Genomic DNA, 68,467 nt, shown 5'->3' on the forward strand with positions numbered 1-68,467 from the left:
AAATAGCATGGACCTTTGATTTGTCTCTGGATAGAAATTGCCCTTGGGCACAGATCTAGGACAGTTTACTCTCACCAAATCCTAACCTTTACCATTAGCAGTAAAAACACAAACCAGACCTAAGATCAGTGCAAAGGAGCCACTTCATCTTACCCCTGTAATTATATATACTGAGTGTACCAAACATTAGAAACACCTTCCTAATATTGAGTTGCACCCCGCCTTCTGCCATCAGAACAGCCTCAATTCGTGGGCATGGACTCTACAAGGTGTTTGAAGCGTTCCCCAGGGATGCTGGCCCATGTTGACTCCAATGCTTCCAACAGTTGTGCCAAGTTGGCTGGATGTTCTTTGGGTTGTGGACATTCATTGAAACACACAGGAACTGTGAGTGTGAAAAACCCCAGCAGCATTGCATTTCTTGACACAAACCGGTGCACCTGGCACCTACTACCCCGTTCAAAGGCACTTAAATATTTTGTCTTGCCCATTCACCCTCTGATGGCACACACTACACAATCTATGCCTCAATTGTCTCAAGGCTTAAAAATCCTTCTTTAACCTGTCCGCTCCCTTCATCTACACTGAAGTGGATTTAACAAGTGACATCATTCAGGAATCATAGCTTTCACCTGGATTCACCTGGTCAGTCTTTGTCATGGAAAGAACAGGTGTTCATAATGTTTTGTTTACTCGGTGTATAAACACAACATAGGTATTTATGTAAAACAAGTGAATTTACTGTATGTCCATGGTCTTATACTTCAGCGGGAGCCGGTGGTGCGTGTGTTCAGTGCCGTGACGGGGGAGACCCTCTCAGTCTCGGGCACTGTGTTTCTCCTGAGTACGTCTGTGGCCAGGCTCATGACCCTGGTGTCCCAGCAGTGTGGGCTTCCCGTCAGCTCCTTCAGACTGAGCTCTCCCACCGGCCTGCACTCTACGACTGCAACCGGCTGCACGACTACGCTACGCCATTGACCTGGGTATGGCCTTCCTTGTGCAGGAGATCAATGGTCCTCTGGCTCAACACCTTATGGATGTAACACAGAGACAAATGGACTGTATGGAACACATTCTTGGTTCATGGCAACCAGGAGGACAACCTGCATGTGTCTCTGTCTCCCAGGGGCTACTCTACGGTTGGACACCTGGGATGGGTGGGCGGAGTTCCTCAGAGGCTGCTTCCTGGGACACAGACTGACCGTCCAACGACACCTGTCTAGGGAGAGACCTGTGATGAGGTCAGAATACACATCTACACACTGAACTGTATGATAGACTTACTATCAACAGTGATGGTACTGAACCTTTATATAGCTTACAATGATATTACTTGTACCCTGTATATAGCTACAATAAATGGTACTGACCCTGTATATATCCTACAATAATGGTACTGCCCCTGTATATAGCTTACAATAATGGTTCTGACGACCCTGTATATAGTACAATAATGGTACTGACCCATGTATATAGCTTACAATGATAGTACTGGACCCTGTATATAGCTTACAATGATGGTACTGACCTCTGTATATAGCTACAATGATAGTGCTGACCCTGTAATAGCTTACAATGATAGTACTGACCCTGTATATTAGCTTACCAATGATAGTACTGACCCTGTATATAGCTTACAATATGAGGGTACTGACCCTGTATATAGCTTACATGGATAGTCTTACCCTGGATAGAGCTTAACATGATAGTACTGACCTGTTATAAGCTTACAATGATAGTACTGACCCTGTATATGGCTTACAATGATAGTACTGACCCTGTATATAGCTATACATGATAGTCCTGATCCCTGTATATACGCTTACAATGATAGTCAATGACCCTGTATATAGCTTACAATGATAGTACTGACCCTGTATATAGCTTACAATAATGGTACTGACCCTGTATGTAGCTTATATTCTCGTGTTTTTTTCCTTCATACGTTTTTCTCATTACCCTGATATTTAATACTGCAATTGTGGGAAAGAGTTTGCAAGTAGCTTTTTACTGTACTGTTTTATAACCCACTGTATCTTGTGAACTTGAACAAAAAAAAACTTGAAACGTGTTATAAATCCATTGATTCTGTATTATTCCAGGTTCCAGCTCCGGGTGGCATCTACATCGCTGCTTCTCTGGGCCACCTGGACCTGGCCGGCTTGGCTGCTGGAGAGGGGGGTGCTTGTCATTGAACCGGTGGGGGTTCACCCTTACCGTGAGTGGTGCCACCAGACGGCCCACCCCGACGTCACCAAGTGTCCCGCTGTCGCCTCCATCGAGCGTGGCCAGCTCACCATCCTCAAACTCTTTATCGCCAGCAGCGTTCTGACCCTTGCCTGTCGGGATCCCCAGGGTCGTGACCCCCTGAGGATCGCCCTTCAGTACGGCCACAGGGAGTGTGTGAGTCACCTGGCCACAAGCTGTGCTCTGTGGTGGTCCTCCCAGGTATGGCCCTGCCCATGCGGACTAACCTCCAGATAAAGGCTGGGTGAGGCTGGGGCAGAGGAGGACAGCATCTAGGCACTGCATCAGCCCCAACAGGGCTCCGTTCAGGACCAGGTGGGCGAACACGGTCCTGGTGGACGGCTTCACCCTCCCCAAGATGTCCTCCCAAGCCCAGGAGGAGTGAGGCCAAGGCCGGTATCAGGGTGATGTCCACAGCCTCTCGACGTTTGACCCCCATCAACTGCCCATCTCATGTATCCTGCCCCGCTCCGCTCCCTGGCATCCCAGGATAAACCTCTTCAACTACCGAAGCTACACCCTGTGGCCACGAGGGATGAAAGAGAGAAGAAGAGGGGATGTGGAGGGAAGGGATGTGAGGAGGATGAGAGTGGGGATCAGAACAGCAACCAATTGAGGAGCAGAGTCCCGCCTCCCGCCCATTTCCAGAGACACCAATCTCAGACCTGTGTTTGCCTCGCCAAACTCCGCCCAGATACTCACCACCTCACTGGAGGCCTTTTCTCTCTCCACTGCGACCGCACACCCAGAGAAAACGCCATATACTGTTTGGCCTTGGCCAGGTTAGTCCAAGTTTAAATGACAGCTACGGTGAATATGAATATTTCTCTGGAGGTTTCTTATGGAAGGTGTGAATACTGTCAGAAGAAGCCTCCTATAATCAGTGGTGGTGGGGACACATGTAAAAGCTGTTTACACACTTTTTATTTTATTTTGTTCAAGCATTTACCCACCTTTTGTGGAAGATGCATTGAAAGTAGAGGGAGCGTTACTTCTTTAATCCTGAACGGCAATCAGCATTTACCAGTCAATGGTTTTACCACTACATCACTGCCTATGATATACCCTTATCCTCCCTGAATAGATTTCAGTACAAACAAATCATGAGCCAACCATCATGCTTAGAAGGTACATAGTCAAATCAACTCAAACTTTAAATTTGTCACATGCGCTGAATACAACAAGTGTAGATCTTTCTGTGAAATACTTTACTTACAAGCCCTTAACAAACAGAGCAGTTCAAGAAGAGTTAAGAGAATATTTACCCAATAAACTAAAGTAACAAATAATAAAACAGTTGAACTTGTCCGGTGGACATTTGATTAATTGTTCAGCAGTCTTATGACTTGGGGTTAGAAGCTGTTATTGGTTTACCCTAACAAGTCCTGAAACAAATCATCAGCCAACTTAGAAGGTATATAGTGTCTTATTGGTTCACCCTAACAAGTTGTTTCAGTATGGGGAGAGGATAGGATGTAAGGGCGCTTCATTAATGTATTGAGGCCATTACATATACAGTATTTCACAATGCTAGGACACAGGTTTGGTCTCCTAACCTTGTTCTGGTTGATTGACTCTCTAACAGTGCCTTCACACAGAGACCATGGTTGTAGCAGCTGAATGTAGCGCGGACTCTGGCCAGGAGGAGTGCTCAGCACATTGGGTAGACACCAGGATCCTGGTCATTAGACTGCTGAACAGCTTCTACCCCCAAGCCATACGACTGCTGAACAGCTTCTACCCCCAAGTCATTAGACTGCTGAACAGCTTCTACCCCCAAGCCATTAGACTGCTGAACAGCTTCTACCCCAAGCCATTAGACTGCTGAACAGCTTCTACCCCAAGCCATTAGACTGCTGAACAGCTTCTACCCCCAAGTCATTAGACCGCTGAACAGAGTCTACCCCCAAGTCATTAGACTGCTGAACAGCTTCTACCCCCAAGTCATTAGACTGTTGAACAGCTTCTACCCCCAAGTCATTAGACTGCTGAACAGCTTCTACCCCCAAGTCATTAGACTGCTGAACAGCTTCTACCCCCAAGTCATTAGACTGCTGAACAGCTTCTACCCCCAAGTCATTAGACTGCTGAACAGCTTCTACCCCCAAGTCATTAGACTGCTGAACAGCTTCTACCCCCAAGTCATTAGACTGCTGAACAGCTTCTACCCCCAAGTCATTAGACTGCTGAACAGCTTCTACGCCCAAGTCATTAGACTGCTGAACAGCTTCTACCCCCAAGTCATTAGACTGCTGAACAGCTTCTACCCCCAAGTCATTAGACTGCTGAACAGCTTCTACCCCCAAGCCATCAGACTGCTGAACAGCTTCTACCCCCAAGCCATAAGACTGCTGAACAGCTTCTACCCCCAAGTCATTAGACTGCTGAACAGCTTCTACCCCCAAGTCATTAGACTGATGAACGTTAATTAAATGGCCACCTGCACTATTTGCATTGACCCCATTTGTTATTGATGTATTTTTCTAATTGTTTTCCACTGACTCTCTTGAATTGGCTCGATGCACACTCACTACACTCTACCCACACATTCACTGTGACACTGACCGACTTTCACACTAGCTGCTGCTACTGTGTTTATTATCTATCCCGATTGCCTAGTCACTTTTACCCTTACCTACATGTACATACTGTATTACCTCAACTACCTCGCACCCATGCACATTGACTCGGTACTGGTACTCCTTGTATATAGCCTTGTTATTGTGTTACTATTTAGAAAATATTTTCTTACTTTTTTAACTCTCTATTGTTGGGAATGTGCTCGTAATAAAGCATCCCACAGTTGTTTTCTGCGTATGTGACCAATACGATTAGATTCTCATCTGAACAAATGAATGCTCTCGTTGTTTATAATGAGGAATTTATTTAAATAATTTGGTTTTCCTTGAAGATTTGAATGGGCTGAGAAAGCCTTTCGTGATGGATCTAGACAATCTGGTGAAAAGGGAGGGTTTGCGACTCTTCTCTTCAAGTGGGAAGGACGATGCGATATCATAAATTCCCTCTGGAGAAAAGGAGCCATGAGATGTTGTCATCGTCTCTGCAACAAAAGACCATCCAGCATGCCATCAATTTACATTTTTACTCATTTATCAGACACTCTTATCTAGAGAGACTTACAAGGAGCAATTAGGATTAAGTGCCTTGCTCAAGAGCACATTGACAGATTTTGCCTCGTGAACTCAGGGATTCTGAACCAGCAACCTATCGGTTACTGGCCCAACCTCTTAACCCACTAGGCTACCACCCAGCCCACAGTACAGTATGTCATAGGTAACAACTCAGAGGAGTACAATGTCTTTCCAAATGAATTAGTGGAATGGTAAAGGGATAATGTCTCAGTCTTGACTGAGCAGCAGCCTAAACAGCAGCAGGGCTTACCTGTAAAGTACACAGTAGGGGAAATGTTCTGAGGCTGGTACTCCAGAGACTCTTGAGGACAGAGGTTCTTACTAACTTTCTTGGAACCCTGGTTGGTGGGAAAAGGCACATTAAAACAAACTGAAATTTTTTCGATATCTTAAAGTACAGGATATCAATTGCAAAGAAGCAGTGCAATGCCATGACACAAAGAATCATATATCTCATAAAAGGTCAACAGCAGTGTTATTCATGAAAGATGTATGTGTACTAAACCTTTGTGTTAAAGGTGAGGACCTGCTCTCCAGTACTGCTGATGGTATCCCTTTCCAAATCAAACACGCCTTCTACAATGTCACTGGTGGCCACACTGGTAGTGGACTCAAAATAACATTTAGCAGTGGCTTTGGTGATCATTTGAAGAATGACCATGCAAGTAGAAGTCTTTGGATCGTTCTGGACTGAAACATCAAAGTTTATGTTTTCATACTCATCTGACCACTGTCTCAGGAAGCCCTTCACTGTCTCTTCAGCAAATATCTGGAGAAGCTGAGAGGAGAGCTCCTTGGATATGGCACATTGTTCCTTTCCCCATTTCAGCCTTGAAAGAATGGAGTCTGAAGCACTTTTGGCTGCTTCCAATGTTAAGACCTGTGGAGTGCTGTGGCTGTCCTGAAGGGCTATCACTTTATCCACCAATTCATGACTGAAAATGTGGATGGTCCAAGTGGAAATTATTTTTCTCAATTTCCTAACAGCAGATCGGAGGTCGTCAAGATGAGAAGCACCCTGTCCATCTTCCTGTGTGTTCTCAACACTTTCCACCATAATGTCCACTACCACCCCAGCAGCTTGCCTGACTTTGTCCACAAAGGTTACAGGAAGTAAGTCCTCTGTGTGAAAGAAGTCCTCAATGATTGTGTTTCTAACAATGGGAAAGTCAATCTGAGCAGGAAACTCAGTGGGGATGGGAGTCCCGGGTAAGGCAAAGTGCCATTTCGACTGCCTTAATTTTGAAGTAGGTGTTAGAGAGATGGAGGAGCGTGAAGAAGAGGTATTTCTTGTATTTTGGCTGTCAGCACTCCTACAACGGATCGTGTCAATATCCTCCAGCATGGATCCTGAGAGCTCAGTGGTTTTAGGTAGTAATTTGTGCGGAATGTCCACACAGGCAACGTTTCCTCCAGGTGTAACACTGCTCTGGTTGACCTCAAGATGGCCGAGACTTGCTCTTTGTGATGCAGGACTGCTTTGATATGTAAAGATTTGGATTGAACCAAGTGTTGTGTCTGATCTTTGAAGATCTTTTCTGAGAAACTCCGTAATCTTACTTTGCAGACTGTAGTAGATGTGACGAGCAACAGACCAGATCCTTTTCTCAAAAACCTGTCCAGTGGTGAGCAGGGAGGTTCCAGATACCATGTCAGATGATTGGGTGGTCTGGGTGAGCTCCTGCTGGTCTTTCACCATGGTTTGTATAATATCAGTAGATGTGGTGGATGTAGATACAGACTGGAGGTACTTATCTGTTGTGCCTTCCTCCACAATGTTAAATGATCTAGAGAGGACCTCACTCACTCCTTTCTCAGCTTTGGTTTGGAACTCATGACTAGAGAGTTTTTGGAGGCTCTTTGTTGAAAGACTGTGGGAAGATGCAATGCTTTTGGAGGCAGCCGTGCTGCAATCTAGACTTACTGGAGAGGTTCGCTCAGTAGAACCTTGGAGACGTTCAAACATGTCTTCACATGGTGTTGGGGACCTTGACAAGGAGATGTCCTTCAGCTGAGACAGAACACCACCTACCAACATGGTGACCTCAAGGGACATATCAGATATTTTCTTTCCTACTGTGGAGAAGCAAGGTGCATTTGATGCCTGATCCTCGCATGAGGTCAAGATTGTTGAAATGACCTGTTTGGTACTATTGTTCATTAGACCCTCGTCTGTTTCAGTCCAGAGAAGTTTTGAACTCTCGCTGACACCCATGTGTAGAGTCACTTCCTGGTTCAAACTGGGCAAGTGAGGCACACTCTTACTAGCTTGCGTCAAGTTCTGGCTTGCCAAACCAAGGTACTCCTCAGTCACAAGATGTCCAGAGTCCTCTGTGGGTGTATGGCTAGACATTCTTCTCTGCACGTCTGACCTCCGCCGGTGAATGGTGAAGCCCTTTAATGTCTTCTTAATATTTTTATATAAACTAGTGGTAGCAGACCAGATCCTGCTCTATCGCTTTTGTGCATTTTCCTGGAGGTCAGGTTCTCTCTCCTCTACTTCTGCAGGTTGCGCCAAGCTCTGCAGGTCTTCCACAAATGTGTCAATGATGCCAAAGGCAGCAGAATCCGCACAAATATCCTTTGACAAGGTTCTCTGGTTTTGAACGGAACAAGACCTAGATGCTACAGAATAAGCAGGCTGTGCACTAGTTAAGCTACTGGTGGACTTTTTAACTAGGAACTCACTCACTGCTTGAGTGGTGTCACTCTTGAATTCCTCACTTGAGAGTTTTTTCATGCAATCTAACAGACTGGTCAAAGAAGCCGTGGCCTTACTTCTGCTGTCCTCAATTTGACAGGGGAACTCATATACTATTGGTGATGAGGCCCTGGAATGGGAGATATCCCCAAGCTGAGCCAGAACGCCCTCTACAAATTGTTGTCTCTCAATAGAGAAGTCTGATCCTTTTTCTCCAACAGTGTACAGGGGGTCCTCCTTTGACATCTCAGTCTTGTACAAGACCAGAAGCTCTGAGATAACTTCTTTGGTGCAAGTTGTCAGAAGGAGCTTGCTTTCTTCTGACTCAGTTTGTGCCCAAAGAAGTTTTGAGCACTCACTTAGGCCTCTTTGTAAAGTAACTTCACCAGTGGACTCTGGCAACTGAGGCTCACTCTTACTGGGCCTATATTTCATGTCTAAGCAAGGAAGTGGAACTGTCTCCTTAAACTCAGCATTTGTGATGTTGTCATCAGATGTGACAATGCTCTTTAGGGCAAATCTCTGAAGCTTGCCAAAATAATCTTTCAAGCTGTTTTGGATGCTGTGGTAAATGTGAACAGCAGCAGACCAGGCACTCTTCTGTTGGGGACTCTCTTCAGATTCAGCCAAGGACTTCATATCTGACACGAAAGTCTTAAAAACTACTGACGCTGCTGAGCCCACTGGGCGAATTGACTCTGTCTTTAAAATGCCAGACAATGTTTGACCTGATACAGCACCTGTTAACTCAGACTGAATGACTGAACTAGGAAAGCTCAAACTACTGACTTGTTTGGCAAGAACTCCACTCACTGCTTGTATTGCTGTTGTTTGAAACTCCCGGCTGGAGAGTTTTTGGATGCTCTTAGATGTGAGCGTGCAGGAGGAACCAGATTCACCAATATTGTAGCTGCTCTCGTATTTCCTTATCAGGGCATCAAGATCCTCAATGAAGCCAACATGCGATGCCAAAAATGTGATCTTGTCCTTCAGATCTTCCAGCAAATTCTGTTCGTTCTCTTCAACAAAAGCTACCATTGTGTCAGAGATTGTGGTCATGACTTGCCCTGTTAGACTCTTGCTCTCTTGGTCAACTTTTTCAAGTTTTGCAGCCAGCTCTCTCACCATGCTCTCAGTCACCTTGGTCTGTGAGTCTCCCTTTACCGGTGTCACTTGAGAGGTTTGGCTAGCGGAGGCACTCTTAACGACCACTGATAAGGCCGACTTGACATCTTTAATCACTTCTGCCATTACAGCAGGGGTCATCTTTGGAGAGCCTGCACTTCCAGATGGAGAATTGGACATGCATGCAAGTTTGGAGAGAGAACCCTGCAGGCTGTCCTGCACACAGGTGACGAGGGTGTCCTCTGAGACACCTAAGAGGACTTGTAGCGTCTCAGAGTTGGTTGTTTTCTTCTGCACATCAGACAGAGAGGTTAGAGTCCTTGAAAACAGAAATCATCACAGTCAAACAAATAATATGTAAGGCTGTGATGCACATTCAGTGTGTCAAATACATCTGTACCATTTAAAACAATGAGGAAAACACTGCTGTTTCTCTGAGAAAAAACCTTAGAGTGATGTCAGCCTAACTGCTTAATTTCTAAAGCCCAATCAAATGTTTTTTTGTATAAGTCATTTGTATTGAAACTGGCCTGTAGATATCTATCTATCCTTGCAATATCTATCCTCTACAAAAATCCAAATTGCTATAAACTTCAAATACTGTAACTTCTAATAACTTCAAGGACAATCATAAATACAAGGCAGTTTGAAGAAATGTTAAAGGGAAATTTCTAAATGTTTCAACTACATATTCACCATCTCCAGTACCACCCCAATATCAGCATATGTGAAAAACGGGCATTTCTATGTTTTGTAGTAAAAAAGAAAGAGGAAGATAAGTGTTTTCTATGACATCATCAACCAATTAGTAGGAAATGCCTACTCATAATTGGTTAAAATCACACGATGCACACTGATGATGTCATTACAATCTAGAGCTGAGCATTTAACCAACATTTTTGTTACACGTCGGTCAATTAGTTTTTAAACAACTAATTGACCGACGTCGGCTCAATTATTTGAATTCCATATAGTTAATTTTTTTCTTCTTCTGTGAGCTCGATGCTCAGTTTCTGTAGAGATAAATCAGATCAAGCATGAACTATGCAATGTAGTAGGGAGTTGTAGTTTCCAACAGGTCAATATTCTACATAGTTTAGCACAGAAAATATGCCAATTAAAGCCCATAATCCATTGCACGCCCACTTGCTTGTCCACTCTGTGTGGAGCAGATACGGAAACCTCATTGACTGAGACGGAGAGACGAGAGAATGCATGAGAGAGATAAAAAGCAGTTGCGTTGCGAGGATTCTCTACCTGGAAATACATGATCTAAGTGATTGACAGTCGGTGTTCAGCGGTCATAAAAGTAGGTCTTATTTACTTAGAAGAACTACTAAAATTGTGATTTTGTCAGACAGGATAAGCAGCAGCTCTATAGAGATGAGTTGATGACTTGGAATGAAATAATAAAGTCATCAAATAAATATTTTATATGAGAAAGTAAATGATGGTTGATAAGTCATAAACAGTAATGGACAGTCACTACCATCATGGGACTTTTATTCATTGTTTTATTATGTGTTGTTACAGCATTCAACACACATAATCCACAGTGCATTCAATGTCTAAAAAAAGTATTGAAATCCAAAACCGTGATTCTTTTTTAAATATTTGAATCGAAACCAAACCAACCTCAAAAAGCACTAATTTCTCAGCACTATTGGAAACAGTTACGTCCCTCTATATTTTTTTTACTACAAAGCATGGAAATGTGTAATTTTCACATATGGTGATGCTGGAGATGAATATGAAGTTGTTAAATTTCCCTTTAAGAACATACCTCATGGCCCCCTTGGGCAGGTAGCTTCCACTGCCCTTAGTCAGGTAAATCTCCTTGAACTTAAGTTGTTGTGATTCCTGCTCTTCTTCCTCTTCCTGATCCATACAGTTGGAGGAAGGGTAGGGAGTCGGGATGCGAAAGCTATTGTAAGACTTTCGACTGCATGGCCTCTTAGGTACACCAGCCTCAGTAAATCTAACGCGGGACTTGGTGTTAACCTTATCGTCTAACAGACTGGTGAGTGACGCTGTGCGAGATCTCTGTGACAATGGAGAGGAGGTAGCATCTTGGATGCCCAGTAGTTCGTAAAGACCTGGGATGATGATCTGCATCAGCTTGTCCGATAAAAACTGGACAATCCTCAGACACAAGCCGGCAAGCTGTTGTTTTGTCAGCTGTATTCCAGAAACAGAAGAAGTGTTTTAAAATGTTGCATAGTGCGTCTTTCAAGAGCTTATGAACAAGGTTAAACATTAGGCAGAGTTTTCATGGTAATCTAATTAAATTGTCAGTAACATGATCTTACCGGGTCAAACATGCCCTCACGAATCCCCCTCCATTGCCTGAAAACAATATTGTTATAAATGTTGTCATATCAGGATGCGTGGCAGAATTGTTTTTATTTAATTATTTGCCTGATCGTGAAGTTATACTTGCTTTGTGTCAGTTGTTTTGGCAAAATTGCAATGTGACAACTTTTCTAGCAATTTTTTTTTCTTTTTTCGATTGATCAGTTTCTAATTTGATCCTATTTCCTTGAAGGTGTGATAGTACCAAAGAAAACAGAACATACTTCTCAGTTAGGTTTTGAAGGAAGTCCAAAAGTGTCAGATGTTCCACATTGTTGAGCTTCCCCTCTTCTGTGGTTTCCATCACTGAGGTTGCTCTGCTCCTGGTAGAATTGCTCTGCTCCTGGTAGAAATGTAATTATATTGCAAATAATCAAACTTAATATACAACAAATATCATACTGAAATTATTATTAACTGTTAAAGAGTGGAGGAGCATTGGCAACGTTGGGCCAATTAAACAACTGAAACACAACAGAGATGGTTGTGGTACGTCAACATTGCCAATGATAGCATCACTATAACATTTTATTGGATTAATGTTGTAATTTGAAATGACAAGGTCAATTTACCATCTCATTGACAGCTTCAGAGGTCAGGTGGTCATCCATCACACAGACAGGCAGGTCTAGAGACTGGGACAAGGCTCTATGGTCATAACCAGGAGAGAATGGAAACAACATCAGAGCAGTCCCAATGGCAGAATCTAACCACTGTCTTCATGTCAAAGACTCACTTAGTAGTCAATACATGGCCACAAATAATGAGCGGTTCAAATAGATTGGCTGGGGACTTGACCCTACAAATGACTCCATGAATGACGCCTGACCTGCCCCATAACAAGTTCTTTCTTATTAGTCTCTCTCTCTTAATCTCCACACAAATATTTAACTGGACAGAGTGTAAGTGGCCTTACCTGACTCTCTCAGTGTCAGAAACATCATAGTCTTGTTGTTCTATGTCCTCCAGGGACATCTCAGCTACAGCAGACGGGGCAAAGCCCGGGATGATCTCTCAAACTGAAAATAATGACTGTTTATGTGAACTGAACCATTTACAGTGGCTTGCGAAAGTATTCACCCCCCTTGGCATTTTCCCTATTTTGTTGCCTTATAACCTGGAATTAAAATAGATTTTTGCACTGTCAACTGTGGGACCTTAGGTATGTGCCTTTCCAAATCATGTCCAATCAATTGAATTTACCACAGGTGGACTCCAATCATGTTGTAGAAATACCTCAAGGATGATCAAAGGAAACAGGATGCACCGGTGCTCAATTTCGAGTCTCATAGCAAAGGGTTTGAATACTTATGTAAATAAGGTATTTCTGTTTTTTTCCGTTTTAAATTGCAAAAATGTCTAAAAAACAGTTTTTGCTTTGTCATTATAGGATATTGTGTGTAGATTGATGAGGAAAATGTTGTATGTAATCCATTTTAGAATAAGGCTGTAACGTAAAAAATGAAATGTGTAAAAAAGTCAAGGGGTCTGAATACTTTCCAAATGCACTGAAGAAGTCTATAAGATATATCTTATTACAGTTTAGGCCTACCTTGTTATTTTCTTCCATCTGGCAATATCATATTAATTGATTAAATCTATTTAGTTTGTTTTGTTGCTAGTATTTTTATTAATCGTTTGAAAATACAAGTATTATCTACTTTCTGAAGGACAGCCAAGTTGATAGGCAACATAGAACCTACAGACAATTATGACATCATTGGAACACATGCACGTGTCACAAACACCTTTAGCCCAAACAAGCAGTGTAGCAGTGCTGCCCAAGCTGGGGGCGATACACTTTTATTAGGCTTTTATTCAGATTCACAAACAATGCTCTACTTGAAGTCAATGAGTAAACATGTAGCAACATGGCTGAGCTTTAACGTGTAAGTAGAAGTTGACACTAACCATATGTATAATCCTAAAAAAATTGTTTTATTTTATTTTACCTTTATTTAACCAGGTAGGCAAGTTGAGAACAAGTTCTCATTTACAATTGCGACCTGGCCAAGATAAAGCAAAGCAGTTCGACAGATAAAACGACACAGAGTTACACATGGAGTAAAAACAAACATACAGTCAATAATGCAGTATAAACAAGTCTATATACAATGTGAGCAAATGAGGTGAGAAGGGAAGTAAAGGCAAAAAAGGCCATGATGGCAAAGTAAATACAATATAGCAAGTAAAATACTGGAATGGTAGTTTTGCAATGGAAGAATGTGCAAAGTAGAAATAAAAATAATGGGGTGCAAAGGAGCAAAAATAAATAAATAAATTAAAATTAAATACAGTTGGGAAAGAGGTAGTTGTTTGGGCTAAATTATAGGTGGGCTATGTACAGGTGCAGTAATCTGTGAGCTGCTCTGACAGTTGGTGCTTAAAGCTAGTGAGGGAGATAAGTGTTTCCAGTTTCAGAGATTTTTGTAGTTCGTTCCAGTCATTGGCAGCAGAGAACTGGAAGGAGAGGCGGCCAAAGAAAGAATTGGTTTTGGGGGTGACTAGAGAGATATACCTGCTGGAGCGTGTGCTACAGGTGGGAGATGCTATGGTGACCAGCGAGCTGAGATAAGGGGGGACTTTACCTAGCAGGGTCTTGTAGATGACATGGAGCCAGTGGGTTTGGCGACGAGTATGAAGCGAGGGCCAGCCAACGAGAGCGTACAGGTCACAATGGTGGGTAGTATATGGGGCTTTGGTGATAAAACGGATTGCACTGTGATAGACTGAATGCTTGCCCTAAATACCAGTCTAGAACCCAGGTATGTCTCCTGCTATTTATAGTATCTTTCAAGTACATCTTATTACAGTTTAGGCCTATCTTATTATTTTCTTCCATCTAGCAATATCATTTTATGGGCAAATACACACACGTGTTGTAGGCCAATGAACTCCATAGTTTTAATCAGAGTTTATAATAAGGAAGGGGAATTCTGTAACAGTTTATGACATCAAAGGTATGGCAGCTATGGAGAATCATTTTCAAAACAATGTCCAAAACGGGAAATCATTGGATGTGATTCATTCGATTCTATGCAATTTCATCTTTGAGGACTGACATGGAAGCAACCATTACACAACCCTGAACTCAATAACCCCACCCCAGTTTCAGAAGAGATATCAAACCATATCTTGTCATTCTGTATTACATCCATCAGCCTGGACAGTGATGGATGGCTATATGGAGCATCCTTGTCCATCATGTTCAGTGTGTTAGTGCTCTCACCACAGCGAGGCAGCAGAGTACCAGTTGAGGTAGGTGCAGGCAGAGCGTAGTAATTAAAGGCAGTGGTAGCCTATCCATCCCCATATCAACACCTGCAGCATCTCATGACACGCGCTCACACTCCCCCATTTACCACAACTTCCAAACTAACTGGACCTAAAACAATGTGTAACTTCGTGGCCATTCCAAGTCAGGATCACACCTAATAACAAATAGCTAAAGAGGATAAACCACAAATCAATTCATGTTTTGTAGGGGGGAGTTGACGATTATGTGGTGGTTGTTTCACTATCGATGATGAAATTGCATTAAATCAAGAGTCAGACCCAATGATTTACTGTTCGTAAGGACAGAGTGCCACTAGTAATATTGAACATTAAGTCGAAATGTAGCTAGGGGAGTTCAAGATCCAAGATCACATTTTCTTTCTATGGATTAGCCCATCTGTCAAGTGTTGGTTGTCCAGTAAAAAACTCAAACTTCGAATTAAGATTATCAATCAGATTCTGTGATCAATGTGAATCTGTGAACAGTCTTGTGAATCTTTACTAGAGTCCCCATTAGCTAACGCTATAACGTTAGCTAATCTTCCTGTGGTCCAACACCAATTGATAAGACATTACAAACAATTACAAATGAAGACTTTACAAACATTTAACAAGTAGACAATACAGACAATTAAAATACCTGACATTCAACATTCAGTTGATGCTTTGTAGGTGATGCAATAGCTGTAAACTATAGAGCTCGTGGCCAAGGTGAGTTAAGCGGCTAGAGTGGTTTCCTGTATGCCCATGCTGCACATAGCCCACCCCAATGCACTAGTTAGCCTAGTAAACAAGCCTATACACCGCGGGTAAATTGCCACTATTCACTGTTACAGTGGTCAGAGATCACAGCCAGAAGCCTACCACTACCAACGGTCTACAACTGTTCAGTATTGTTGTCTAATTTATGGACATCGTCTATGTGACTTTTTTTTAAATGATCAAGTAGCCCCAACACAGCTTCAGAAGATGTAGGTACATTTGACCAATATTCATGTATCCATTTTTCAGTTAGCATGGTCATGTTTCCTTTCACGTGAGAAATATTAACCAAAGCATCATTTTCCCTTGCTTATCTCCTTCAAAATACTGCAAGCTACAGAGCTATATAAATAATGACTGTATTGGCATGATTCCATACCTTATTATTGACTTCAATTGGAGGTGCAATTCACTCCTTTTGACGAGTAGGTTTGGTCCTCATTTCCAGAGCAAATGTGCAACAGTTCTACACACACATATTTAACTGTCTGTTTTCATTACATCATCAGCTACCTTTGTTACATCACAAAGCCAGCTGGCTAAATCTGGCACATTTACAGAAATACAGTAGATTGTCCCTGTCAAATACATTTGATAAAAAATAAATGTCCAAATCAAACAGTGGTGGAAAAAGTCCTCAATCAGTCAGTTGCAAACAGTATGACTCAAGTAAATGTGAAAGTTGCCCAGTAAAATACTACTTGGGAAGTATTTGGTTTGAAATATTCTCAAGTATCAAAAGTAAAAATAATTTAAAAAATTAAGCAAAGCAGACAACACTATTGTATTGCTTTTTTTGAATGTAAGAATAGCCAGGGGCACACTCCAACACTTAGACATAATTTATAAACTAAGCATTTGTGTTTATTGAGTCTGCCAGATCAGAGGTTCTCTTGATAAGTGTGTGAATTGGACCATTTTCCTGTCATACAAAGCATTCAAAATGTACTTTTGTGTATCAGGGAAAGTGGATGGAGTCAAAAGTACATTTTTGTCCTTTATGAATGTACTGAAGTTGTCAAAAATATAAATAGTTTGAGTACAGATACCCCCAAAACGATTTAAATCATTTTTACTTAAGTACTTTGCACCACTGAAAACAAACCTTTTCTAATGTCTCTATATCACTGGCTTGCAGGGTTTTCATCATTGACCCTTCATGTAATGGTATCGAAGTTCAAGATCCATCTTGGCTTAATGTAGGTAACAAGTATTGTAGGTGTATAACTTCAACTTTTGTTAGTCAACGTTCACGTTCGTAATGATAGTTTATTACACTTGTCTGAGCAGTCAAACTGGTATGAAAAATATCCCATTCATAATAGAAAAGACAATGTTCAGAATACCTGGAGTGACAATTGATGGAAAGGGTTTACAGCATTACAAAAGTTTGATTAAAAACGGAATATTTATTCACCCACAATTTATTCTTGGCGCACTCTTTCAACTTGAAAATTAAGTTATGTTCAAGGATATTTAGATTTGTGTGGCTTAAAAATAGAGTACAAACTCAGTCTGTACATCACTTTAATATTAATAACCAATGTCAAGGCATCATGATACAGAGAAAGACATACAAATGCTAGTCTACCAACATCAAATAAATGCTGATTACAGACATATTTATGCAAAAAAACAGGGGGTAAATTAATTTAGATACAGTCACAAGCTCCAATCTGAATGGCAGCAGGGAGAATATGATGTGGACACCAAGGAACTTAATTCTCAATCCGCTCCAATACAGCCCTGTTGATGTGAATGGGGGAGTGTTCTGCCCTCCTTTTCCTGTAGTCCACGATCATCTCCTTTGTTTTGCTCATGTTGAGGGAGGGGATGTTGTTCTGGCACCACACTGCCAGGTCTCTGACCTCCTCCCTATAGGCTGTCTCATCATTGTCGGTGATCAGGCCCACCCCTGTTGTGTCGTCAGCAAACTGAATGATGGTGTTGGAGTCATGCTGGCCATGCAGGAGGGGACTATGCACGCACCCCTGAGGGGCCCCCATGTTGAGGATCAGTGTGGCAGATGTGGTGTTGCCTACCTTTACCACCTGGGGGAGGCCGTTCAGGAAGTCCAGGATCCAGTTGCAGAGGGAGGTGTTCAGTTCCAGGGTCCTTAGCTTAGTGATGAGCTTTGTGGGCACTGTGGTGTTGAATGCTGAGCTGTAGTCAATATACAGCATTCTCACATAGGTGTTCCTTTTGACCAGGTGGAAAAGGGCAGTATAGATCACGATTGATATTGCATCATCTGTGAAGCTGTTGGGGCGGTATGCAAATTGAAGTGGATATATAGGGTTTCTGGGATGATGGTGTTGATGTGAGCCTTGACCAGCCTTTCAAAGGCTATGGGGTAATAGTAATTTAGGCAGGTTACCTTCACTTTCTTGGGCACAGGGACTATGGTGGTCTGTTTGAAACATGTAGGTATTACAGAGGTTGAAAATGTCAGTGAAGACACTTGCCAGTTGGTCCGCGCATGCTCGGAGCACACGTCCTGGTAATCCATCTGACCCCTTGTGAATGTTGACCTTTTTAAAGGTTTTGCTCTCATTGGCTACGGAGAGTGTTATCACAGTTGTACCGAACAGCTGATGCTCTCATGCATGCCTCAGTGTTGCTTGCCTTGAAGCGAGCATAAAAGGCACCTAGCCCGTCTGGCAGACTTGTGTCACTGGGCAGCTTGCGGCTGGGTTTCCCTTTGTTGTCCGTAATAGTTTGCAAGCCTTGCCACATCCAACGAGCATCAGAACCGGTGTAGTAGGATTCAATCTTAGTCCTGTATTTACGCTTTGTGTTACGCTCGTCGTCGGAATGAGGAGACCAAGGTGCAGTGTGGTAAGTGTACATCTTACTTTATTAGATGAACACCAAAAAATATATATATATATAAACAAACATAATGTTCATCCCCAATCAGAGACAACGATAGACAGCTGCCTCTGATTGGGAACCATACCATACCAGTCCAAACAAAGAAATAGATCACCTGGATTGCCCACCCTAGTCACACCCTGACCTAACCAACCACTTTGCCTGTTTGATGGTTAGTCTGAGGGCATAGCAGGATTTCATATAAGTGTCTGGATTAGTGTCCCGCTCCTTGAAAGAAGCACCTCTAGCCTTTAGCGCGGTGTGGATGTTGCCTGTAATCTATGGCTTCTGTCGGGGATATGTACATACGGTCACTGTGGGCACGACGTTGTCAATCCACTTATTGATGTAGCCTGTGACTGAGGTGGTATACTCCTCAATGCATGTGGATGAATCGCAGAACATATTACAGTCTGTGCTAGCAAAACAGTCAACATATGACAACAAATGAATGCAATCTCATTTAATGAGGAAAATTATCTTGGGTTGGAGAAGCTTCTAGTGATGGCTCTATACATTCTGGTGAAAAGGGAGGGTTTGCGACTCTTCTCTTCAGGTGGGAAGGAATATGCGATGTCATTTCCCTCTGGAGCAAAGGAGCCATGAGAATTTGTCCTTGACTCTGCAAAGAAAGACCATCCAGTATGTCATGGGTAACAATTCAGAGCAGAGTGCAATGTCTTTCCAAATGAATTAGTTGAACGCTAAAGTAATAATATCTTAGTCTTGAATGAGCAGCAGCAGGGCTTACCTGTAAAGTACACAGTAGGGGAAGTGTTCTGAGGCTGGTACTCCATAGACTTTTGAGGACAGTGGTCCTTTCTAACTTTCTTGGAACCCTGTTTGGTGGGAAAATGCACATTAAAACAAACTGTTATATATCTTAAAGTACAGTATATCAACTGGAAAAAGGCAATACAATGCTAAAATACTGAATTATATAAACAAATAATATCTCATACATTCAAAAGCAGTGTTATTCATGAAAAATCTGTACTTGTACTATACCTTTATGTTAAAGCATATCTTGCTGAACATGGTTTTCTTGCTTTTCTTGGACTTGAAGATGGGGATCTGCTCTCCAGTACTGCTGGTGCTATCCCTTACCAAATCCAACATCCCTTCCACAATGTCACTGGTGGCCATGCTGGTACCGGACTCAAAAGAACATTTGGCATTGGCTTTGGTGATCATTTGATGACTTGAGCCAACTGATAAGGCATCCATCATTTTGTTGACCATGACCTTCGTGAGCCGATTCATTGTGTCACTATCCTCTGGCTTGCTCTGATTGAGCTGGATAGGAAAGACCATGCAAGTAGAGGTGCTTGGTTCATTCTGGACTGAAACATCAATGTTTATATTTTCATACTCATCTAACCACTGTCTCAGGAAGCCCTTCACTGTCTCTTCAGCAAATATCTGGAGAAGCTGAGAGGAGAGCTTCCTGGATATGGCAAATTGTTCCTTTCCCCATTTCAGCCTTGAAAGAATGGAGTCTGAAGCACTTCTGGCTGCTGCCAATGTTAAGACCTGTGGAGTGCTGTGGCTGTCCTGAAGGGCTATCACTTTATCCACAAATTCATGACTGAAAATGTGGATGGTCCCAGTGGAAATTATTTTTCTCAATTTCCTAACAGCAGATCGGAGGTTGTCAGGATGAGAAGCACCCTGTCCATCTTCCTGTGTGTTCTCAACACTTTCCACCATTTTGTCCACTACCACCCCAGCAGCTTGCCTGACTTTGTCCACAAAGGATGGGGGAAGTAAGTTCTCTGTGTGAAACAAGTCCTGAATGATCATGTTTCTTACAATGGGAAAGTCACTCTGAGCAGATAATTCAGTGGGGATGGGAGTACCGGGCAAGGTGAAGTCCCATTCTGACTGCTTTGATTTTGAAGTAGGTGTTAAAGAGATGGAGGAGCGTGAAGAAGAGGTATTTCTTGTATTTGGGCTGTCAGCACTCCTACAACGGATCGTGTCAATATCCTCCAGCATGGATCCTGAGAGCTCAGTGGTTTTAGGTAGTAATTTGTGCGGAATGTCCACACAGGCATCGTTTCCACCAGGTGTAACACTGCTCTGGTTGACCTCAAGATGGCCGAGACTTGCTCTTTGTGATGCAGGACTGCTTTGATATGTAAAGATTTGGATTGAACCAAGTGTTGTGTCTGATCTTTGAAGATCTTTTCTGAGAAACTCCGTAATCTTACTCTGCAGACTGTAGTAGATGTTACGAGCAACAGACCAGATTATTTTCTCAGAAACCTGTCCAGTGGTGAGCAGGGAGGTTCCAGATACCATGTCAGATGATTGGGTGGTCTGGGTGAGCTCCTGCAGATCTTTCACTATGGTTTGTATAATATCAGTAGATGTGGTGGATGTAGATAAAGACTGGAGGTACTTATCTGTTGTACCTTCCTCCACAATGTTAAATGATCTAGAGAGGACCTCACTGACTCCTTTCTCAGCTTTGGTTTGGAACTCATGACTAGAAAGTTTTTGGAGGCTCTTTGTTGAAAGACTGTGGGAAGATGCAATGCCTTTGGAGGCAGCCGTGCTGCAATCTAGACTTACTGGAGAGGTTCGCTCAGTAGAACCTTGGAGACGTTCAAACATGTCTTCACATGGTGTTGGGGACCTTGACAAGGAGATGTCCTTCAGCTGAGACAGAACACCACCTACCAACATGTTGACCTCAAGGGACATATCAGATATTTTCTTTCCTACTGTGGAGAAGCAAGGTGCATTTGATGTCTGATCCTCGCATGAGGTCAAGATTGTTGAAATGACCTCTTTGGTACTATTGGTCAGTAGAGCGTCGTCTGTTTCAGTCCAGAGAAGTTTTGAACTCTCGCTGACACCCCTGTGTAGAGTCACTTCCTGGTTCAAACTGGGCAAGTGAGGCACACTCTTACTAGCTTGCGTCAAGTTCTGGCTTGCCAAACCAAGGTACTCCTCAGTCACAAGATGTCCAGAGTCCTCTGTGGGTGTATGGCTAGACATTCTTCTTTGTACGTCTGACCTCCGCCGGTGAATGGTGAAGCCCTTTAATGTCTTCTTAATATTGTTATATAAACTAGTGGTAGCAGACCAGATCCTGCTCTTTCGCTTTTGTGCATTTTCCTGGAGGTCAGGTTCTCTCTCCTCTACTTCTGCAGGTTGTGCCAAGCTCTGCAGGTCTTCCACAAATGTTTCAATGATGCCAAAGGCAGCAGAATCCGCACAAATATCCTTTGACCATGTGTACTGGTTTTGAATGGAACAAGACCTGGATGCTACAGAATAAGCAGGCTGTGCACTAGTTAAGCTACTGGTGGACTTTTTAACTAGGAACTCACTCACTGCTTGAGTGGCATTTCTCTTAAATTCCTCACTTGAGAGTTTTCTAATACAATCTAACAGACTGGTCAAAGAAGCTGTGGCCTTACTTCTGCTGCCCTCATTTTGACAGGAGAACTGACATACTATTGGTGATGAGGCCCTGGAATGGGAGATATCCCCAAGCTGAGCCAGAACACCCTCTACAAATTTCTCTCTCTCAATAGAGAAGCCTGATCCTTTTTCTCCAACAGTGTACAGGGGGTCGTCCTTTGACATCTCAGTGTTGTACAAGACCAGAAGCTCTGAGATGACTTCTTTGGTGCAAGTTGTCAGAAGGAGCTTGCTTTCTTCTGACTCTGTTTGTGCCCAAAGAAGTTTTGAGCACTCACTTAGGCCTCTTTGTAAAGTAACTGCACCAGTGGACTCTGGCAACTGAGGCTCACTCTTACTGGGCCTATCTTTCATGTTTAAGCAAGGAAGTGGAACTGTCTCCTTAAACTCAGCATTTGTGATGTTATCATCAGATGTGACAATGCTCTTTAAGGCAAATCGCTGAAGCTTGCCGAAATAATCGTTCAAGTTGTTTTGGATGCTTTGGTAAATGTGAACAGCAGCAGACCAGGCACTCTTCTGTTGGGGACTCTCTTCAGATTCAGCCAAGGACTTCATATCTGACACGAAAGTCTTAACAACTACTGACGCTGCTGAGAGCACTGGGTGAATTGACTCTGTCTTTACAATGCCAGACAATGTTTGACCTGATACAGCACCTGTTAACTCAGACTGAATGACTGAACGAGGAAAGCTCAAACTACTGACTTTTTTGGCAAGAACTCCACTCACTGCTTGTATTGCTGATGTTTGAAACTCCCGGCTGGAGAGTTTTTGGATGCTCTTAGATGTGAGCGTGCAGGAGGAACCAGATTCACCAATATTGTAGCTGCTCTCGTATTTCCTTATCAGGGCATCAAGATCGTCAATGAAGCCAACATGCGATGCCAAAAACGTGATCTTGTCCTTCAGATCTTCCAGCAAATTCTGTTCGTTCTCGTCAACAAAAGCCACCATTGTGTCAGAGATCGTGGTCATGACTTGCCCTGTTAGACTCTTGCTCTCTTGGTCAACTTTTTCAAGTTTAGCAGCCATCTCTCTCACCATGCTCTCAGTCACCTTGGTCTGTGAGTCTCCCCTTACCGGTGTCACTAGAGAGGTTTGGCTTGCGGAGGCACTCTTAACGACCACTGATAAGGCCGACTTGACATCTTTAGCCAACTCTGCCATTACAGCAGGGGTTAGCATCATAGAGCCTGCACTTCCAGATGGAGAATTGGACATGCATGCAAGTTTGGAGAGAGAACCTTGCAGGCTGTCCTGCACACAGGTGACGAGGGTGTCCTCTGAGATACCTAAGAGGACTTGTAGCGTCTCAGAGTTGGTTGTTTTTTTCTGCACATCAGACAGAGAGGTTAGAATCCTTGGGGAAAAAAACAACAGAAATCATCACAGTCAAACAAATAATATGTAAGGCTGTGATGCACATTCAGTGTGTCAAATACATCTGCACCATTGAAAACAATGAGGAAAACACTGCTGTTTCTCTGAGAAAAAACCTTAGTGTGATGTCAGCCTAACTGCTTAATTTCTAAAGCCCAATAAAATGTTTTTTTGTATAAGTCATTTGTATTGAAACTGGCCTGTAGATATCTATCTATCCTGGCAATATCTATCCTCTACAAAAATCCAAATTGCTATAAACTTCAAATACTGTAACTTCTAATAACTTCAAGGACAATCATAAATACAAGGCAGTTTGAAGAAATGTTAAAGGGAAATTTCTAAATGTTTCAACTTCATATTCATCATCTCCAGCACCACCCCAACATCAGCATATGTGAAAAACCAACATTTTTGTTATTTCTTGTTTTTTAAACAACTAATTGACCGACGTCGGCTCAATTATTTGAATTCCATATAGTTAATTTTTTTCATCTTCTGTGAGCTCGATGCTCAGTTTCTGTAGAGATAAATCAGATCAAGCACGAACTATGCAATGTAGTAGGGAGTTGTAGTTTCCAACAGGTCAATATTCTACATAGTTTGGCACAGAAAATATGGCAATTAATTTCCATAATCCATTGCACGCCCACTTGCTTGTCCACTCTGTGTGGAGCAGATACGGAAACCTCATTGACTGAGACGGAGAGACGAGAGAATGCATGAGAGAGATAAAAAGCAGTTGCGTTGCGAGGATTCTCTACCTGGAAATACATGATCTAAAAGTAGGTCATAAAAGTAGGTCTTATTTAATTTGAAGAACTACTAAAATAGTGATTTTGTCAGACAGGATAAGCAGCAGCTCTATAGAGATGAGTTGATGACTTGGAATGAAATAATAAAGTCATCAAATAAATATTTTATATGAGAAAGTAAATGATGGTTGATAAGTCATAAACAGTAATGGACAGTCACTACCATCATGGGACTTTTATTCATTGTTTTATTATGTGTTGTTACAGCATTCAACACACATAATCCATAGTGCATTCAATGTCTAAAAAAAGTATTGAAATCCAAAACCGTGATTCTTTTTTAAATATTTGAATCGAAACCAAACCAACCTCAAAAAGCACTAATTTCTCAGCACTATTGGAAACAGTTACGTCCCTCTATATTTTTTTTACTACAAAGCATGGAAATGTGTAATTTTCACATATGGTGATGCTGGAGATGAATATGAAGTTGTTAAATTTCCCTTTAAGAACATACCTCATGGCCCCATTGGGCAGGTAGCTTCCACTGCCCTTAGTCAGGTAAATCTCCTTGAACTTAAGTTGTGATTCCTGCTCTTCTTCCTCTTCCTGCTCCATACAGTTGGAGGAAGGGTAGGGAGTCGGGATGCGAAAGCTATTGTAAGACTTTCGACTGCCTGGCCTCTTAGGTACACCAGCCTCAGTAAATCTCACGCGGGACTTGGTGTTAGTCTTATCGTCTAACAGACTGGTGAGTGACGCTGTGAGAGATCTCTGTGACAATGGAGAGGAGGCAGCATCTTGGATGCCCAGTAGTTCGTAAAGACCTGGGATGATGATCTGCATCAGCTTGTCCGATAAAAACTGGACAATCCTCAGACACAAGCCGGCAAGCTGTTGTTTTGTCAGCTGTATTCCAGAAACAGAAGAAGTGTTTTAAAATGTTGCATAGTGCGTCTTTCAAAAGCTTATGAACAAGGTTAAACATTAGGCAGAGTTTTCATGGTAATCTAATTAAATTGTCAGTAACATGATCTTACCGGGTCAAACATGCCCTCACGAATCCCCCTCCATTGCCTGAAAACAATATTGTTATAAATGTTGTCATATCAGGATGCGTGGCAGAATTGTTTTTATTTAATTATTTGCCTGATCGTGAAGTTATACTTGCTTTGTGTCAGTTGTTTTGGCAAAATTGCAATGTGACAACTTTTCTAGCACTGAACATTTTTTTCCGATTGATCAGTTTCTAATTTGATCCTATTTCCTTGAAGGTGTGATAGTACCAAAGAAAACAGAACATACTTCTCAGTTAGGTTTTGAAGGAAGTCCATAAGTGTCAGATGTTCCACATTGTTGAGCTTCCCCTCTTCTGTGGTTTCCATCACTGAGGTTGCTCTGCTCCTGGTAGAATTGCTCTGCTCCTGGTAGAAATGTAATTATATTGCAAATAATCAAACTTAATATACAACAAATATCATACTGAAATAATTATTAACTGTTAAAGAGTGGAGGAGCATTGGCAACGTTGGGCCAATTAAACAACTGCAACACAACAGAGATGGTTGTGCTACGTCAACATTGCCAATGATAGCATCACTATAACATTTTATTGGATTAATGTTGTAATATGAAATGACAAGGTCAACTTACCATCTCATTGACAGCTTCAGAGGTCAGGTGGTCATCCATCACACAGACAGGCAGGTCTAGAGACTGGGACAAGGCTCTATGGTCATAACCAGGAGAGAATGGAAACAACATCAGAGCAGTCCCAATGGCAGAATCTAACCACTGTCTTCATGTCAAAGACTCACTCACTCATTTGCTTTGTCAAACCTACCCCTTAGAATGACTTCGATATTAACACTGAATATATTTTGTTATTAAGAGATCTCTCAATAATCATTCTCACAATAGCATATTGGTAGTAGTCAGTGACATATTAAAGCTAAGCAGGGCTGGGTGTAGTTAAAACCGTGGATGGGGTTCGATCCCGGGCTGAGGTGCTGCCTATTGTTTTTTTCTGAAAGTGTATATAATGTTGAAAATCTGACATGGTTTCAAAGGTACAAATTCAACCTATTTTATAACAAGGTTTGGCTATGCTGAATTTAGTTTACAATGATGACATCATCCTGTGGTTGAAATTTCACCCTCAAAACAACAGTTAGGCCTATACCCCATTATATCCACTACGCCCCCCCCCCCCCCCCCCCCCCCACACACACACACTTTATATTTTACCAATATATATGCAGCCCACCAGCCCTAAACCATGAACATGTTTTTATGCTAGAAAATGTGGATTAAGAGAAGAAAATGATCATTTTCGCTAGTTTCATCTAAATGGAAGGGCAACATGACATTGACAAACTTTGACATATCTGCTGTCACCGGGATTTAAAAACCCAGGCTTTCCTAAAATGTTTACCTCAGTCAGTCTAGAAGCCAGGTGTGTCTGCAAAACACATGCACTCCTCCATAAGGTTCATGGGTTCCCTATTGTTTTATCCCAGTACAAGAGGGGCAACTGGATTCAGGATTAAACACAAGCAGTCTTTAAGGTATATCTTTTACAGTTTAGGCCTACCTTATTATTTTCTTCCATCTGGCAATATCATTTTAAGGAATGAAATCTGTTTTGTTGCTAGTATTATTATTAACTGTAGGAAAATACAGCTGTAGAGTACAAGAATCAGCTACTTTCTGAAGGGCAGCCAAGCTCATAAGCAATTTAGAACCTACAGACAATTATGACAATATTGGAACGCATGAATGTGTCACAAACGCCTTGTGGTCACATGTTATTTTAGGGCGTGGCTCCGCATTCGTGACCGGTTCTCTTATTTATTCCCCGGTATCCGTTAGTGTTGGAATTTGCGATTAATACTTATTTATTTCCCGGTATCCGTTAGTGCTGGAATTTGCGATTAATACTTTTCTCATGCCGAAACCGGATTAAATACATACCGGTAGTCAAAAATTATGATATTCGCAATGTCATTAAGCAACAACAAAAAAAGCATAAATAGCTTCTACAATTTCGAAACATGATTTTGTTATCAGTTCAGTACCATTCGTTTGATTTTGTGGACCCACGACTAGCCTTTATCCATGTTAGCTAGTTGCTAGCGATGCTAGTCAGCATAGGCTGCTACGTGATAAACAGTTCGCGTTAGCGAATTAGCTACTACCTAGCTAGCCAGCCTAACAAGCTGTCACATCCAGTGGAAACCGATGCAACCCTGCTGCCAAATAAGGGCTAGCTCGATGACCCGTGGTAACAGTGAGGTCCCCATGAGTTTCAAGGCTTTAATAAGTGCTGTCGTGCAGAAAAAGCGAATAAAATACTGGTTGATGAGCTAGCTAAGTTAGCTAGCAAGACGGATATGACCGTTAACAGCGTGCATGCACAAATGCATGACGACACATTGTATCTCAGTGAAGCAGGCATGCAGAACGAGATCGCCCCACCAAGCCAGATAGTAGAGGGGTACAACAACGCCGGGACACAGAGGCATAGCTCATACAATATTTTGTTCCAGTCAATGACAATACATGTTGAAAAATAAATACCTGTGTCAAATATATGGCATCGCATGCTAGTGCAAAGATAACTTGCATGATTTTTCTTTTTAAATCCGGTGACCACTAGATGGCCTCGTATACCCACATTTAGATCAACTGTACTTGATTTTTCATCAGTACTGTGAATGACAAGCCCACTGAATCTAGTTTAATAATCTTTATACTCAGCAGGTAGAGGCCTAGGTACTTCAAATCAGTGCTTAATTTGAACCGGATCATGCCAGAACAGGATCCGGCACCGTTCCGTTCTGGACTGTTTTGTTCCGGAACCTATTTGGCCGAATCCGGTACCTCTCGTGCCATGAAAAATCATTTTCACTTTTTGCTATGTAACAATTATAATAAAAGCGATCAAAGTTCATTCGAGTTGCCTCTTCGTCAATTATCCTACCCCCTCATCTCTCCAGAGTTGCACTTCATCATTTGTTTCCTTATAGAATCATAGCTGCGTGAAGGGTTCTGGAGGAATTTTCTAAAGTTACGGAATTACTGCTGTCTGTTCGGAAATAAATTAAATCATTCAGAATAGCCTAATACGTCGTGAGAAGCCCTATAATTTAGCTACAGAGGACCAATGGTCCCTTTTTTTAAATAGCCTAGCTGCGGATTGTAGCCCAATAACAAAGAATAGCCTACAGTCGGGAACGCGAGGCAAATCTGTCAGTGAAAAAACAGCACGCAGACAAAACAGCCCTTTTGCAATATTTCAAATACAATCGAGGGAAAACACAGGTTGAAAAGCAATGACTCTTGCTGAAAAGATAAGACTATGCTGTAGACTACCAAAATATTTGATCAACTCCCAAACATTGTTTTACAAAACAGGGAGAGATAGGCTTTTGACACGAGCGCATCGACAATCTCCAGCGAGTGAGCTGCGCATCATTGGGTGAGTCAGTGAAACTGGAAAGCATTTTTAGGACTCATTTCCTCCTCATATTGTAGCCTACTAAAAATGTTCCCCATGTGTGCACCTTCTATAAGTGGCTCTACCCAAATGTGATGATATCAAATGTATTTATATAGCCCTTCGTACATCAGCTGATATCTCAAAGTGCTGTACAGAAACCCAGCCTAAAACCCCAAACAATGCAGGTGATGATATGCGTTCAATGCTCTATTATAATAGGTGATCTTTTTTCTCATGAGTTCTGGTACCACAGAACCCCCCCCTCTAGCACCCACTCTTTGTTCTAGCACCTCCCAATTTACAAATTAAGCTCTGCTTCAAATTTTTATTTTACAAGGCAAGTCAGTTAAGAACAAATTCTTATTTTCAATAAAGGCCTAGGAACAGTGGGTTAACTGCCTGTTCAGGGGCAGAACGACAGATGTGTACCTTGTCAGTTCAGGGATTTGAACTTGCAACCTTTCGGTTACTAGTCCAACTCTCTAACCACTAGGCTACTTGTCTTCATGAAGGGTTTCATGTGAGCCTGGTTGCATCCCTCCCAGCTGCCCACTGCACTGAGGCTAGGTAACACAGTCACCACCGATAAATCCATGATAACCAAAAACTTCAACAAGCATTTCTCAACGGCTGGCCATGCCTTCCTCCTGGCTACTCCAACCTCGGCCAACAGCTCCGCCCCCCCCCCACCCCCCGCAGCTACTCGCCCAAGCCTCCCCAGCTTCTCCTTTACCCAAAACCAGATAGCAGATGTTCTGAAAGAGCTACAAAACCTGGACCCGTACAAATCAGCTGGGCTTGACAATCTGGACCCTCTATTTCTGAAACTATCCGCCGCCATTGTCGCAACCCCTATTACCAGCCTGTTCAACCGCTCTTTCATATCGTCTGAGATCCCCAAGGATTGGAAAGCTGCCGCAGTCATCCCCCTCTTCAAAGGGGGTGACACCCTGGGCCCAAACTTTTAGGCAGGGCAGGATGGATATAGATCTATCTAAGGTCTTCGATAGCCAAGTCAACAAACAGATCACTGACCATCTCGAATCCCACCGTACCTTCTCCGCTGTGCAATCTGGTTTCCCGAGCCGGTCAGCTATGGGAAAGGAAGATGATTCTAAGAAGCAATTTGTTCATTTGGCTGGTGTCAAGTAAAGTATGTGACTAGTACTTACAATAGGAGACATGGTTATGTGATGGGGTGATAGTACCTACAGTAGGAGACATGGTTATGTGATGGGGTGATAGTACTTACAGTAGGAGACATGGTTATGTGATGGTGTGATAGTACCTACAGTAGGAGACATGGTTATGTGATGGGGTGATAGTACCTACAGTAGGAGACATGGTTATGTGATGGGGTGATAGAACCTACAGTAGGAGACATGGTTATTTGATGGGGTGATAGTACCTACAATAGGAGACATGGTTATGTGATGGGGTGTTAGTACCTACAGTAGGAGACATGGTTATGTGATGGGGTGATAGTACCTACAGTAGGAGACATGGTTATGTGATGGGGTGATAGTACCTACAATAGGAGACATGGTTATGTGATGGGGTGATAGTACTTACAGTATTTATTTATTTTATTTTATTTAACCTTTATTTAACCAGGTAGGCAAGTTGAGAACAAGTTCTCATTTACAATTGCGACCTGGCCAAGATAAAGCAAAGCAGTTCGACAGATACAACGACACAGAGTTACACATGGAGTAAAACAAACATACAGTCAATAATACAGTATAAACAAGTCTATATACAATGTGAGCAAATGAGGTGAGAAGGGAGGTAAAGGCAAAAAAGGCCATGGTGGCAAAGTAAATACAATATAGCAAGTAAAACACTGGAATGGTAGTTTTGCAATGGAAGAATGTGCAAAGTAGAAATAAAAATAATGGGGTGCAAAGGAGCAAAATAAATAAATAAATTAAAATTTAATACAGTTGGGAAAGAGGTAGTTGTTTGGGCTAAATTATAGGTGGGCTATGTACAGGTGCAGTAACCTGTGAGCTGCTCTGACAGTTGGTGCTTAAAGCTAGTGAGGGAGATAAGTGTTTCCAGTTTCAGAGATTTTTGTAGTTCGTTCCAGTCATTGGCAGCAGAGAACTGGAAGGAGAGGCGGCCAAAGAAAGAATTGGTTTTGGGGGTGACTAGAGAGATATACCTGCTGGAGCGTGTGCTACAGGTGGGAGATGCTATGGTGACCAGCGAGCTGAGATAAGGGGGGACTTTACCTGGCAGGGTCTTGTAGATGACATGGAGCCAGTGGGTTTGGCGACGAGTATGAAGCGAGGGCCAGCCAACGAGAGCGTACAGGTCGCAATGGTGGGTAGCATATGGGGCTTTGGTGATAAAACGGATTGCACTGTGATAGACTGCATCCAATTTGTTGAGTAGGGTATTGGAGGCTATTTTGTAAATGACATCGCCAAAGTCGAGGATTGGTAGGATGGTCAGTTTTACAAGGGTATGTTTGGCAGCATGTGTGAAGGATGCTTTGTTGCGAAATAGGAAGCCAATTCTAGATTTAACTTTGGATTGGAGATGTTTGATATGGGTCTGGAAGGAGAGTTTACAGTCTAACCAGACACCTAAGTATTTGTAGTTGTCCACGTATTCTAAGTCAGAGCCGTCCAGAGTAGTGATGTTGGACAGGCGGGTAGGTGCAGGTAGCGATCGGTTGAAGAGCATGCATTTAGTTTTACTTGTATTTAAGAGCAATTGGAGGCCACGGAAGGAGAGTTGTATGGCATTGAAGCTTGCCTGGAGGGTTGTTAACACAGTGTCCAAAGAAGGGCCGGAAGTATACAGAATGGTGTCGTCTGCGTAGAGGTGGATCAGGGACTCACCAGCAGCAAGAGCGACCTCATTGATGTATACAGAGAAGAGAGTCGGTCCAAGAATTGAACCCTGTGGCACCCCCATAGAGACTGCCAAATTTCTGCTTGAAAAAGCTAGCCTTGGCTTTTCTAACTGCCTGTGTATAATGGTTTCTAGCTTCCCTGAACAGCTGCATATCACGGGGGCTGTTCGATGCTAATGCAGAACGCCATAGGATGTTTTTGTGTTGGTTAAGGGCAGTCGGGTCTGGGGAGAACCAAGGGCTATATCTGTTCCTGGTTCTAAATTTCTTGAATGGGGCATGTTTATTTAAGATGGTTAGGAAGGCATTTAAAAAAAATATCCAGGCATCCTCTACTGACGGGATGAGATCGATATCCTTCCAGGATACCCCGGCCAGGTCGATTAGAAAGGCCTGCTCGCAGAAGTGTTTCAGGGAGCGTTTTACAGTGATGAGTGGAGGTCGTTTGACCGCTGACCCATTACGGATGCAGGCAATGAGGCAGTGATCGCTGAGATCTTGGTTGAAGACAGCAGAGGTGTATTTAGAGGGGAAGTTGGTTAGGATGATATCTATGAGGGTGCCCGTGTTTAAGGCTTTGGGGAGGTACCTGGTAGGTTCATTGATAATTTGTGTGAGATTGAGGGCATCAAGTTTAGATTGTAGGATGGCTGGGGTGTTAAGCATGTTCCAGTTTAGGTCGCCTAGCAGCACGAACTCTGAAGATAGATGGGGGGCAATCAGTTCACATATGGTGTCCAGAGCACAGCTGGGGGCAGAGGGTGGTCTATAGCAGGCGGCAACGGTGAGAGACTTCTTTTTAGAGAGGTGGATTTTTAAAAGTAGAAGTTCAAATTCTTTGGGTACAGACCTGGATAGTAGGACAGAACTCTGCAGGCTATCTTTGCAGTAGATTGCAACACCGCCCCCTTTGGCAGTTCTATCTTGTCTGAAAATGTTGTAGTTTGGAATTAAAATTTCAGAATTTTTGGTGGTCTTCCTAAGCCAGGATTCAGACACAGCTAGAACATCCGGGTTGGCAGAGTGTGCTAAAGCAGTGAATAGAACAAACTTAGGGAGGAGGCTTCTAATGTTAACATGCATGAAACCAAGGCTATTACGGTTACAGAAGTCGTCAAAAGAGAGCGCCTGGGGAATAGGAGTGGAGCTAGGCACTGCAGGGCCTGGATTCACCTCTACATCGCCAGAGGAACATAGGAGGAGTAGAATAAGGGTACGGCTAAAAGCTATGAGAACTGGTCGTCTAGAACGTCTGGAACATAGAGTAAAAGGAGGTTTCTGGGGGCGATAAAATAGCATCAAGGTATAATGTACAGACAAATGTATGGTAGGATGTGAATACAGTGGAGGTAAACCTATGTATTGAGTGATGAAGAGAGAGATATTGTCTCTAGAAACATCATTGAAACCAGGAGATGTCATTGCATGTGTGGGTGGTGGAACTAATAGGTTGGATAAGGTATAGTGAGCAGGACTAGAGGCTCTACAGTGAAATAAGCCAATAAACACTAACCAGAACAGCAATGGACAATACATATTGACATTAAGGAGAGGCATGCTTAGTCGAGTGATCAAAAGGGTCCAGTGAGTGGAGAGGTTGGTTGGTGATTTAGACAGCTAGCCAGGCCATCGGTAGCAAGCTAGCATAGGATGGAGGTCTGTTATTAGCCACCTCTTGCGTTCCGTCAGTAGATTAGTGGGGTTCCGTGTGGTAGAGGGGATTAATCCAAATCACACAACAACAACAAAAATAAAAACAATAGATATAGTTATAGAGGCCCAAGAAGAAAACATAATAATAATAAAAATAAATAAATTGTCCGATTGTCTATTCAGATAGCAGCCGGTAAGACAGCTAACGGTTAGCAGGCCGCAGATGGGCTTTCAGGTAACGTCGCGACGGAGGAGCCAGCCGGATCTCCTTCGGGTAGATAACGTCAGCAGTCCAGTTGTGAAGGCCCGGTGGGGCTCCGCGTAGGCAGTAAAACGGGTCCGGATAGGTGACTGCAGCCCAGGAGTGATTGATGGAACTCGGGAGTGATTGACGGCGCTGGCTAGCTCCGGAATAATTGATGTTTGCTCCGGAATCGACGAAGGCCGATAGTCACACGGATAGCAGCTAGCTAGCTGTGAGATCCGGGTATGAATGTCCAGAGAGCAGTCGAAATCCAGGGACATGGAGAGAAAAATTGGTCCGGTATGTTCCGTTCCGAGCCGCGCTGTACAGAACTGGCGATAGATTTTCGAGCTAAAGGATAGCTGATGACCACAAACCGTGGTTAGCTGAATACTAACGATTTGCCAGTAAAGGAGCTAACTAGCTTCTGAACTAGCTTCTGATTAGCTTCTGGATTAGCTTCTGGGCTAGCTTCTGGCTAGTTTCAGGCTAGCTTCTTGGAGTTTCTGGCTAGCTTCTTGGAGGATTACAGATTTGAGGTAAATAATACTTTTTTATAAATATAAATTGGTGAGGCGGGTTGCAGGAGAGTGTTTTGAAGATGAGTTGATGGAAAATAAAAATAAAATGTATGTGAAAAAAGTTGTAAATATATATATATACAGGACACGACAAGACGAGGACAAAAGACGTCTGAACTGCTATGCCACCTTGGAGTATACCAAGTATACCAGTAGGAGACATGGTTATGTGATGGGATTGAAATTATGATAATCAACAATGTTTATGTAGATTTTGTTGTCTATTTTACTATTATAAACTGCGTGGTTCGAGCCCCGAATGCTGATTGGCTGACAGCCGTGGTATTTCACTGGTATGACAAAACATACATTTTTACTGCTCTAATTACATTGGTAACCAGTTTATAATAGCAATAAGGCACCTGGGGCTTCCCGAGTGGCGCAGTAGTCTAAGGCACTGCGTAGTACTAGCTGTGCCACTAGAGACCCTGGTTCAAGTCCAGGCTCTGTCGCAGCCGGCCGTGACTGGGAGACCCATGGGGCGCACAATTGGCCCAGCGTCATCCGGGTTAGTGGAGGGTTTGGTCGCCAGGGGTATTCTTGTCCCATCACGCACTAGTGACTCCTGTGGCGGGCCAGGCGCAGTGCACGCTGACACGGTCGACACGGCTGGCTTCCAGGTTAAGCGGGCATGGTGTCATGAAGCAGTGTGGCTTGGCTTGGCTGGGTTGTGTTTTGGAGGACGCACGGCTCTTGGCTCTCTCCTCTCCCAAGTCCATATGGGAGTTGTAGCAATGGGACAAGACTGTAACTACCAATTGGATACCACTACATTGAAAAAAAAAAAAGAAGTCACCTTGGGGGTTTGTGGTATATGGCCAATATACCTCCGCTTGCGTTGTACCTAAGAACAGCCCTTGGCTGTGGTATATTGGCCATATTGGCTGTATATACAACACCTCCTTGGGCCTTATTTCTTAATTGGACACTTTTACAATTATTGTATGGTAAACATTGACATCTGTCTGGGTGGAACACCCTCCATAATGGGTGTCTGTGTGGGACACCCTCCATTACGGCTCCATCAGTGTTGAGCCCTCTCACTCTGATTGTATGGGACACTCAATTACGGCTCCTTGTGTTTCCAATCTTCTTCCTCTGGCAGGATTACTTCCACGTGCAACTGTCAGATGACAAGTAGGTGAGGCACTTCCTGGAGCTGAGCTATGCTGGTGCCATCCTTCGGGACAGCTGGGTCCTGACAGACGTTGGCATCACCCCTAGCAGTGCCATCTGCTGCCTGCTGAAGGTACCAGCCGAACACCTAGCTGTTTCTACCCGTGCTTGAAAATGCATATCAAAGTGAGCTGGCTATTGCTTGAAACAGCTTCATACTATCATTAACATAAAGTGTTTCAGATATAGTGTGATGATATATAGTATGGTGATATATATAGCATGGTGATATATAGTGTGGTGATATATTGTATGGTTAAATAGTATAGTTATATAGTATGATTATATATATATTATGGTGATATAGAGTGTGGTAATATATAGTATGGTGATATAGTATGATTATATAGTATGGTTATATAGTATGATTAGGTGATTTAGTTAATTCAAACAGGTGCCATTAATACAGGTAACGAGTGGAGGACAGAGGAGCCTCTTAAAGAAGAAGTTACAGGTCTGTGAGAGCCAGAAATCTTGCTTGTTTGTAGGTGACCAAATACTTATTTTCCACCATAATTTGCAAATAAACTCATAAAAAATCCTACAATGTGATTTTTCTGGATTTTGTTTCTCATTTTGTCTGTCATAGTTGAAGTGTACCTATGATGAAAATTACAGGCCTCTCTCATCTTTTTAAGTGGGAGAACTTGCACAATTGGGGGCTGACTAAATACTTTTTTGCCCCACTATATAGTGTGGTGGTATATAGTATGGTGATATATAGTATGTTGAGGTCACCCTGCTTGAGACTTAAAGTAATATTGACCTTGCTCAACCAAGACCATGGTTATGGTAGAGTGATTGGTTAGTAAGGACACTGCTTTATACCGAGACCATGGTTATGGTAGAGTGATTGGTTAGTAAGAACACTGCTTCGTGAGTGTGAAGTGTTGTTGTACAGAGGTCCCTGGGTACATGTCCAGAGCCAGACAGGGACAGAACTCACTCTGTTCCACAACAATGTGTATCTAAGTACACATTTAACCATCAGAATAATGTTTATTTGTGTTCCTTACTCCTTACTTACACATCCCATCATTGACATCGTCAAAGCCAGACCTTCTGTCTGTCTCTCCTTCTCGCTGGTTGACTAGAGTGGAAATCTATAGTATTGTATGGTTGACCTGGGATAGAGCTGAAATGTGGCCCGATGTAGTGTTGCCTTTGTACCAAACACCCTTACAGTCATAAACCTTTTCCCCATGTAATCGCCTCGACCTCAGTCTGGTGTTCGCTAACAGTATCTGAAGAGTCTGTATACCCAGTGGTGTATAGTACAGTAGTGCACAGCAGACTACAGCAGAGTACAGCAGACTACAGTAGAGCACAGCAGAGTACAGCAGACAGAGTACAGTAGAGCACAGCAGGCCGTATAGTAGGAGAAGAAGAGGCCCTTTGGGTTCATTGAAATACATATTCATAATATTTCAGATAACAATTTAATCTGCACCCAGATTAGTCTTCAATTTAATTTTCACCCAGATTAGTGTTCAATTTAATCTGCACCCAGATTAGTGTTCAATGTGATAGAACAAAACTCAGTACAGCACATGAATTAGAAAATGTTGTTACAAGTTTGAGCCACGAGATGGTGGTAGATTATAAGTGTAAATAGCATGGACCTTTGATTTGTCTCTGGATAGAAATTGCCCTTGGGCACAGATCTAGGATCAGTTTACTCTCACCAAATCCTAACCTTTACCATTAGCAGTAAAAACACAAACCAGACCTAAGATCAGTGCAAAGGAGTCACTTCATCTTACCCCTGTAATTATATGACTCCTAACTTATATATACTGAGTGTACCAAACATTAGAAACACCTTCCTAATATTGAGTTGCACCCCGCCTTCTGCCATCAGAACAGCCTCAATTCGTTGGGGCATGGACTCTACAAGGTGTTTGAAAGCGTTCCCCAGGGATGCTGGCCCATGTTGACTCCAATGCTTCCAACAGTTGTGCAAAGTTGGCTGGATGTTCTTTGGGTGGTGGACCATTCATGATACACACAGGAAACTGTTGAGTGTGAAAAACCCCAGCAGCATTGCAGTTCTTGACACAAACACCTGGCACCTACTACCCCGTTCAAAAGCACTTAAATATTTTGTCTTGCCCATTCACCCTCTGAATGGCACACATACACAATTTATGCCTCAATTGTCTCAAGGCTTAAAAATCCTTCTTTAACCTGTCCGCTCCCCTTCATCTACACTGAAGTGGATTTAACAAGTGACATCATTAAGGGATCATAGCTTTCACCTGGATTCACCTGGTCAGTCTTTGTCATGGAAAGAACCGGTGTTCATAATGTTTTGTTTACTCGGTGTATAAACACAACATAGGTATTTATGTAAAACGGTTGGACACCTGGGATGGGTGGGCGGAGTTCCTCAGAGGCTGCTTCCTGGGACACAGACTGACCGTCCAACGACACCTGTCTAGGGAGAGACCTGTGATGAGGTCAGAATACACATCTACACACTGAACTGTATGATAGACTTACTATCAACAGTGATGGTACTGAACCTTTATATAGCTTACAATGATAGTACTGACCCTGTATATAGCTTACAATGATAGTACTGACCCTGTATATAGCTTACAATGATAGTACTGACCCTGTATATAGCTTACAATGATAGTACTGACCCTGTATATAGCTTATATTCTCGTGTTTTTTCCTTCATATGTTTTTTCTCTTACCCTGATATTTAATACTGCATTGTGGGAAAGAGTTTGCAAGTAAGCATTTTACTGTACTATTTTATAACCCACTGTATCTTGTGAACTTGCCAAAAAAAACTTGAAACGTGTTATAAATACATTGATTCTGTATTATTCCAGGTTCCAGCTCCGGGTGGCACTCTACATCGCTGCTTCTCTGGGCCACCTGGACCTGGCCGGCTGGCTGCTGGAGAGGGGGGTGCGTGTCATTGAGCCGGTGGGGGTTCACCCTTACCGTGAGTGGTGCCACCAGACGGCCCACCCCGACGTCGCCAAGTGTCCCGCTGTCGCCTCCATCGAGCGCGGCCAGCTCACCATCCTCAAACTCTTTATCGCCAGCAGCGTTCTGACCCTTGCCTGTCGGGATCCCCAGGGTCGTGACCCAATGAGGATCGCCCTTCAGTACGGCCACAGGGAGTGTGTGAGTCACCTGGCCACCAAGCTGTGCTCTGTGGTGGTCCTCCCAGGTATGGCCCTGCCCATGCGGACATACCTCCAGATAAAGGGCTGGGTGAGGCTGGGGCAGAGGAGGGCATCATCCAGGCACTGCATCAGCCCCAACAGGGCTCCGTTCAGGACCAGGGTGGGCGACACGGTCCTGGTGGACGGCTTCACCCTCCCCAAGATGTCCTCCAAGCCCAGGAGGAGTGAGGCCAAGGCCGGTATCAGGGTGATGTCCACAGCCTCTCGACGTTTTACCCCCATCAACTGCCCATCTCATGTATCCTGCCCGCTCCGCTCCCTGGCATCCCAGGATAAACCTCTTCAACTACCGAAGCTACACCCTGTGGCCACGAGGGATGAAAGAGAGAAGAAGAGGGGATGTGGAGGGAAGGGATGTGAGGAGGATGAGAGTGGGGATCAGAACAGCAACCAATGGAGGAGCAGAGTCCCGCTCCCGCCCATTTCCAGAGACACCAATCTCAGACCTGTGTTTGCCTCGCCAAACACCGCCCAGATACTCACCACCTCACTAGAGGCCTTTTCTCTCTCCACTGCGACCGCACACCCAGAGAAAACGCCATATACTGTTTGGTCTTGGCCAGGTTAGTCCAAGTTTAAATGACAGCTACGGTGAATATGAATATTTCTCTGGAGATTTCTTATGGAAGGTGTGAATACTGTCAGAAGAAGCCTCCTATAATCAGTGGTGGTGGGAACACATGTAAAAGCTGTTTACACACTTTTTTATTTTATTTTGTTCAAGCATTTACCCACTTTTTGTGGAAGATGCATTGAAAGTAGAGGGAGCGTTACTTCTTTAATCCTGAACGGCAATCAGCATTTACCAGTCAATGGTTTTACCACTTCATCACTGCCTATGATATACCCTTATCCTCCCTGAATAGATTTCAGTACAAACAAATCATGAGCCAACCATCATGCTTAGAAGGTACATAGTCAAATCAAATCAACTCAAACTTAATTTGTCACATGCGCTGAATACAACAAGTGTAGATCTTTCCGTGAAATACTTTACTTACAAGCCCTTAACAAACAGTGCAGTTCAAGAAGAGTTAAGAGAATATTTACCCAATAAACTAAAGTAACAAATAATAAAACAGTTGAACTTGTCCGGTGGACATTTGATTAATTGTTCAGCAGTCTTATGACTTGGGGTTAGAAGCTGTTATTGGTTTACCCTAACAAGTCCTGAAACAAATCATCAGCCAACTTAGAAGGTATATAGTGTCTTATTGGTTCACCCTAACAAGTTGTTTCCGTATGGGGAGAGGATAGGATGTAAGGGCGCTTCATTAATGTATTGAGGCCATTACATATACAGTATTTCACAATGCTAGGACACAGATTTGGTCTCCTAACCTTGTTCTGGTTGATTGACTCTCTAACAGTGCCTTCACGCAGAGACCATGGTTGCAGCAGCTGAATGTAGCGCGGACTCTGTCCAGGAGGAGTGCTCAGCACATTGGGTAGACACCAGGATCCTGGTCATTAGACTGCTGAACAGCTTCTACCCCCAAGCTATTAGACTGCTGAACAGCTTCTACCCCCAAGTCATAAGACTGCTGAACAGCTTCTACCCCCAAGTCATTAGACTGCTGAACAGCTTCTACCCACAAGTCATTAGACTGCTGAACAGCTTCTACCCCCAAGTCATTAGACTGCTGAAAGTTAATTAAATGGCCACCTGCACTATTTGCATTGACCCCCTTTGTTATTGATGTATTTTTCTAATTCTTTTCCACTGACTCTCTTGAATTGGCTCGATGCACACTCACTACACTCTACCCACACATTCACTGTGACACTGACCGACTTTCACACTAGCTGCTGCTACTGTGTTAATTATCTATCCTGATTGCCTAGTCACTTTTACCCTTACCTACATGGACATACTGTATTACCTCAACTACCTCGCACCCATGCACATTGACTCGGTACTGGTACTCCTTGTATATAGCCTTGTTATTGTTATTGTGTTACTATTTAGAAAATATTTTTACTTTTTTAACTCTGCATTGTTGGGAATGTGCTCGTAATAAAGCATCTCAGTTGTTTTCTGCGTATGTGACCAATACGATTAGATTCTCATCTGAACAAATGAATGCTCTCGTTGTTTATAATGAGGAATTTAATTAAATAATTTGGTTTTCCTTGAAGATTTGAATGGGCTGAGAAAGCCTTTCGTGATGGATCTAGACAATCTGGTGAAAAGGGAGGGTCTGCGACTCTTCTCTTCAAGTGGGAAGGACGATGCGATATCATAAATTCCCTCTGGAGAAAAGGAGCCATGAGATGTTGTCATCGTCTCTGCAACGAAAGACCATCCAGCATGCCATCAATTTACATTTTAACTCATTTATCAGACACTGTTATCCAGAGAGACTTACAGGAGCAATTAGGATGAAGTGCCTTGCTCAAGAGCACATTGACAGATTTTGCCTCGTGAACTCAGGGATTCTGAACCAGCAACCTATCGGTTACTGGCCCAACCTCTTAACCCACTAGGCTACCACCCAGCCCACAGTACAGTATGTCATAGGTAACAACTCAGAGGAGTACAATGTCTTTCCAAATGAATTAGTGGAATGGTAAAGGGATAATGTCTCAGTCTTGACTGAGCAGCAGCCTCAACAACAGCAGGGCTTTCTTGGAACCCTGGTTGGTGGGAAAGGGCACATTAAAACAAACTGACATTTTTTCGATATCTTAAAGTACAGGATATCAATTGCAAAGAAGCAGTGCAATGCCATGACACAAAGAATCATATATCTCACAAAAGGTCAACAGCAGTGTTATTCATGAAAGATGTATGTGTACTATACCTTTGTGTTAAAGGTGAGGACCTGCTCTCCAGTACTGCTGATGGTATCCCTTTCCAAATCAAACAAGCCTTCTACAATGTCACTGGTGGCCATGCTGGTAGTGGACTCAAAATAACATTTAGCAGTGGCTTTGGTGATCATTTGAAGAATGACCATGCAAGTAGAAGTCTTTGGATCGTTCTGGACTGAAACATCAAAGTTTATGTTTTCATAATCATCTGACCACTGTCTCAGGAAGCCCTTCACTGTCTCTTCAGCAAATATCTGGAGAAGCTGAGAGGAGAGCTCCTTGGATATGGCACATTGTTCCTTTCCCCATTTCAGCCTTGAAAGAATGGAGTCTGAAGCACTTTTGGCTGCTTCCAATGTTAAGACCTGTGGAGTGCTGTGGCTGTCCTGAAGGGCTATCACTTTATCCACCAATTCATGGCTGAAAATCTGGATGGTCCAAGTGGAAATGATTTTTCTCAATTTCCTAACAGCAGATCGGAGGTCGTCAAGATGTGAAGCACCCTGTCCATTTTCCTGTGTGTTCTCAACACTTTCCACCATAATGTCCACTACCACCCCAGCAGCTTGCCTGACTTTGTCCACAAAGGTTACAGGAAGTAAGTCCTCTGTGTGAAAGAAGTCCTCAATGATTGTGTTTCTAACAATGGGAAAGTCAATCTGAGCAGGAAACTCAGTGGGGATGGGAGTCCCAGGTAAGGCAAAGTGCCATTTCGACTGCCTTAATTTTGAAGTAGGTGTTAGAGAGATGGAGGAGCGTGAAGAGGTATTTCTTGTATTTTGGCTGTCAGCACTCCTACAACGGATCGTGCCAATATCCTCCAGCATGGATCCTGAGAGCTCAGTGGTTTTAGATAGTAATTTGTGCGGAATGTCCACACAGGCAACGTTTCCTCCAGGTGTAACACTGCTCTGGTTGACCTCAAGATGGCCGAGACTTGCTCTTTGTGATGCAGGACTGCTTTGATATGTAAAGATTTGGATTGAACCAAGTGTTGTGTCTGATCTTTGAAGATCTTTTCTGAGAAACTCCGTAATTTTACTTTGTAGACTGTAGTAGATGTTACGAGCAACAGACCAGATCCTTTTCTGAGAAACCTGTCCAGTGGTGAGCAGGGAGGTTCCAGATACCATGTCAGATGATTGGGTGGTCTGGGTGAGCTCCTGCTGGTCTTTCACCATGGTTTGTATAATATCAGTAGATGTGGTGGATGTAGATACAGACTGGAGGTACTTATCTGTTGTACCTTCCTCCACAATGTTAAATGATCTAGAGATGACCTCACTCACTCCTTTCTCAGCTTTGGTTTGGAACTCATGACAAGAGAGTTTTTGGAGGCTCTTTGTTGAAAGACTGTGGGAAGATGCAATGCCTTTGGAGGCAGCCGTGCTGCAATCTAGACTTACTGGAGAGGTTCGCTCAGTAGAACCTTGGAGACGTTCAAACATGTCTTCACATGGTGTTGGGGACCTTGACAAGGAGATGTCCTTCAGCTGAGACAGAACACCACCTACCAACATGTTGACCTCAAGGGACATATCAGATATTTTCTTTCCTACTGTGGAGAAGCAAGGTGCATTTATTGTCTGATCCTCGCATGAGGTCAAGATTGTTGAAATGACCTGTTTGGTACTATTGTTCATTAGACCCTCGTCTGTTTCAGTCCAGAGAAGTTTTGAACTCTCGCTGACACCCATGTGTAGAGTCACTTCCTGGTTCAAACTGGGCAAGTGAGGCACACTCTTACTAGCTTGCGTCAAGTTCTGGCTTGCCAAACCAAGGTACTCCTCAGTCACAAGATGTCCAGAGTCCTCTGTGGGTGTATGGCTAGACATTCTTCTCTGCACGTCTGATCTCCGCCGGTGAATGGTGAAGCCCTTTAATGTCTTCTTAATATTTTTATATAAACTAGTGGTAGCAGACCAGATCCTGCTCTTTTGCTTTTGTGCATTTTCCTGGAGGTCAGGTTCTCTCTCCTCTACTTCTGCAGGTTGCGCCAAGCTCTGCAGGTCTTCCACAAATGTGTCAATGATGCCAAAGGCAGCAGAATCCGCACAAATATCCTTTGACCATGTGTACTGGTTTTGAATGGAACAAGACCTGGATGCTACAGAATAAGCAGGCTGTGCACTAGTTAAGCTACTGGTGGACTTTTTAACTAGGAACTCACTCACTGCTTGAGTGGCATTTCTCTTAAATTCCTCACTTGAGAGTTTTCTAATACAATCTAACAGACTGGTCAAAGAAGCTGTGGCCTTACTTCTGCTGCCCTCATTTTGACAGGAGAACTGACATACTATTGGTGATGAGGCCCTGGAATGGGAGATATCCCCAAGCTGAGCCAGAACACCCTCTACAAATTTCTCTCTCTCAATAGAGAAGCCTGATCCTTTTTCTCCAACAGTGTACAGGGGGTCGTCCTTTGACATCTCAGTGTTGTACAAGACCAGAAGCTCTGAGATGACTTCTTTGGTGCAAGTTGTCAGAAGGAGCTTGCTTTCTTCTGACTCTGTTTGTGCCCAAAGAAGTTTTGAGCACTCACTTAGGCCTCTTTGTAAAGTAACTGCACCAGTGGACTCTGGCAACTGAGGCTCACTCTTACTGGGCCTATCTTTCATGTTTAAGCAAGGAAGTGGAACTGTCTCCTTAAACTCAGCATTTGTGATGTTATCATCAGATGTGACAATGCTCTTTAAGGCAAATCGCTGAAGCTTGCCGAAATAATCGCTCAAGTTGTTTTGGATGCTTTGGTAAATGTGAACAGCAGCAGACCAGGCACTCTTCTGTTGGGGACTCTCTTCAGATTCAGCCAAGGACTTCATATCTGACACGAAAGTCTTAACAACTACTGACGCTGCTGAGCCCACTGGGTGAATTGACTCTGTCTTTACAATGCCAGACAATGTTTGACCTGATACAGCACCTGTTAACTCAGACTGAATGACTGAACGAGGAAAGCTCAAACTACTGACTTTTTTGGCAAGAACTCCACTCACTGCTTGTATTGCTGATGTTTGAAACTCCCGGCTGGAGAGTTTTTGGATGCTCTTAGATGTGAGCGTGCAGGAGGAACCAGATTCACCAATATTGTAGCTGCTCTCGTATTTCCTTATCAGGGCATCAAGATCGTCAATGAAGCCAACATGCGATGCCAAAAACGTGATCTTGTCCTTCAGATCTTCCAGCAAATTCTGTTCGTTCTCGTCAACAAAAGCCACCATTGTGTCAGAGATCGTGGTCATGACTTGCCCTGTTAGACTCTTGCTCTCTTGGTCAACTTTTTCAAGTTTAGCAGCCATCTCTCTCACCATGCTCTCAGTCACCTTGGTCTGTGAGTCTCCCCTTACCGGTGTCACTAGAGAGGTTTGGCTTGCGGAGGCACTCTTAACGACCACTGATAAGGCCGACTTGACATCTTTAGCCAACTCTGCCATTACAGCAGGGGTTAGCATCATAGAGCCTGCACTTCCAGATGGAGAATTGGACATGCATGCAAGTTTGGAGAGAGAACCTTGCAGGCTGTCCTGCACACAGGTGACGAGGGTGTCCTCTGAGATACCTAAGAGGACTTGTAGCGTCTCAGAGTTGGTTGTTTTTTTCTGCACATCAGACAGAGAGGTTAGAATCCTTGGGGAAAAAAACAACAGAAATCATCACAGTCAAACAAATAATATGTAAGGCTGTGATGCACATTCAGTGTGTCAAATACATCTGCACCATTGAAAACAATGAGGAAAACACTGCTGTTTCTCTGAGAAAAAACCTTAGTGTGATGTCAGCCTAACTGCTTAATTTCTAAAGCCCAATAAAATGTTTTTTTTGTATAAGTCATTTGTATTGAAACTGGCCTGTAGATATCTATCTATCCTTGCAATATCTATCCTCTACAAAAATCCAAATTGCTATAAACTTCAAATACTGTAACTTCTAATAACTTCAAGGACAATCATAAATACAAGGCAGTTTGAAGAAATGTTAAAGGGAAATTTCTAAATGTTTCAACTTCATATTCATCATCTCCAGCACCACCCCAACATCAGCATATGTGAAAAACCAACATTTTTGTTATTTCTTGTTTTTTAAACAACTAATTGACCGACGTCGGCTCAATTATTTGAATTCCATATAGTTAATTGTTTTCTTCTTCTGTGAGCTCGATGCTCAGTTTCTGTAGAGATAAATCAGATCAAGCACGAACTATGTAATGTAGTAGGGAGTTGTAGTTTCCAACAGGTCAATATTCTACATAGTTTGGCACAGAAAATATGGCAATTAATTTCCATAATCCATTGCACGCCCACTTGCTTGTCCACTCTGTGTGGAGCAGATACGGAAACCTCATTGACTGAGATGGAGAGACGAGAGAATGCATGAGAGAGATAAAAAGCAGTTGCGTTGCGAGGATTCTCTACCTGGAAATACATGATCTAAAAGTAGGTCATAAAAGTAGGTCTTATTTAATTTGAAGAACTACTAAAATAGTGATTTTGTCAGACAGGATAAGCAGCAGCTCTATAGAGATGAGTTGATGACTTGGAATGAAATAATAAAGTCATCAAATAAATATTTTATATGAGAAAGTAAATGATGGTTGATAAGTCATAAACAGTAATGGACAGTCACTACCATCATGGGACTTTTATTCATTGTTTTATTATGTGTTGTTACAGCATTCAACACACATAATCCATAGTGCATTCAATGTCTAAAAAAAGTATTGAAATCCAAAACCGTGATTCTTTTTAAAATATTTGAATCGAAACCAAACCAACCTCAAAAAGCACTAATTTCTCAGCACTATTGGAAACAGTTACGTCCCTCTATATTTTTTTTACTACAAAGCATGGAAATGTGTAATTTTCACATATGGTGATGCTGGAGATGAATATGAAGTTGTTAAATTTCCCTTTAAGAACATACCTCATGGCCCCATTGGGCAGGTAGCTTCCACTGCCCTTAGTCAGGTAAATCTCCTTGAACTTAAGTTGTGATTCCTGCTCTTCTTCCTCTTCCTGCTCCATACAGTTGGAGGAAGGGTAGGGAGTCGGGATGCGAAAGCTATTGTAAGACTTTCGACTGCCTGGCCTCTTAGGTACACCAGCCTCAGTAAATCTCACGCGGGACTTGGTGTTAGTCTTATCGTCTAACAGACTGGTGAGTGACGCTGTGAGAGATCTCTGTGACAATGGAGAGGAGGCAGCATCTTGGATGCCCAGTAGTTCGTAAAGACCTGGGATGATGATCTGCATCAGCTTGTCCGATAAAAACTGGACAATCCTCAGACACAAGCCGGCAAGCTGTTGTTTTGTCAGCTGTATTCCAGAAACAGAAGAAGTGTTTTAAAATGTTGCATAGTGCGTCTTTCAAAAGCTTATGAACAAGGTTAAACATTAGGCAGAGTTTTCATGGTAATCTAATTAAATTGTCAGTAACATGATCTTACCGGGTCAAACATGCCCTCACGAATCCCCCTCCATTGCCTGAAAACAATATTGTTATAAATGTTGTCATATCAGGATGCGTGGCAGAATTGTTTTTATTTAATTATTTGCCTGATCGTGAAGTTATACTTGCTTTGTGTCAGTTGTTTTGGCAAAATTGCAATGTGACAACTTTTCTAGCACTGAACATTTTTTTCCGATTGATCAGTTTCTAATTTGATCCTATTTCCTTGAAGGTGTGATAGTACCAAAGAAAACAGAACATACTTCTCAGTTAGGTTTTGAAGGAAGTCCATAAGTGTCAGATGTTCCACATTGTTGAGCTTCCCCTCTTCTGTGGTTTCCATCACTGAGGTTGCTCTGCTCCTGGTAGAATTGCTCTGCTCCTGGTAGAAATGTAATTATATTGCAAATAATCAAACTTAATATACAACAAATATCATACTGAAATAATTATTAACTGTTAAAGAGTGGAGGAGCATTGGCAACGTTGGGCCAATTAAACAACTGCAACACAACAGAGATGGTTGTGCTACGTCAACATTGCCAATGATAGCATCACTATAACATTTTATTGGATTAATGTTGTAATATGAAATGACAAGGTCAACTTACCATCTCATTGACAGCTTCAGAGGTCAGGTGGTCATCCATCACACAGACAGGCAGGTCTAGAGACTGGGACAAGGCTCTATGGTCATAACCAGGAGAGAATGGAAACAACATCAGAGCAGTCCCAATGGCAGAATCTAACCACTGTCTTCATGTCAAAGACTCACTCACTCATTTGCTTTGTCAAACCTACCCCTTAGAATGACTTCGATATTAACACTGAATATATTTTGTTATTAAGAGATCTCTCAATAATCATTCTCACAATAGCATATTGGTAGTAGTCAGTGACATATTAAAGCTAAGCAGGGCTGGGTGTAGTTAAAACCGTGGATGGGGTTCGATCCCGGGCTGAGGTGCTGCCTATTGTTTTTTTCTGAAAGTGTATATAATGTTGAAAATCTGACATGGTTTCAAAGGTACAAATTCAACCTATTTTATAACAAGGTTTGGCTATGCTGAATTTAGTTTACAATGATGACATCATCCTGTGGTTGAAATTTCACCCTCAAAACAACAGTTAGGCCTATACCCCATTATATCCACTACGCCCCCCCACACACACACACTTTATATTTTACCAATATATATGCAGCCCACCAGCCCTAAACCATGAACATGTTTTTATGCTAGAAAATGTGGATTAAGAGAAGAAAATGATCATTTTCGCTAGTTTCATCTAAATGGAAGGGCAACATGACATTGACAAACTTTGACATATCTGCTGTCACCGGGATTTAAAAACCCAGGCTTTCCTAAAATGTTTACCTCAGTCAGTCTAGAAGCCAGGTGTGTCTGCAAAACACATGCACTCCTCCATAAGGTTCATGGGTTCCCTATTGTTTTATCCCAGTACAAGAGGGGCAACTGGATTCAGGATTAAACACAAGCAGTCTTTAAGGTATATCTTTTACAGTTTAGGCCTACCTTATTATTTTCTTCCATCTGGCAATATCATTTTAAGGAATGAAATCTGTTTTGTTGCTAGTATTATTATTAACTGTAGGAAAATACAGCTGTAGAGTACAAGAATCAGCTACTTTCTGAAGGGCAGCCAAGCTCATAAGCAATTTAGAACCTACAGACAATTATGACAATATTGGAACGCATGAATGTGTCACAAACGCCTTGTGGTCACATGTTATTTTAGGGCGTGGCTCCGCATTCGTGACCGGTTCTCTTATTTATTCCCCGGTATCCGTTAGTGTTGGAATTTGCGATTAATACTTATTTATTTCCCGGTATCCGTTAGTGCTGGAATTTGCGATTAATACTTTTCTCATGCCGAAACCGGATTAAATACATACCGGTAGTCAAAAATTATGATATTCGCAATGTCATTAAGCAACAACAACAAAAAAAGCATAAATAGCTTCTACAATTTCGAAACATGATTTTGTTATCAGTTCAGTACCATTCGTTTGATTTTGTGGACCCACGACTAGCCTTTATCCATGTTAGCTAGTTGCTAGCGATGCTAGTCAGCATAGGCTGCTACGTGATAAACAGTTCGCGTTAGCGAATTAGCTACTACCTAGCTAGCCAGCCTAACAAGCTGTCACATCCAGTGGAAACCGATGCAACCCTGCTGCCAAATAAGGGCTAGCTCGATGACCCGTGGTAACAGTGAGGTCCCCATGAGTTTCAAGGCTTTAATAAGTGCTGTCGTGCAGAAAAAGCGAATAAAATACTGGTTGATGAGCTAGCTAAGTTAGCTAGCAAGACGGATATGACCGTTAACAGCGTGCATGCACAAATGCATGACGACACATTGTATCTCAGTGAAGCAGGCATGCAGAACGAGATCGCCCCACCAAGCCAGATAGTAGAGGGGTACAACAACGCCGGGACACAGAGGCATAGCTCATACAATATTTTGTTCCAGTCAATGACAATACATGTTGAAAAATAAATACCTGTGTCAAATATATGGCATCGCATGCTAGTGCAAAGATAACTTGCATGATTTTTCTTTTTAAATCCGGTGACCACTAGATGGCCTCGTATACCCACATTTAGATCAACTGTACTTGATTTTTCATCAGTACTGTGAATGACAAGCCCACTGAATCTAGTTTAATAATCTTTATACTCAGCAGGTAGAGGCCTAGGTACTTCAAATCAGTGCTTAATTTGAACCGGATCATGCCAGAACAGGATCCGGCACCGTTCCGTTCTGGACTGTTTTGTTCCGGAACCTATTTGGCCGAATCCGGTACCTCTCGTGCCATGAAAAATCATTTTCACTTTTTGCTATGTAACAATTATAATAAAAGCGATCAAAGTTCATTCGAGTTGCCTCTTCGTCAATTATCCTACCCCCTCATCTCTCCAGAGTTGCACTTCATCATTTGTTTCCTTATAGAATCATAGCTGCGTGAAGGGTTCTGGAGGAATTTTCTAAAGTTACGGAATTACTGCTGTCTGTTCGGAAATAAATTAAATCATTCAGAATAGCCTAATACGTCGTGAGAAGCCCTATAATTTAGCTACAGAGGACCAATGGTCCCTTTTTTTAAATAGCCTAGCTGCGGATTGTAGCCCAATAACAAAGAATAGCCTACAGTCGGGAACGCGAGGCAAATCTGTCAGTGAAAAAACAGCACGCAGACAAAACAGCCCTTTTGCAATATTTCAAATACAATCGAGGGAAAACACAGGTTGAAAAGCAATGACTCTTGCTGAAAAGATAAGACTATGCTGTAGACTACCAAAATATTTGATCAACTCCCAAACATTGTTTTACAAAACAGGGAGAGATAGGCTTTTGACACGAGCGCATCGACAATCTCCAGCGAGTGAGCTGCGCATCATTGGGTGAGTCAGTGAAACTGGAAAGCATTTTTAGGACTCATTTCCTCCTCATATTGTAGCCTACTAAAAATGTTCCCCATGTGTGCACCTTCTATAAGTGGCTCTACCCAAATGTGATGATATCAAATGTATTTATATAGCCCTTCGTACATCAGCTGATATCTCAAAGTGCTGTACAGAAACCCAGCCTAAAACCCCAAACAATGCAGGTGATGATATGCGTTCAATGCTCTATTATAATAGGTGATCTTTTTTCTCATGAGTTCTGGTACCACAGAACCCCCCCCTCTAGCACCCACTCTTTGTTCTAGCACCTCCCAATTTACAAATTAAGCTCTGCTTCAAATTTTTATTTTACAAGGCAAGTCAGTTAAGAACAAATTCTTATTTTCAATAAAGGCCTAGGAACAGTGGGTTAACTGCCTGTTCAGGGGCAGAACGACAGATTTGTACCTTGTCAGTTCAGGGATTTGAACTTGCAACCTTTCGGTTACTAGTCCAACTCTCTAACCACTAGGCTACTTGTCTTCATGAAGGGTTTCATGTGAGCCTGGTTGCATCCCTCCCAGCTGCCCACTGCACTGAGGCTAGGTAACACAGTCACCACCGATAAATCCATGATAACCAAAAACTTCAACAAGCATTTCTCAACGGCTGGCCATGCCTTCCTCCTGGCTACTCCAACCTCGGCCAACAGCTCCGCCCCCCCCCCCACCCCCCGCAGCTACTCGCCCAAGCCTCCCCAGCTTCTCCTTTACCCAAAACCAGATAGCAGATGTTCTGAAAGAGCTACAAAACCTGGACCCGTACAAATCAGCTGGGCTTGACAATCTGGACCCTCTATTTCTGAAACTATCCGCCGCCATTGTCGCAACCCCTATTACCAGCCTGTTCAACCGCTCTTTCATATCGTCTGAGATCCCCAAGGATTGGAAAGCTGCCGCAGTCATCCCCCTCTTCAAAGGGGGTGACACCCTGGGCCCAAACTTTTAGGCAGGGCAGGATGGATATAGATCTATCTAAGGTCTTCGATAGCCAAGTCAACAAACAGATCACTGACCATCTCGAATCCCACCGTACCTTCTCCGCTGTGCAATCTGGTTTCCCGAGCCGGTCAGCTATGGGAAAGGAAGATGATTCTAAGAAGCAATTTGTTCATTTGGCTGGTGTCAAGTAAAGTATGTGACTAGTACTTACAATAGGAGACATGGTTATGTGATGGGGTGATAGTACCTACAGTAGGAGACATGGTTATGTGATGGGGTGATAGTACTTACAGTAGGAGACATGGTTATGTGATGGTGTGATAGTACCTACAGTAGGAGACATGGTTATGTGATGGGGTGATAGTACCTACAGTAGGAGACATGGTTATGTGATGGGGTGATAGAACCTACAGTAGGAGACATGGTTATTTGATGGGGTGATAGTACCTACAATAGGAGACATGGTTATGTGATGGGGTGTTAGTACCTACAGTAGGAGACATGGTTATGTGATGGGGTGATAGTACCTACAGTAGGAGACATGGTTATGTGATGGGGTGATAGTACCTACAATAGGAGACATGGTTATGTGATGGGGTGATAGTACTTACAGTATTTATTTATTTTATTTTATTTAACCTTTATTTAACCAGGTAGGCAAGTTGAGAACAAGTTCTCATTTACAATTGCGACCTGGCCAAGATAAAGCAAAGCACTTCGACAGATACAACGACACAGAGTTACACATGGAGTAAAACAAACATACAGTCAATAATACAGTATAAACAAGTCTATATACAATGTGAGCAAATGAGGTGAGAAGGGAGGTAAAGGCAAAAAAGGCCATGGTGGCAAAGTAAATACAATATAGCAAGTAAAACACTGGAATGGTAGTTTTGCAATGGAAGAATGTGCAAAGTAGAAATAAAAATAATGGGGTGCAAAGGAGCAAAATAAATAAATAAATTAAAATTTAATACAGTTGGGAAAGAGGTAGTTGTTTGGGCTAAATTATAGGTGGGCTATGTACAGGTGCAGTAACCTGTGAGCTGCTCTGACAGTTGGTGCTTAAAGCTAGTGAGGGAGATAAGTGTTTCCAGTTTCAGAGATTTTTGTAGTTCGTTCCAGTCATTGGCAGCAGAGAACTGGAAGGAGAGGCGGCCAAAGAAAGAATTGGTTTTGGGGGTGACTAGAGAGATATACCTGCTGGAGCGTGTGCTACAGGTGGGAGATGCTATGGTGACCAGCGAGCTGAGATAAGGGGGGACTTTACCTGGCAGGGTCTTGTAGATGACATGGAGCCAGTGGGTTTGGCGACGAGTATGAAGCGAGGGCCAGCCAACGAGAGCGTACAGGTCGCAATGGTGGGTAGCATATGGGGCTTTGGTGATAAAACGGATTGCACTGTGATAGACTGCATCCAATTTGTTGAGTAGGGTATTGGAGGCTATTTTGTAAATGACATCGCCAAAGTCGAGGATTGGTAGGATGGTCAGTTTTACAAGGGTATGTTTGGCAGCATGTGTGAAGGATGCTTTGTTGCGAAATAGGAAGCCAATTCTAGATTTAACTTTGGATTGGAGATGTTTGATATGGGTCTGGAAGGAGAGTTTACAGTCTAACCAGACACCTAAGTATTTGTAGTTGTCCACGTATTCTAAGTCAGAGCCGTCCAGAGTAGTGATGTTGGACAGGCGGGTAGGTGCAGGTAGCGATCGGTTGAAGAGCATGCATTTAGTTTTACTTGTATTTAAGAGCAATTGGAGGCCACGGAAGGAGAGTTGTATGGCATTGAAGCTTGCCTGGAGGGTTGTTAACACAGTGTCCAAAGAAGGGCCGGAAGTATACAGAATGGTGTCGTCTGCGTAGAGGTGGATCAGGGACTCACCAGCAGCAAGAGCGACCTCATTGATGTATACAGAGAAGAGAGTCGGTCCAAGAATTGAACCCTGTGGCACCCCCATAGAGACTGCCAAATTTCTGCTTGAAAAAGCTAGCCTTGGCTTTTCTAACTGCCTGTGTATAATGGTTTCTAGCTTCCCTGAACAGCTGCATATCACGGGGGCTGTTCGATGCTAATGCAGAACGCCATAGGATGTTTTTGTGTTGGTTAAGGGCAGTCGGGTCTGGGGAGAACCAAGGGCTATATCTGTTCCTGGTTCTAAATTTCTTGAATGGGGCATGTTTATTTAAGATGGTTAGGAAGGCATTTAAAAAAAATATCCAGGCATCCTCTACTGACGGGATGAGATCGATATCCTTCCAGGATACCCCGGCCAGGTCGATTAGAAAGGCCTGCTCGCAGAAGTGTTTCAGGGAGCGTTTTACAGTGATGAGTGGAGGTCGTTTGACCGCTGACCCATTATGGATGCAGGCAATGAGGCAGTGATCGCTGAGATCTTGGTTGAAGACAGCAGAGGTGTATTTAGAGGGGAAGTTGGTTAGGATGATATCTATGAGGGTGCCCGTGTTTAAGGCTTTGGGGAGGTACCTGGTAGGTTCATTGATAATTTGTGTGAGATTGAGGGCATCAAGTTTAGATTGTAGGATGGCTGGGGTGTTAAGCATGTTCCAGTTTAGGTCGCCTAGCAGCACGAACTCTGAAGATAGATGGGGGGCAATCAGTTCACATATGGTGTCCAGAGCACAGCTGGGGGCAGAGGGTGGTCTATAGCAGGCGGCAACGGTGAGAGACTTCTTTTTAGAGAGGTGGATTTTTAAAAGTAGAAGTTCAAATTGTTTGGGTACAGACCTGGATAGTAGGACAGAACTCTGCAGGCTATCTTTGCAGTAGATTGCAACACCGCCCCCTTTGGCAGTTCTATCTTGTCTGAAAATGTTGTAGTTTGGAATAAAAATTTCTGAATTTTTGGTGGTCTTCCTAAGCCAGGATTCAGACACAGCTAGAACATCCGGGTTGGCAGAGTGTGCTAAAGCAGTGAATAGAACAAACTTAGGGAGGAGGCTTCTAATGTTAACATGCATGAAACCAAGGCTATTACGGTTACAGAAGTCGTCAAAAGAGAGCGCCTGGGGAATAGGAGTGGAGCTAGGCACTGCAGGGCCTGGATTCACCTCTACATCGCCAGAGGAACATAGGAGGAGTAGAATAAGGGTACGGCTAAAAGCTATGAGAATTGGTCGTCTAGAACGTCTGGAACATAGAGTAAAAGGAGGTTTCTGGGGGCGATAAAATAGCATCAAGGTATAATGTACAGACAAATGTATGGTAGGATGTGAATACAGTGGAGGTAAACCTATGTATTGAGTGATGAAGAGAGAGATATTGTCTCTAGAAACATCATTGAAACCAGGAGATGTCATTGCATGTGTGGGTGGTGGAACTAATAGGTTGGATAAGGTATAGTGAGCAGGACTAGAGGCTCTACAGTGAAATAAGCCAATAAACACTAACCAGAACAGCAATGGACAATACATATTGACATTAAGGAGAGGCATGCTTAGTCGAGTGATCAAAAGGGTCCAGTGAGTGGAGAGGTTGGTTGGTGATTTAGACAGCTAGCCAGGCCATCGGTAGCAAGCTAGCATAGGATGGAGGTCTGTTATTAGCCACCTCTTGCGTTCCGTCAGTAGATTAGTGGGGTTCCGTGTGGTAGAGGGGATTAATCCAAATCACACAACAACAACAAAAATAAAAACAATAGATATAGTTATAGAGGCCCAAGAAGAAAACATAATAATAATAAAAATAAATAAATTGTCCGATTGTCTATTCAGATAGCAGCCGGTAAGACAGCTAACGGTTAGCAGGCCGCAGATGGGCGTTCAGGTAACGTCGCGACGGAGGAGCCAGCCGGATCTCCTTCGGGTAGATAACGTCAGCAGTCCAGTTGTGAAGGCCCGGTGGGGCTCCGCGTAGGCAGTAAAACGGGTCCGGATAGGTGACTGCAGCCCAGGAGTGATTGATGGAACTCGGGAGTGATTGACGGCGCTGGCTAGCTCCGGAATAATTGATGTTTGCTCCGGAATCGACGAAGGCCGATAGTCACACGGATAGCAGCTAGCTAGCTGTGAGATCCGGGTATGAATGTCCAGAGAGCAGTCGAAATCCAGGGACATGGAGAGAAAAATTGGTCCGGTATGTTCCGTTCCGAGCCGCGCTGTACAGAACTGGCGATAGATTTTCGAGCTAAAGGATAGCTGATGACCACAAACCGTGGTTAGCTGAATACTAACGATTTGCCAGTAAAGGAGCTAACTAGCTTCTGAACTAGCTTCTGATTAGCTTCTGGATTAGCTTCTGGGCTAGCTTCTGGCTAGTTTCAGGCTAGCTTCTTGGAGTTTCTGGCTTGCTTCTTGGAGGATTACAGATTTGAGGTAAATAATACTTTTTTATAAATATAAATTGGTGAGGCGGGTTGCAGGAGAGTGTTTTGAAGATGAGTTGATGGAAAATAAAAATAAAATGTATGTGAAAAAAGTTGTAAATATATATATATACAGGACACGACAAGACGAGGACAAAAGACGTCTGAACTGCTATGCCACCTTGGAGTATACCAAGTATACCAGTAGGAGACATGGTTATGTGATGGGATTGAAATTATGATAATCAACAATGTTTATGTAGATTTTGTTGTCTATTTTACTATTATAAACTGCGTGGTTCGAGCCCCGAATGCTGATTGGCTGACAGCCGTGGTATTTCACTGGTATGACAAAACATACATTTTTACTGCTCTAATTACATTGGTAACCAGTTTATAATAGCAATAAGGCACCTGGGGCTTCCCGAGTGGCGCAGTGGTCTAAGGCACTGCGTAGTACTAGCTGTGCCACTAGAGACCCTGGTTCAAGTCCAGGCTCTGTCGCAGCCGGCCGTGACTGGGAGACCCATGGGGCGCACAATTGGCCCAGCGTCATCCGGGTTAGTGGAGGGTTTGGTCGCCAGGGGTATTCTTGTCCCATCACGCACTAGTGACTCCTGTGGCGGGCCAGGCGCAGTGCACGCTGACACGGTCGACACGGCTGGCTTCCAGGTTAAGTGGGCATGGTGTCATGAAGCAGTGTGGCTTGGCTTGGCTGGGTTGTGTTTTGGAGGACGCACGGCTCTTGGCTCTCTCCTCTCCCAAGTCCATAGGGGAGTTGTAGCAATGGGACAAGACTGTAACTACCAATTGGATACCACTACATTGAAAAAAAAAAAAAGAAGTCACCTTGGGGGTTTGTGGTATATGGCCAATATACCTCCGCTTGTGTTGTACCTAAGAACAGCCCTTGGCTGTGGTATATTGGCCATATTGGCTGTATATACAACACCTCCTTGGGCCTTATTTCTTAATTGGACACTTTTACAATTATTGTATGGTAAACATTGACATCTGTCTGGGTGGAACACCCTCCATAATGGGTGTCTGTGTGGGACACCCTCCATTACGGCTCCATCAGTGTTGAGCCCTCTCACTCTGATTGTATGGGACACTCAATTACGGCTCCTTGTGTTTCCAATCTTCTTCCTCTGGCAGGATTACTTCCACGTGCAACTGTCAGATGACAAGTAGGTGAGGCACTTCCTGGAGCTGAGCTATGCTGGTGCCATCCTTCGGGACAGCTGGGTCCTGACAGACGTTGGCATCACCCCTAGCAGTGCCATCTGCTGCCTGCTGAAGGTACCAGCCGAACACCTAGCTGTTTCTACCCGTGCTTGAAAATGCATATCAAAGTGAGCTGGCTATTGCTTGAAACAGCTTCATACTATCATTAACATAAAGTGTTTCAGATATAGTATGGTGATATATAGTATGGTGATATATATAGCATGGTGATATATAGTGTGGTGATATATTGTATGGTTAAATAGTATAGTTATATAGTATGATTATATATATATTATGGTGATATAGAGTGTGGTAATATATAGTATGGTGATATAGTATGATTATATAGTATGGTTATATAGTATGATTAGGTGATTTAGTTAATTCAAACAGGTGCCATTAATACAGGTAACGAGTGGAGGACAGAGGAGCCTCTTAAAGAAGAAGTTACAGGTCTGTGAGAGCCAGAAATCTTGCTTGTTTGTAGGTGACCAAATACTTATTTTCCACCATAATTTGCAAATAAATTCATTAAAAATCCTACGTATGTGATTTTTCAGGATTTTTTTTCTCATTTTGTCTGTCATAGTTGAAGTGTACCTATGATGAAAATTACAGGCCTCTCTCATCTTTTTAAGTGGGAGAACTTGCACAATTGGGGGCTGACTAAATACTTTTTTGCCCCACTGTATAGTGTGGTGGTATATAGTATGGTGATATATAGTATGTTGAGGTCACCCTGCTTGAGACTTAAAGTAATATGGACCTTGCTCAACCAAGACCATGGTTATGGTAGAGTGATTGGTTAGTAAGGACACTGCTTTATACCGAGACCATGGTTATGGTAGAGTGATTGGTTAGTAAGAACACTACTTCGTGAGTGTGAAGTGTTGTTGTACAGAGGTCCCTGGGTACATGTCCAGAGCCAGACAGGGACAGAACTCACTCTGTTCCACAAAGTTCTGTGGAAGATTTGCTAACAGAGGAGAGTGGTTATGTATCTAAGTACAAATTTAACCATCAGAATAATGTTTATTTGTGTTCCTTACTCCTTACTTACACATCCCATCATTGACATCGTCAAAGCCAGACCTTCTGTCTGTCTCTCCTTCTCGCTGGTTGACTAGAGTGGAAATCTATAGTATTGTATGGTTGACCTGGGATAGAGCTGAAATGTGGCCCGATGTAGTGTTGCCTTTGTACCAAACACCCTTACAGTCATAAACCTTTTCCCCATGTAATCGCCTCGACCTCAGTCTGGTGTTCGCTAACAGTATCTGAAGAGTCTGTATACCCAGTGGTGTACAGTACAGTAGAGCACAGCACAGCAGAGTACAGCAGACTACAGTAGAGCACAGCAGAGTACAGCAGAGTACAGTAGAGCACAGCAGAGTACAGCAGACAGAGTACAGCAGACTACAGCAGAGTACAGCAGAGTACAGTAGAGTACAGCAGAGTACAGCAGACTACAGCAGACAGAGTACAGTAGAGCACAGCAGAGTACAGCAGACAGAGTACAGTAGAGCACAGCAGACTACAGCAGACAGAGTACAGTAGAGCACAGCAGAGTACAGCAGACAGAGTACAGTAGAGCACAGCAGACTACAGCAGACAGAGTACAGTAGAGCACAGCAGAGTACAGCAGACAGACTACAGCAGACTACAGCAGAGTACAGCAGAGTACAGCAGAGTACAGCAGAGTACAGCAGAGTACAGTAGAGCACAGCAGGCCGTATAGTAGGAGAAGAAGAGGCCCTTTGGGTTCATTGAAATACATATTCATAATATTTCAGTTAACAATTTAATCTGCACCCAGATTAGTCTTCAATTTAATTTTCACCCAGATTAGTGTTCAATTTAATCTGCACCCAGATTAGTGTTCAATGTGAGAGAACAAAACTCAGTATAGCACATGAATTAGAAAATGTTGTTACAAGTTTGAGCCACGAGATGGTGGTAGATTATAAGTTTAAATAGCATGGACCTTTGATTTGTCTCTGGATAGAAATTGCCCTTGGGCACAGATCTAGGATCAGTTTACTCTCACCAAATCCTAACCTTTACCATTAGCAGTAAAAACACAAACCAGACCTAAGATCAGTGCAAAGGAGTCACTTCATCTTACCCCTGTAATTATATGACTCCTAACTTATATATACTGAGTGTACCAAACATTAGAAACACCTTCCTAATATTGAGTTGCACCCCGCCTTCTGCCATCAGAACAGCCTCAATTCGTTTCGGGCATGGACTCTACAAGGTGTTTGAAAGCGTTCCCCAGGGATGCTGGCCCATGTTGACTCCAATGCTTCCAACAGTTGTGCAAAGTTGGCTGGATGTTCTTTGGGTGGTGGACCATTCATGATACACACAGGAAACTGTTGAGTGTGAAAAACCCCAGCAGCATTGCAGTTCTTGACACAAACCGGTGCACCTGGCACCTACTACCCCGTTCAAAAGCACTTAAATATTTTGTCTTGCCCATTCACCCTCTGAATGGCACACATACACAATTTATGCCTCAATTGTCTCAAGGCTTAAAAATCCTTCTTTAACCTGTCCGCTCCCCTTCATCTACACTGAAGTGGATTTAACAAGTGACATCATTAAGGGATCATAGCTTTCACCTGGATTCACCTGGTCAGTCTTTGTCATGGAAAGAACCGGTGTTCATAATGTTTTGTTTACTCGGTGTATAAACACAACATAGGTATTTATGTAAAACGGTTGGACACCTGGGATGGGTGGGCGGAGTTCCTCAGAGGCTGCTTCCTGGGACACAGACTGACCGTCCAACGACACCTGTCTAGGGAGAGACCTGGGATGAGGTCAGAATACACATCTACACACTGAACTGTATGATAGACTTACTATCAACAGTGATGGTACTGAACCTTTATATAGCTTACAATGATAGTACTGACCCTGTATATAGCTTACAATGATAGTACTGACCCTGTATATAGCTTACAATGATAGTACTGACCCTGTATATAGCTTACAATGATAGTACTGACCCTGTATATATCTTACATTGATAGTACCTACCCTGTATATAGCTTACAATGATAGTACTGACCCTGTATATAGCTTACAATAATGGTACTGACCCTGTATATAGCTTACAATGATAGTACTGACCCTGTATATAGCTTACAATGATAGTACTGACCCTGTATATATCTTACAATGATAGTACTGACCCCGTATATAGCGTACAATGATAGTACTGACCCTGTATATAGCTTACAATGATAGTACTGACCCTGTATATATCTTACATTGATAGTACCTACCCTGTATATATCTTACAATGATAGTACTGACCCTGTATATATCTTACAATGATAGTACTGACCCTGTATATAGCTTACAATGATAGTACTGACCCTGTATATAGCTTACAATGATAGTACTGACCCTGTATATAGCTTACAATAATGGTACTGACCCTGTATATAGCTTACAATGATAGTACTGACCCTGTATATAGCTTACAATGATAGTACTGACCCTGTATATATCTTACAATGATAGTACTGACCCCGTATATAGCGTACAATGATAGTACTGACCCTGTATATAGCTTACAATGATAGTACTGACCCTGTATATATCTTACATTGATAGTACCTACCCTGTATATATCTTACAATGATAGTACTGACCCTGTATATATCTTACAATGATAGTACTGACCCTGTATATAGCTTACAATGATAGTACTGACCCTGTATATAGCTTACAATGATAGTTCTGACCCTGTATATAGCTTACAATGATAGTACTGACCCTGTATATAGCTTACATAGATAGTACTGACCCTGTATATAGCTTACAATGATAGTACTGACCCTGTATATAGCTTACAATGATAGTTCTGACCCTGTATATAGCTTACAATGATAGTTCTGACCCTGTATATAGCTTACAATGATAGTACTGACCCTGTATATAGCTTACATAGATAGTACTGACCCTGTATATAGCTTACAATGATAGTACTGACCCTGTATATAGCTTACAATGATAGTTCTGACCCTGTATATAGCTTCAAATCAAATCAAATCAAATTTATTTGTCACATACACATGGTTAGCAGATGTTAATGCGAGTGTAGCGAAATGCTTGTGCTTCTAGTTCCGACAATGCAGTAATAACGAACAAGTAATCTAACTAACAATTCCAAAAAAAACTACTGTCTTATACACAGTGTAAGGGGATAAAGAATATGTACATAAGGATATATGAATGAGTGATGGTACAGAGCAGCATAGGCAAGATACAGTAGATGATATCGAGTACAGTATATACATATGAGATGAGTATGTAAACCAAGTGGCATAGTTAAAGTGGCTAGTGATACATGTATTACATAAGGATGCAGTCGATGATATAGAGTACAGTATCTACGTATGCATATGAGATGAATAATGTAGGGTAAGTAACATTATATAAGGTAGCATTGTTTAAAGTGGCTAGTGATATATTTACATCATTTCCCATCAATTCCCATGATTAAAGTGGCTGGAGTAGAGTCAGTGGCATTGACAGTGTGTTGGCAGTAGCCACTCAATGTTAGTGGTGGCTGTTTAACAGTCTGATGGCCTTGAGATAGAAGCTGTTTTTCAGTCTCTCGGTCCCAGCTTTGATGCACCTGTACTGACCTCGCCTTCTGGATGACAGCGGGGTGAACAGGCAGTGGCTCGGGTGGTTGATGTCCTTGATGATCTTTATGGCCTTCCTGTAGCATCGGGTGGTGTAGGTGTCCTGGAGGGCAGGTAGCTTACAATGATAGTTCTGACCCTGTATATAGCTTACAATGATAGTTCTGACCCTGTATATAGCTTACAATGATAGTACTGACCCTGTATATAACTGATATTCTCGTGTTTTTTTCCTTCATATGTTTTTTCTCTTACCCTGATATTTAATACTGCATTGTGGGTAAGAGCTTGCAAGGAAGCATTTTACTGTCCTGTTTTATAACCCACTGTATCTTGTGAACTTGACAAAAAAAAATTGAAAAGTGTTATAAATACATTGATTCTGTATTATTCCAGGTTCCAGCTCCGGGTGGCACTCTACATCGCTGCTTCTCTGGGCCACCTGGACCTGGCCGGCTGGCTGCTGGAGAGGGGGGTGCGTGTCATTGAGCCGGTGGGGGTTCACCCTTACCGTGAGTGGTGCCACCAGACGGCCCACCCCGACGTCGCCAAGTATCCCATTGAACTTGTCCGGTGGCCATTTGATTAATTGTTCAGCAGTCTTATGACTCCTGAAACAAATCATGAGCCAACTATCATGCTTAGAAGATGTATAGTGTCAGTCTTATTGGTTCACCCTAACAAGTTGTTTCAGTATGGGGAGAGGATAGGATGTAAGGGCGCTTCATTAATGTATTGAGGCCATTACATATACAGTATTTCACAATGCTAGGACACAGATTTGGTCTCCTAACCTTGTTCTGGTTGATTGACTCTCTAACAGTGCCTTCACACAGAGACCATGGTTGCAGCAGCTGAATGTAGCGTGGACTCTGTCCAGGAGGAGTGCTCAGCACATTGGGTAGACACCAGGATCCTGGATTAGGCAGATTAAACATACTGAAACAAGGAGGGACAACCTGGAATTGTCCAAAAAGGAACTCTTATTTGAGTTTTTATTTTTATTTTTTACAGTGAACAAGATGAGACTTTGGAACGGATGATGCCTGAAACAATGCGGACGACTTAGAATTACGTTCCTTTGGATGAGGCTTATAGATATAGTCAGTACTGTGTTAACACGTATCGTATTTCACTGGCTATTTGTAGTAGCCAAATGTGAATGGAATTATTATTATTCTAGAATCATTCAGTTGACTGAATGTGACTATGTGGTTGTGCTGTATGTGATTGTACTGAATGTGACTATGTGGTTGTGCTGTATGTGATTGTACTGAATGTGACTATGTGGTTGTGCTGTATGTGATTGTACTGAATGTGGTTGTACTGTACATGATTGTAAGTGTTTGACATACGTCTAATTGAGGCTCCAACCCCCCCCCCCCCCCCCTTTATCCTGCTGCCTTAAAACTCTTTTATTAAGATGTGGATCATTATTGCTCATATGAGTCTGTGCAGTGTCAAAATAATACATACGGTCTTTCACAGAGTATTTGACAAACTCTTTATTTACGTTACAAAACTGACAACTACTGTGACGATGTGTTAGCACAGCATGTGTCATCATTCCCCTGCAGTGTGTGGATTTACACAGCAATATAGCAGACAGCTTAAATTGTTTATTTAACCTTTATTTCACTAGACAAGTCAGTTCAGAACAACCTTCTCAACCTTCTTGACAGGTAAGAAACACTTGGTTAGTGTATGTGTCTTATCCAATGGGTTGTCAGGTGAACGTTGAAGATGCTTCTTGGAGGTGATCTAATGATGTCATTGAGTTGCTTACTGGACAAGACAATTATTCACAGAAAATGAAATCTGTCTTTCATTTCACTTATGTTGATACTTGATTGGCTATTTGCTGTCTTTTGAAAATACAAAAATAAATCTAACTGTTTTATGAAGCACTTGTAGACATTCATTGTTTTCAAAATCATATTTTCAGCAAAACAGATACATACTTTTACAATATGACATCAAATCAAATAAAAATAAAGTAAGTGATATGTAAATGATTGGCAAAAGGCTCCAACCACCCAAGTCATAGACTGTTCACTCTGCTACCACACGGGAAGCGATACGAGAGCACCAAGTCTGGGACAAAAGGCTCCTTAACAGCTTCTACCCCCAAGTCATTAGACTGCTGAACAGCTTCTACCCCCAAGTCATTAGACTGCTGAACAGCTTCTACCCCCAAGTCATTAGACTGCTGAACAGCTTCCACCCCCAAGTCATTAGACTGCTGAACAGCTTCTACCCCCAAGTCATTAGACTGCTGAACAGCTTCTACCCCCAAGTCATTAGACTGCTGAACAGCTTCTACCCCCAAGTCATTAGACTGCTGAACAGCTTCTACCCCCAAGTCATTAGACTACTGAACTGCTTCTACCCCCAAGTCATTAGACTGCTGAACAGCTTCTACCCCCAAGTCATTAGACTGCTGAACAGCTTCTACTTCCAAGCCATTAGACTGCTGAACAGCTTCTACCCCCAAGTCATTAGACTGCTGAACAGCTTCTACCCCCAAGTCATTAGACTGCTGAACGTTAATTAAATGGCCACCTGCACTATTTGCATTGACCCCCTTTGTTATTGATGTATATTCCTAATTGTTTTCCACTGACTCTATTGAATTGGCTCGATGCACACTCACTACACTCTACCCACACATTCACTGTGACACTGACCGACTTTCACACTAGCTGCTGCTACTGTGTTTATTATCTATGCTGATTGCCGAGTCACTTTTACCCTTACCTACATGTACATACTGTATTACCTCGACTACCTCGCACCCATGCACATTGACTCGGTACTGGTACTCCTTGTATATAGCCTTGTTATTGTTATTGTGTTACTATTTAGAAAATATTTTCTTACTTTTGTAACTCTGCATTGTTGGGAATGTGCTCGTAATAAAGCATCTCACAGTTGTTTTCTGCGTATGTGACCAATACGATTAGATTCTCATCTGAACAAATGAATGCTCTCGTTGTTTATAATGAGGAATTTAATTAAATAATTTGGTTTTCCTTGAAGATTTGAATGGGCTGAGAAAGCATTTCGTGATGGATCTAGACAATCTGGTGAAAAGGGAGGGTTTGCGGCTCTTCTCTTCAAGTGGGAAGGACGATGCGATATCATAAATTCCCTCTGGATAAAAGGAGCCATGAGATGTTGTCATCGTCTCTGCAACGAAAGACCATCCAGCATGCCATCAATTTACATTTTAACTCATTTATCAGACACTCTTATCTAGAGAGACTTACAAGGAGCAATTAGGATGAAGTGCCTTGCTCAAGAGCACATTTACAGATTTTGCCTCGCAAACTCAGGGATTCTGAACCAGCAACCTATCGGTTACTGGCCCAACCTCTTAACCCACTAGGCTACCACCCAGCCCACAGTACAGTACGTCATAGGTAACAACTCAGAGGAGTACAATGTCTTTCCAAATGAATTAGTGGAATGGTAAAGGGATAATGTCTCAGTCTTGACTGAGCAGCAGCCTAAACAGCAGCAGGGCTTACCTGTAAAGTACACAGTAGGGGAAATGTTCTGAGGCTGGTACTCCAGAGACTCTTGAGGACAGAGGTTCTTACTAACTTTCTTGGAACCCTGGTTGGTGGGAAAAGGCACATTAAAACAAACGGACATTTTTTCGATATCTTAAAGTACAGCATATCAATTGCAAAGAAGCAGTGCAATGCCATGACACAAAGAATCATATATCTCATAAAAGGTCAACAGCAGTGTTATTCATGAAAGATGTATGTGTACTATACCTTTGTGTTAAAGGTGAGGACCTGCTCTCCAGTACTGCTGATGGTATCCCTTTCCAAATCAAACACGCCTTCTACAATGTCACTGGTGGCCACGCTGGTAGTGGACTCAAAATAACATTTAGCAGTGGCTTTGGTGATCATTTGAAGAATGACCATGCAAGTAGAAGTCTTTGGATCGTTCTGGACTGAAACATCAAAGTTTATGTTTTCATAATCATCTGACCACTGTCTCAGGAAGCCCTTCACTGTCTCTTCAGCAAATATCTGGAGAAGCTGAGAGGAGAGCTCCTTGGATATGACACATTATTCCTTTCCCCATTTCAGCCTTGAAAGAATGGAGTCTGAAGCACTTTTGGCTGCTTCCAATGTTAAGACCTGTGGAGTGCTGTGGCTGTCCTGAAGGGCTATCACTTTATCCACCAATTCATGGCTGAAAATGTGGATGGTCCAAGTGGAAATGATTTTTCTCAATTTCCTAACAGCAGATCGGAGGTCGTCAAGATGAGAAGCACCCTGTCCATCTTCCTGTGTGTTCTCAACACTTTCCACCATAATGTCCACTACCACCCCAGCAGCTTGCCTGACTTTGTCCACAAAGGTTACAGGAAGTAAGTCCTCTGTGTGAAAGAAGTCCTCAATGATTGTGTTTCTAACAATGGGAAAGTCAATCTGAGCAGGAAACTCGGTGGGAATGGGAGTCCCGGGTAAGGCAAAGTGCCATTTCGACTGCCTTAATTTTGAAGTAGGTGTTAGAGAGATGGAGGAGCGTGAAGAAGAGGTATTTCTTGTATTTTGGCTGTCAGCACTCCTACAACGGATCGTGCCAATATCCTCCAGCATGGATCCTGAGAGCTCAGTGGTTTTAGGTAGTAATTTGTGCGGAATGTCCACACAGGCATCGTTTCCACCAGGTGTAACACTGCTCTGGTTGACCTCAAGATGGCCGATACTTGCTCTTTGTGATGCAGGACTGCTTTGATAGGTAGAGATTTGGATTGAACCAAGTGTTGTGTCTGATCTTTGAAGATCTTTTCTGAGAAACTCCGTAATCTTACTTTGCAGACTGTAGTAGATGTTACAAGCAGCAGACCAGATCCTTTTCTCAGAAACCTGTCCAGTGGTGAGCAGGGATGTTCCAGATACCATGTCAGATGATTGGGTGGTCTGGGTGAGCTCCTGCTGGTCTTTCACCATGGTTTGTATAATATCAGTAGATGTGGTGGATGTAGATACAGACTGGAGGTACTTATCTGTTGTACCTTCCTCCACAATGTTAAATGATCTAGAGAGGACCTCACTCACTCCTTTCTCAGCTTTGGTTTGGAACTCATGACTAGAGAGTTTTTGGAGGCTCTTTGTTGAAAGACTGTGGGAAGATGCAATGCCTTTGGAGGCAGCCGTGCTGCAATCTAGACTTACTGGAGAGGTTAGCTCAGGGGAACCTTGAAGACGTTCAAACATGTCTTCACATGGTGTTGGGGACCTTGACAAGGAGATGTCCTTCAGCTGAGACAGAACACCACCTACCAATATGTTGACCTCAAGGGACATATCAGATATTTTCTTTCCTACTGTGGAGAAGCAAGGTGCATTTGATGTCTGATCCTCGCATGAGGTCAAGATTGTTGTAATGACCTGTTTGGTACTATTGTTCATTAGACCCTCGTCTGTTTCAGTCCAGAGAAGTTTTGAACTCTCGCTGACACCCATGTGTAGATTCACTTCCTGGTTCAAACTGGGCAAGTGAGGCACACTCTTACTAGCTTGCGTCAAGTTCTGGCTTGCCAAACCAAGGTACTCTTTAGTCACAAGATGTCCAGAGTCCTCTGTGGGTGTATGGCTAGACATTCTTCTCTGCATGTCTGATCTCTGCCGGTGAATGGTGAAGCCCTTTAATGTCTTCTTAATATTTTTATATAAACTAGTGGTAGCAGACCAGATCCTGCTCTTTCGCTTTTGTACATTTTCCTGGAGGTCAGGTTCTCTCTCCTCTACTTCTGCAGGTTGCGCCGAGCTCTGCAGGTCTTCCACAAATGTTTCAATGATGCCAAAGGCAGCAGAATCCGCACAAATATCCTTTGACCATGTGTACTGGTTTTGAATGGAACAAGACCTGGATGCTACAGAATAAGCAGGCTGTGCACTAGTTAAGCTACTGGTGGACTTTTTAACTAGGAACTCACTCACTGCTTGAGTGGCATTTCTCTTAAATTCCTCACTTGAGAGTTTTCTAATACAATCTAACAGACTGGTCAAAGAAGCTGTGGCCTTACTTCTGCTGTCCTCAATTTGACAGGGGAACTCATATACTATTGGTGATGAGGACCTGGAATGGGAGATATCCCCAAGCTGAGCCAGAACGCCCTCTACAAATTGTTGTCTCTCAATAGAGAAGTCTGATCCATTTTCTCCAACAGTGTACAGGGGGTCCTCCTTTGACATCTCAGTGTTGTACAAGACCAGAAGCTCTGAGATAACTTCTTTGGTGCAAGTTGTCAGAAGGAGCTTGCTTTCTTCTGACTCAGTTTGTGCCCAAAGAAGTTTTGAGCACTCACTTAGGCCTCTTTGTAAAGTAACTTCACCAGTGGACTCTGGCAACTGAGGCTCACTCTTACTGGGCCTATATTTCATGTCTAAGCAAGGAAGTGGAACTGTCTCCTTAAACTCAGCATTTGTGATGTTGTCATCAGATGTGACAATGCTCTTTAGGGCAAATCTCTGAAGCTTGCCGAAATAATCTTTCAAGCTGTTTTGGATGCTGTGGTAAATGTGAACAGCAGCAGACCAGGCACTCTTCTGTTGGAGACTCTCTTCAGATTCAGCCAAGGACTTCATATCTGACACGAAAGTCTTAACAACTACTGACGCTGCTGAGCCCACTGGGTGAATTGACTCTGTCTTTACAATGCCAGACAATGGTTGACCTGATACAGCACCTGTTAACTCAGACTGAATGACTGAACTAGGAAAGCTCAAACTACTGACTTTTTTGGCAAGAACTCCACTCACTGCTTGTATTGCTGATGTTTGAAACTCCCGGCTGGAGAGTTTTTGGATGCTCTTAGATGTGAGCGTGCAGGAGGAACCAGATTCACCAATATTGTAGCTGCTCTCGTATTTCCTTATCAGGGCATCAAGATCCTCAATGAAGCCAACATGGGATGCCAAAAACGTGATCTTGTCCTTCAGATCTTCCAGCAAATTCTGTTTGTTCTCGTCAACAAAAGCCACCATTGTGTCAGAGATGGTGGGCATGACTTGCCCTGTTAGACTCTTGCTCTCTTGGTCAACTTTTTCAAGTTTAGCAGCCAGCTCTCTCACCATGCTCTCAGTCACCTTGGTCTGTGAGTCTCCCCTTACCGGTGTCAATTGAGAGGTTTGGCTAGCGGAGGCACTCTTAACGACCACTGATACGGCCGACTTGACATCTTTAATCACTTCTGCCATTACAGCAGGGGTCATCTTCGGAGAGCCTGCACTTCCAGATAGAGAATTGGACATGCA

General features: G+C 42.8%; 4 protein-coding genes and 1 pseudogene across 10 annotated transcripts; 2 read left to right on the plus strand and 3 right to left on the minus strand.

The window, feature by feature from the left end:
- Positions 1-1,011: 1,011 nt before the first annotated feature.
- LOC116361831 (protein ANKUB1-like) lies at positions 1,012-4,014 on the plus strand (annotated as a pseudogene).
- A 1,062-nt stretch (positions 4,015-5,076) lies between these two features.
- LOC116361832 (uncharacterized) lies at positions 5,077-15,792 on the minus strand. 5 transcript variants are annotated; one of them, XM_031816125.1, is made up of 8 exons: positions 15,494-15,791; positions 12,494-12,596; positions 12,150-12,225; positions 11,802-11,920; positions 11,535-11,571; positions 11,322-11,403; positions 5,650-5,737; positions 5,077-5,308 (listed from the first exon to the last, which is right to left on the minus strand). In XM_031816125.1, the coding sequence occupies exons 2-7, from the start codon at positions 12,550-12,552 to the stop codon at positions 5,721-5,723; spliced, it is 390 nt and encodes a 129-aa protein (XP_031671985.1). In that variant the 5' UTR covers positions 12,553-12,596; positions 15,494-15,791; the 3' UTR covers positions 5,077-5,308; positions 5,650-5,720. The 5 variants fall into 5 exon arrangements, with proteins under 5 accessions (XP_031671985.1, XP_031671981.1, XP_031671984.1 ...); XM_031816124.1 differs by lacking the exons at positions 5,077-5,308; positions 5,650-5,737 and having other exon boundaries at positions 10,340-11,403; positions 12,150-12,212; positions 15,494-15,792; XM_031816122.1 differs by lacking the exons at positions 5,077-5,308; positions 5,650-5,737 and having other exon boundaries at positions 10,340-11,403; positions 15,494-15,792.
- Positions 15,793-24,082: 8,290 nt separating this feature from the next.
- LOC116361833 (uncharacterized) lies at positions 24,083-27,058 on the minus strand. Of its 2 annotated transcripts, XM_031816127.1 has the most exons (5): positions 26,656-27,058; positions 25,716-25,791; positions 25,368-25,486; positions 25,103-25,139; positions 24,083-24,971 (listed from the first exon to the last, which is right to left on the minus strand). In XM_031816127.1, exons 2-5 carry the CDS (start codon positions 25,752-25,754, stop codon positions 24,480-24,482), a joined length of 687 nt encoding a protein of 228 aa, XP_031671987.1. In that variant the 5' UTR covers positions 25,755-25,791; positions 26,656-27,058; the 3' UTR covers positions 24,083-24,479. The 2 variants fall into 2 exon arrangements, with proteins under 2 accessions (XP_031671987.1, XP_031671986.1); XM_031816126.1 differs by lacking the exon at positions 26,656-27,058 and having other exon boundaries at positions 25,716-25,942.
- A 9,610-nt stretch (positions 27,059-36,668) lies between these two features.
- Positions 36,669-38,977, plus strand: LOC116361840 (protein ANKUB1-like). Its single transcript, XM_031816134.1, has 3 exons — positions 36,669-36,687; positions 37,422-37,539; positions 37,924-38,977. Exons 1-3 carry the CDS (start codon positions 36,669-36,671, stop codon positions 38,852-38,854), a joined length of 1,068 nt encoding a protein of 355 aa, XP_031671994.1. The 3' UTR covers positions 38,855-38,977.
- A 6,868-nt stretch (positions 38,978-45,845) lies between these two features.
- On the minus strand, positions 45,846-48,609 carry LOC116361834 (uncharacterized). 2 transcript variants are annotated; one of them, XM_031816129.1, is made up of 5 exons: positions 48,081-48,609; positions 47,157-47,232; positions 46,809-46,927; positions 46,544-46,580; positions 45,846-46,412 (listed from the first exon to the last, which is right to left on the minus strand). In XM_031816129.1, exons 2-5 carry the CDS (start codon positions 47,193-47,195, stop codon positions 45,921-45,923), a joined length of 687 nt encoding a protein of 228 aa, XP_031671989.1. In that variant the 5' UTR covers positions 47,196-47,232; positions 48,081-48,609; the 3' UTR covers positions 45,846-45,920. The 2 variants fall into 2 exon arrangements, with proteins under 2 accessions (XP_031671989.1, XP_031671988.1); XM_031816128.1 differs by lacking the exon at positions 48,081-48,609 and having other exon boundaries at positions 47,157-47,383.
- Positions 48,610-68,467: the final 19,858 nt, after the last annotated feature.

The sequence above is a fragment of the Oncorhynchus kisutch genome, unplaced genomic scaffold (assembly GCF_002021735.2).
Source record: "Oncorhynchus kisutch isolate 150728-3 unplaced genomic scaffold, Okis_V2 scaffold748, whole genome shotgun sequence".
NCBI lineage: Eukaryota > Metazoa > Chordata > Actinopteri > Salmoniformes > Salmonidae > Oncorhynchus > Oncorhynchus kisutch.

What these genes read in the sequence shown, in the direction of transcription:
- LOC116361834 (XM_031816128.1), bottom strand. Translation starts at nt 47,267, where the DNA reads ATGTTGTTTCCATTCTCTCCTGGTTATGACCATAGAGCCTTGTCCCAG. An exon ending in CTGAAGCTGTCAATGAGATG is followed by an intron (nt 46,928 to 47,156) that starts GTAAGTTGACCT and finishes CATTTCTACCAG; the next exon opens with GAGCAGAGCAATTCTACCAG. An exon ending in CTTCAAAACCTAACTGAGAA is followed by an intron (nt 46,581 to 46,808) that starts GTATGTTCTGTT and finishes TATTGTTTTCAG; the next exon opens with GCAATGGAGGGGGATTCGTG.
- LOC116361840 (XM_031816134.1), top strand. An exon ending in AGGGAGAGACCTGTGATGAG is followed by an intron (nt 37,540 to 37,923) that starts GTCAGAATACAC and finishes GTATTATTCCAG; the next exon opens with GTTCCAGCTCCGGGTGGCAC.
- LOC116361832 (XM_031816121.1), bottom strand. Translation starts at nt 7,752, where the DNA reads ATGTCTAGCCATACACCCACAGAGGACTCTGGACATCTTGTGACTGAG. An exon ending in TCCTCACCTTTAACACAAAG is followed by an intron (nt 5,738 to 5,904) that starts GTTTAGTACACA and finishes CCCACCAACCAG; the next exon opens with GGTTCCAAGAAAGTTAGTAA. An exon ending in CCCTACTGTGTACTTTACAG is followed by an intron (nt 5,309 to 5,649) that starts GTAAGCCCTGCT and finishes CTTTTGTTGCAG; the next exon opens with AGACGATGACAACATCTCAT.
- LOC116361833 (XM_031816126.1), bottom strand. Translation starts at nt 25,826, where the DNA reads ATGTTGTTTCCATTCTCTCCTGGTTATGACCATAGAGCCTTGTCCCAG. An exon ending in CTGAAGCTGTCAATGAGATG is followed by an intron (nt 25,487 to 25,715) that starts GTAAGTTGACCT and finishes CATTTCTACCAG; the next exon opens with GAGCAGAGCAATTCTACCAG. An exon ending in GTGAGGGCATGTTTGACCCG is followed by an intron (nt 24,972 to 25,102) that starts GTAAGATCATGT and finishes TCTGGAATACAG; the next exon opens with CTGACAAAACAACAGCTTGC.